This window comes from Callospermophilus lateralis, chromosome 5 (assembly GCF_048772815.1).
Source record: "Callospermophilus lateralis isolate mCalLat2 chromosome 5, mCalLat2.hap1, whole genome shotgun sequence".
Taxonomy (NCBI): domain Eukaryota; kingdom Metazoa; phylum Chordata; class Mammalia; order Rodentia; family Sciuridae; genus Callospermophilus; species Callospermophilus lateralis.
The window spans coordinates 130385221-130457309 of record NC_135309.1 but is presented as its reverse complement, the minus strand read 5'-3'; the positions used below and the strand labels follow the sequence as shown (position 1 = coordinate 130457309).

At 38.3% G+C, this 72089-nt stretch overlaps 1 protein-coding gene across 6 annotated transcripts; it reads left to right on the top strand.

Moving 5' to 3' along the window:
* Positions 1 to 21332: 21332 nt before the first annotated feature.
* On the top strand, positions 21333 to 51701 carry Znf131 (zinc finger protein 131). Of its 6 annotated transcripts, none has more exons than XM_076856163.2 (7): positions 21333 to 21498; positions 22394 to 22532; positions 23573 to 23674; positions 32042 to 32186; positions 41629 to 42314; positions 48613 to 48743; positions 49867 to 51701. In XM_076856163.2, the coding sequence occupies exons 2-7, from the start codon at positions 22409 to 22411 to the stop codon at positions 50542 to 50544; spliced, it is 1866 nt and encodes a 621-aa protein (XP_076712278.1). In that variant the 5' UTR covers positions 21333 to 21498; positions 22394 to 22408; the 3' UTR covers positions 50545 to 51701. The 6 variants fall into 6 exon arrangements, with proteins under 6 accessions (XP_076712278.1, XP_076712280.1, XP_076712279.1 ...); XM_076856165.2 differs by lacking the exon at positions 21333 to 21498 and adding an exon at positions 21878 to 21917; XM_076856164.2 differs by lacking the exon at positions 21333 to 21498 and adding an exon at positions 22011 to 22177.
* Positions 51702 to 72089: the final 20388 nt, after the last annotated feature.

Genomic DNA, 72089 nt, shown 5'->3' with positions numbered 1-72089 from the left:
GGTATGTAACTCCTTAATTCTTATCTGAAGATTTTGAGGACGGATTGTACGTCCTTGAATTATCTGACCTAGATATTGAAAAGGTGACACCTTTTGAATTTTTTGAGGAGCTATGCATAAACCCATTGCTGAAAGCGAAGTCTCTAACTGAGTAAAAATTTCTGAAAGTACCTCTGGATTAGCATGAGCCAATAATATATCATCCATAAAATGGATAATATATGCATCAGGAAAGCTACTTCTTATGGGATCTATTGCCTGGTCTACGTATTTTTGGCACAGAGTAGGACTATTACGCATTCCCTGTGGGAGTACTTTCCAGCAATATCTTTTAACAGGTTCCTTAAAATTAATTGTTGGGACAGTGAAAGCAAATCTCTCACAATCTCTAGGATGTAACCTTATAGAGAAAAAACAGTCTTTTAAATCTATTACCATCAAGCTATAATCTAAAGGAATGGCTGTGGGAGAGGGAAGTCCTGGCTGTAAGGATCCCATAGGCTGAATTGCATGATTTATTGCCCTTAAATCCTGCAGCAATCTCCAATTTCCTGACTTTTTCTTAATAACAAAAATAGGTGTGTTCCAAGGACTAAGCGTTGGTTCTATATGACCAGCCTGAAGTTGTTCCTCTACTAACCTATGAATTATTTTAAGCTTTTCCCCTGAGATGGGCCACTGAGAAATCCATATAGGCTCCTCTGTGAGCCAGGTGATTTTTTCAGCTGTCTTAGGGATCGGGGAAGTACTCAGGGCCCCTAATAAAAATTTTGGCTTGGAGCATTTACTAATCTTTGTCGTGGAGACTGGTTTGTAAACAGATACTCTTCCTGAAGGGTCTCCCTATCATCTCCAGGAAAATATCTCTGACTAACTTCCTCAACTGATCTCATAGAGTTAGGAGTAACTAATAATAATCCCATTTTGGTTAAAATATCTCTTCCCCATAGATTAGCTGGTAAAGTCTCTAACACATAAGGCTTGAATACTCCACTGTTTCCATCGGAATCTTTCCAATGGAGATAGTTGGCACTTTGAGCGGGCTGTGAAATCTGCCCTATGCCCTCTAGGTTAGCTGGCGCTACGTGTAAAGGCCAGTTTCTTGGCCAAAATCTACTGGAAAGAATAGAGATATCAGCCCCTGTGTCAATTATTCCGAGGAATTTTTTATTATTAATTTTAAGTTCTAATAAAGGACGCTCTTGTCGTACTAACTGTGACCAGTATACTCTGTCCGGCGGCTTAGAAGCTGAACTTACCGGCAGGTGTTTCCCTGCATCACAGGGCAATAAAATTAATTGGGCAAATGTATCTCTTGGAGTGAGCCTTAGGGCATAATTGGATCTTACAATAACCTTTAATTGTCCTTTAAAATCTGAATCTATCACACCAGGTACTACCTCAATGGCTCCCTTTAAATTATTACGTCCCAAAATTAAACCTATAGTATTATCAGGAAGCGGCCCGAAAATCCCAGTAGGGATTTGTTCTGGTCCTGATTCAGGACTCAATTCAATTGTCCTTGAAGGCCCTAAGAAAACTGTCTGCGATCTACGTTCTGGTAAAAATCCCTCCGGAAAAAATCGCGGGCTGTCCTGGTCGGCGCCAGTGACGTCACACTGTGCGACCTCTCCTCGAATTCCCCGTATTGTTGCTCGGCCCGGGGAGGGGCCGACCGGAAGTTTTTTGTCCTCCCGCTAGGAGGAAATGATGGCGAGAAGGCGGGCTGATCCGCGCCATCTGGATCCGCCATGTGGGATCGAGTCCTGCAATATCTATTATCGCCAGTAGATGGAGTCCTGAACTTGCGCATGCGACACTCCCGCGTAAAATGATTGTTTTTCCCACAAACGTAACATTTTCCGCAGGGTTTTCGCCCTAAATCCTGTGGCTTTAAGGTTTCTTTTAGGGCTGCGGCTAAAGCTACAGTCTGTAAATGTGTAGAGTCCACATCAGAACACAAGCGAATGAACTCAGAAACTGTGCCTTTCTTACGGTGCGGTCGGAGAATATCTTGACAGTACTTATTTGCGTTTTCAAATGCTAGTTGTCTGACTATGAATTCACTGGCTCCTGGATCTCCGATCGACCTGTTTGCAGCCTGGTACAATCGGGCTACAAAATCTGAATAATGTTCATTGGCACCTTGCCTGATTTTGGTAAGAACTAAATTGGATTGGTCCTTAGAGACTATTTGTCTCCAGGCACGCTTTGCACAATCAGTTATTTGATTGTATATTACAAAGTCATAATTTAACTGCCTTTCTAAGTCAGCAAATTCACCTGTCCCTAAAAACATTTCGACTGGTGTTTCTATATTACGTTTCCTATTCAGTTCTGCCTGTTCAGTACAAAAATCAGTCCAATAAGTTCTCCAGAGCAAGAAATCTCCCCCGCTCAGACAGGATCTGGCTACAGAAATCCAGTCGCTAGGAGGAAGGGGCTGGGAGCAAATATTATCTATCAGACTCTGTACGAAAGGCGAATTTGGACCGTACGTCTCACATGCACTTTTTAGTTCCTTAATGGTTTTAAAAGGAATTACAGCATGAACTCTAACTCTCTGATCTTGCTCATTAACTTGCTCAAAAACGGGAAAAAGTTGAAAGCCACTAGTATCCTCCCCCAATTCCTGAGCCTTCTTAATACCTCGCTGGAATGGGGTAAGAAAGGTCATTGTTAATCCAGCGTACCTGTTAAACTTTGTTCTTTTAACGGGTATGGGCCGAATTTGAGTAGCCTGGGCAGGCGGTGTTAAACGCAGCCTGTCGAAATTTCTCTGTAAATCCCGAATTTCAACATCTGATTCTTCTCCCTCTGACTCTGAGACAAGGTCGGATTCTGCGCTATCACCATTTTGAATTTGGGCTTCTAAGTCACGTGGCTGAGAGGAACTCTGAGCCCCTCTAGGAACCTCTTCCACATTTTCCTCTCCAGGAAGATCGTTTACCTCCTCTGGAGGACTCTCTAGGACCTCGGAGGTATCTCCTTTCTGATATTGCTCTCCATAATCTTCCTGCGGAGTAGCCTGATTTTGCAAGTTTAAATTTACATTTTTAACTTTGGGCCTGGCCCCTAGCGCCTTCGTTTTTTAAGCGGCTTAAAGGAAAAGGAATTAACGTAGCCTCAGGCGGATTTTCCATTTGAATAGACTTGATAGCCCATTGAATGTCTTTTAGCAGGTCCTCAGGGGGCCACGAATTCTGGCCCGTATATTTAAAAAGACAAACTTCCAAAGCTGTCCAGGTTCTCTGAATATTATCTATGCCTCCAGGTAATTCATTTGAAAGACAGACCTTTTGCAACTTTCTTCCTAATTTCTCCCAAGTAAGTAAATTTGGAGATTCTTGTTCACAAAACCAAGGACAATATTCACTTACAATCTCTAAGAATTGTAATAACTGAGCTTTCTTTATCTGTTTTCCTTTCTGATTAATTATACTGTCTAAAATAGTCAGATACATTTCCTTATCCGTAGAAGTTGAATTTCCCATTTTAATTAATTTAACGTCTCTTTCCTTCAATATCTTAAGGTACTTTTGTGACCCAAATTGTCACCACTTCCTTTTGTGACCCAAATTGTCACTATTTCCTTTATCTTTACTTTTTTCTTTACCTTTATAGCGCGCTCCCACTCAATCTAGCTAATCTAGAATGCCCCCCTCGTGGGCGCCAATTCTACCACTCGGCCAGCGCAATGGTTTCATTAATGAGGTTCTTGGCATAAAAGTTAGCTAGCGAGATCGAAATAAACACACAGACTCAGTTACCTTTTTCTATGACCAGGTCCGAGACGGCTCCCCTCTCTGGTTCCCTCCTCTAACCGCCCGGCAGGGCAGCAAGGATTACTCAGGGCTAGCAGGAGAGAGAGAGAGAGAGCACGCCAGGGAGTAGCCTTTTATTGGGGAGCAAGAAATTCAGGGGATAATTCCATCCAATGAAGGTTGAAGGGGGAGCCGCACTCCAAGGTCAGGGTCAGTGATTGGGCCTCCGGGGTCAGTGGTCAGTTACACCCCCACACAGACAGGTTCTCTCATCAGGAGAGGGCCGGGAAAGCTCCGACACAGCCAGAGCGCCTCAGACCCTAACCGGGAGTCACCCAGTCACGTGTGAGAATGGCTTCCGACAGGACCCAGAATCCCAGGGACTCGGGTTTGGCAGTGTTTGGGACCCTGGTGTCTGGTCTGCAGAATCCCACGCCTTCCACACATAGCAAGGAAAGTGCTGTTCCATCATGTCCTTCTCACCCCAAGTGATGCCAGGTATCTGGTATTCAGAAGACCCAGACTCTCCTTGTTGATTAGGTGATCCTAAACTGTTGGAGGCAAAGTGGTTGTTGACTGGAAAATTAGGAACTGAACACACAGAAGATCCACCAGGATGACGTCATTCTCAATTTTGGTCCATTTTCAGGTGGAATTGTCTGAAGTCAAAAGGAACTGATGATTGAATTAGAGGTGGAGACTTCAAAGCATCACTAGATATAGGAGAATATAGCTGTCTCGGGGTAGTAGATACTTACCAAAGTAAAAGGGCATGACATCTACAACTTATTCTCAATAATCAGCCAAAAATAAATTAAAATGCTTGTTTGTGGTGATTGTGGTGTATACAAACCCACTGTGCTGCCAATCATATAAAAATATGGTCCATACACATAATATTTAATGATGAATAAACAACTGTTACTAGTTTACTTACTTACTAGTCTATAATTTTATCATTATTTTAGAGAGTACTTCTTCTACTTATATATATTTAAAAAGTGTACTGTAAAACATTGTGTCATGTCATGCCAGCAGTAGCCCCATCCACCTTGTGTTTACTTTGACTCTTGATTGCATCAAGAAGCATGAGTAGAATAATTTGCTTCTACCATCCAGGTCTGTGTAAGTATACTATAATGTTTTCACAACCAGCAAATTGCCTAATGAAGCTATGCATTGTGGAATACACCTGCAATCCCAGCACTTATGAGGCTGAGGGAAGAGGATCACAAGTTCAAGGCTAGCCTCATCAATTTAGTGCAATTCTCAGTAACATAGTGAGACCAGGTCTAAAACAAAACATGAAAAGTTCAGTGATAAAGTGCCCCAAGTTCAACCCCCAGTACCAATAATAGTAATAATAACAACAACTAATGACACACATCTCAGAACATATATTTCTGTTAAATGATGTACCCCCAAAACACGGAGTTGTCATAGCTTACCTGAAGACTAGTGTTAGAAAGCACTGCCTCAGTGGTTGGAAGGGAAAGAGAATTATCTGAACTCAATGACAGTTGAAATCCACTGAGATGTGAGGCACAGCTAACCTGTGCTGTAATGAACCAGAAAGAAGTCTCTCTCTTGAGAACAAGCAATTGGTTCCTCTGCAGATGACAAACATCAATCACCAATGAGGCACAGTGCAACAGTATAAGTGCAGGAACAAGAGGCTTGAGGATTATCATATTTGGATACAAATGTTGACAGAATCTCCTTTTGGATTATGCAAGGAAGCTTTGTGAGGATTTTGATGGATAATAACTTAACACATTCATATTAGATATGTGCTAAATCTGACACTGACAGCTCAGCAGATTTTAAAATATAGGTTTCATATCTATTTTGCATACACATACTTTATAAGCATACTGTCTGCAAACTCAAGTTTGAATGAGCTTATCTTGGCATATCTCAAGACATCTTTAGATCTGATTCTCATTTATATTTTAGCTTTTATTGTGGAAAATTTCAAGTGAACACATAAATAAAGAAGCCATCACCCAGGTTTTTATAGTTACCAACATTTGACAGTCTTCCTTCATCACTTCTTCCAAAGCATTCAGGTAGAGTATTGAAATAAATCAGAGCTATCTTGTCATTTCACCTGTCCATGTGATTACACCTATCTATAAAGATAAGGTTTTTTTTGAATCATTATCATGAAAAAATATCTTATAATTTTTCATAATCTGTTAATTAAGATATGTGAATTTTCTCCAATTATCTCTAAAAGTCCTTTTACATTTGATTTCTTTTATGTCAGGAGTCAAAGAAGTTCCATACATCACAAATGATTTAGATGTTTCAGAAGTCTTTTGGTTTCTAATGATTTCCCATCTATACTATGTTATTGCCTTTTATTATTTATATATTTTTCACTTCCTAAATTGGGTTCATTCCTTGCTAGATATTGTTCTATTTTAGTTCACGACTCCAATTTTTATGTCTAGAGGTCTGATTTGACTTAGATTGAATTTGATTTTTATGCAGGAATGCTACATAGGTGATGGTGTGTTCTCATTACTAAGAAGCACATAGCATGATTCTCTCATTGTCATTAAGATTAAGAATGCTGGTGGAGGGGCTGGGGATGTGGCTCAAGCGGTAGAGCGCTTGCCTGGCATGCTTTCAGCCTGGGTTCGATCCTCAGCACCACATATAAACAAAGGTGTTGTGTCCGCCGAAAAACTAAAAAATCGATATTAAAAAAATTCTCTCTCTCCTCACTCTCTCTTTAAAAAAAAAAAAGAATGCAGGTGGAGTTATGTGATCCTTTTCCATGTATGAATCCATTTCCATATCCATAATCTAACCTGAGACAGTGTTTAGGATAATTGTCCTTGGTATTCTATTTCAAGTTCAAAATTTATCTTTTATTAATGGCATCTCTTTCACACTTGCTATTTTCTTTCAGTGCATTACAAATACTCTGAGAGTTTCCAATACTCCAAGTACATCAAAGAGCATCAGGCTTTTTTTTTTACTTTACTTGTCCCACACTTGGAATCTGCCACGTCTCCAAACAACCTCCATTTATTTTATTGAAAAAATGGCATGTAGATGGGACTGGGGTTGTGACTCAGTGGTAGAATGTTCGCTTAGCCTGCATGAGGCACTGGGTTTGATTCTCAGCACCACATAAGTGTAAAATAAAAATATTGTGTCCACCTAAAACTTAAGAATAAATATTAAAAAAAGAAAGAAAGAAATAATGGCATGTAGAGACCACCATTTTGGCTTTGGTGTGTTCATTACTATTAGGTTGGTTATTTTATCCACTCCTTTTCAGTGGACAAAGATACATACACATATGTGACACAAATTTATATATATATATAATTTTTTAATTAGAAAAATAAAACTAAATTGTGAGTTTATGATGGCATTCAATTTTAAGGATTACAGACAGAGGATCTCAGAGGATGGACAATATACAGATTATTATAGGAACTTCAGTGTAAGAAACATGCTTCATTATAAGCTTCAGTATAACAATAAAGAACTAAAACTCAGTGACAGGGAAATGATGCCTAGATTAATACATTATTATTATTATTATTTGGTACCAGAGATTGAACCCAGGGGTACTTAACTACTGAGTCACATCCCCAACCCTTTTTTGTATTTTTATTTATAGAAAGGGTCTCACTGAATTGCTTAGGGCCTCACTAAATTGCTGAGGCTGGCTTTGAACTAGTGATCCTCCTGCCTTAACCTCCCTAGCTGCTGGGATTACAGACAGGCAGCATCACACCCAGCTACAATTTTATATGTCGTGGAAATATTGACAACTAGAAAAAATGGTTGGGAAAAGATATTGTACATAGAAATAAGAAAATGACATTGCAGAACTTGTGAGGAAAGTTGAGAGGTGATGAACAGAGAGAGACAAAATAATTACAAAGTATTAAATTCACAAGTAATGAACATGTATATTCAAAGAATATATAACCTTTAAAATGAATAGATAAGGCAGGAAACACAAAGGAAAATGTGAGAAAAAGACATGAATAGTTAATTTATAAAGATGAGAATAGAACAGCTAAGGTAAGAGGGACTCAACATATTAATCGGGCAAATGTGAATTCAACCTATGCAGCTGTAAAAAGGACAAAAATTTAAATGCAGATAACTTCAAGTTAATGATGATTTGGGATAGGCAGACTTCTCAAGAGGATTGATATTTCTGTTAATTCTGAAAAGCAATATGTCAGTATTTGTGGAAGTTAGATAAGTTTTTCCCTTTCATCCCTCTTAATCTCAGTCACATATCTATATCATAGAAAATATTCCATTCATATCCCTAAGGAAAAATACATGAACCACAGAATTGTGTATAATATAGGGAAGTTGTTGGCAACTATGATTATAAGTAAAATGTGTATATTAATACTAGAAATATCCTTCAGGAGTAAGATGAAACAAACTAGTTGCATATACTGTTCAATTGATTAATCCTAAAAATCATAATAGAGGCATTTACCAGAATAGTACCCACATATCCTAAAAACATATTTGCCTAAGAAAATGAACAAATTACATAAGAAGCCTCCATAATTACATGAAAATCTATTTGCTGACTGAAAAGCTACTTCGATTTCTGGCATTTACAACAGCAAATATTTGTTATCTCACACAATCTCTGGGAATCAGGAATCTGAGAGCTGCTTAGCTGCATGGTCCTGATCAGAGTCGCTCATGAGATTGCAGACAACAGAAGCTTTGCTAGAGGCTAGGATCACCTTCCAAGTTCAATCACGTCATTGTTCACAATAGATCTGGGTTCCTTTCCACAGGGTCCTCTCCATAGTGCAGTTCATGAAATGGCAACTGATATCCCCAGAGGAATTGATTCAAGGAGAGAGCATGTCAGAGTGTTCAAAATAGAATCTGCACTCTCTTTTATAACTGACTCTCAGAAGAGATGAATCATCAGTCCTATGTAGACCAACTCCAGAGTAATAGGGGAGTAGTATAAGGAGTGACTACCAGGAACAAGGGCTACTTGTTGGGCATTGGATGCCCTCTTCTTTCAAACTTAAGTCAAGAATAATTTAACTGCCTTATAGAGATAGTAATATTTTTAAAATACTATAAAAAGACAATAAATCATTCTCAGACTCCCTGGGACCAAAGAAATAGAAATACAAATTTGGATATATATTTTGTCTAATACAGGTATTTTGAGTTGAATATTCCTAAATGCTATTGTGAATAGAATAGTAAAAACTCTCATGTACTTCAAATGAGAATTTGTTGATGCATTTTGAATGAATATTAAAAGTAAATAACTTAAATTGATAATGCTCACAACTGTATACAATCTAGAAATTCACATTAGTAATGTTTATATACAATATATTTGCATAGGGTGGAAATTGTTTGGGTGCAAAAGAAGAAAATGGGGAGTATCTTGGGAAATTAGAATATTTTGCATTCCCCCTAAATGGATATATATCATTGGTCAAAGAATGACAAGGTTTATTATGCAGTGATAAATCAATTGACCAAATGTTTAATAATGATCAATTGTTTAATAATGGCATGTATATCATGATCTATATTTATATGTAATTAGAATAAAGTACAGGACACAATAGAGTTAAGAAATTCTAGGGGTAGAAGTGCTGTATGACTCTTGAGTGCAGAAGATTGAAGACATACCATAAAGAGCATATCTGGAGATTATAGACTGTATAACCACATATTCTGTGCTAGGATGGAATCCTGCAATGTGTCCCTAATACTTTTTTTAACACTATCTTTATTTTATTTTTATGTGGTGCTGAGGATCAAACCCAGTGCTTCACACGTGCTAGGTGAGCATTCTACCACTTGAGCCACAACCCCAGCCCTCCTTAATAGTTTTTATCTGGGGGAAGGAGGGAAGACTATTTCTGCTAATCAGGATAAATAAAAAAGCATAAAATACACTCATCTCAAGTTAGGTCTGTTTTGATGCCAAACCATTTGGGGATTAGATTGTAGAAGGAAGCACAGGTTTTAAGAAAATTTGGACTTTAGAATGGCTATTAAGAAATTGTGGAAGTTAAAAAAAAAATCTGTTTGTGGTTATTGGCAAGCAGGATCATAGAAGACTTTTATTTTTCAGTCCACTCAAGCACCATTTGTCCCTCCCCCAACTTTTTAAATTTTTTGTTCTTTTGTTTGTTCTTTTGTTTTGTTTGATTTGCTGATCTAATAAGTATGATCTCATGATAATAAACTGGGGCGGGGGGGAGCTTAACAAGGCCAGTTTGTTAAGACTCTTCTTGGTAGTAGTAGGAATTGAACCCAGAGGCACTCTACCACTGAGCTACATCGCTTTCTACTTTTTATTTTGAGTCAGGGTCTTGCTAAGTTTTCCAGACTGGCCTCAAATTTGCAATCCTACTTCAGCCTCCCATGTGCCTGGAATTTCAGGCATGTGCCACCATTTTGGCTATTTGTCCCTTTTCTGTCCCCCTTCCACATCCTGTCCCAAGGGATTAGTTAATATTTTGGAAATCAGAAAATAAAAGGTAGAGATGAAAGTAAAAATGGAATCTCTGACAGTCTCTTGTCTTCAATGATTATCTCTCTTTTTTAATGCACTTTTTAGAAATAAAGAACAAACCAATAAGTAAAAGTATTTAGATAAAGACATATCAGTATCTCCAACATCATGTTAACATCCATCAAATCATCAGCTCCTCAGGACAGGACACATATTTCACAAGCTCATTTTAACTGGAGAAATCAGAATCAATTCTAAAATAGCAAAATTACCATCTTTATCATATCTTTTTTCTTTGCATGTGGGCACAAACAATTTCCTCTTCAATTCACCATGCAAAGATCTATATTTATTTCCTTGATAAGTTGCAACCACAGTTCCAGTGAAGGTAACAGACAACTTTGGCAGAAAAATCTGAAAGGGGTAAGACAGATAGTTTAGGAAATAAAATCCAGAATGAACTTTCTTTGACACACATTGAATTGTGTTATAGAAGGAAAGGGATGCAGCACATGCTTGTGAAGGCTCCCGACTTTAGGATATCTGTGGAAAAACAGTTTGATTCATGTTGACAGCATCCCACATCAAACACATATCTTGGCACTCCTCTGCTTCCTTGGAAGCTAGGGGAGGCCATTCAGTCATGCAAGTGGTAGAACCTGTGCTCAGCATGCAGGGGTCTCGCCATCTGACCACACCGGCAAGATGAGCTGGGTTCAAAAGAGCTGGCTGTAACATTAAACTAAGCAAATGGCGAAGAAATCATGCAACACACAGAAATGAATTTCTCAGGTCAAGGGTGGAACTGCTCTGTGACCTCGAGTGTCCTCTTCCATGCTGGAAGGCAAGAGGGCAAAAAGAGAAAGTGTACCCAGAACCTCTCTATTTATTAGGGAAAAGCCATTTGATAGAATATTCCACCCAAATAAGGCAGGGGATAATGATTCAAAAGGGGGGTTGCCCAATTCCACTGGGTAATTTTCAAACCCAGAGCTGAAGCCCTTCCTTGCGAGCGAAGCAAAGGTCCACTTGCTTCGCACACCGTGTGGTGTGCTATGCCAATCCAATACCCCCTTTACTCAAGGCTGGGGGGGAATGCTTAGCTCATGTGTAAGGCGGGTCCTCACATATCCCCCCTTTCTTAATTTATAAATGCAATAGAGGGGCTATATTTTCCAGGAACTGGATCCTTGGTCCAAGGACGTCATGATGTACTATTATGACATAAAAAGGATTAGTAGAAAACATATTATTTCAATAACATACCATGTAGAATGTTTCAACATATTTTCAGGATTAAAGACATGCTTTGATTAGCTAGAGTTTTGATCAGCCAGAGAGGTAGGATCCAAAAGATTGATTTTACCTGTTTTGAATACCCTGGATATAGTGACATAACTCCAAAAGATTCAGGTTATTATTATTGCTCTGCCAAATACCCATTAGAAGATTTTTAATCTTTTCCCAATCTCATTGGGAAGCGTTATATTTGGCTGCAGTAACACAGACATATTTATAATTAGTATGGCATTCAAACCTTTCCTTAAACTTGAGAGTATAAAACTCATTTCCAATATTTATTACAGTGGCTTCTAGGACATTCAACTCAGTTTCAATACTTTCTTCAATATTTATCTGATTATGGAGGGCTTTGGAAGTATGTTGAGCCAAGTTATTAAGAAAATTCATATGCTGTAAGTTTTAAGACATAGCTGCAGAGGCTGTAATTGTAGAAATAATGAATAAAATTCAAGTAGCCACTCCAAGGGTTATAAGACCAAGAGCTCACTTAGGTCTGTTTAACTGAGCATCCATCTCTTGCAAAGCCTGAACACCAAATTCAGCATACCACAGTTCTGAAATGTTGGTTGGTAATAAGACAAAAGAAGGTTGGTGAAGGATCAATGTTCCTTCCCCTCAATTATAACTAGTGATGTAATTAATTAAATTGCATTTTTTACAGGCTACAAGATATTTATCATTCTTTCTCTTAATTCTCACATTTCCAATAATTAAAGCATAAGGAGATTGAACAGAGGCCTGCAGGCCACAGCAGGAAACTTCCCTACAATTCCTGCCTACAAATCAGGCATAGTAAGATTAGCTTTAATAATCATGTGTATGTCATGACTTTACTAATTTTAAAAATATCAATGTGTGCTGTAGGGTATTACCTTGTTTTCAGTTAAAGTTGAGAGCAGGCTTATCATGTTTAAGCTTTTTATTGAGATAAACTATTGGCTATTGAGCTGATTTGTTCATGGCTGTCTGTCTAGTATATTAAGGTTGACTATTTTTAGGGTTATTTCTCTCAGTGATAAACAATAACAGGGGATCAGAGTAAGGCCCTGTTTTAATGTTTTAAAGACTTTACTTATATATAATGTATTAAAGACTTCGAAAGCTTGTTTATAACTTGGAAGAGGAGTAACATTTCCACCCAGCAAGTTTATTGCTCCTGGGGCCAAGACTAGTATTTCAGTCTTAGTTTCTGTCTCTATGTTTTTTTCTTTCTTTTATTTGATCTCTATTTAAACTGTGTGGTAACATCTAATAATTGATCAGGGACATGTTAATTTTTGTAGTTTCCTACCAATGTCCAGGGATAGCTGGATGATAAACTCATCCTTTGAAAATGGGTGGCCCTCCATAAATTTAGGGTGCTGTGTATTGTCTTGAGTCTCTCCATGAAGTTAGTAGAACTTTTCCTGAAGGCTTACTATAATTATTTATCAGGCATCCTGTTTATCTGTTGGATCCTAGTTTGTTTTGGGGAATTGTCTGTGCTCTAGACAAACAACCAGGTTTGTCCCGATTCTGTGTAATTGGGACATGGTTAAGATAGATCTTTTTCAAACTATTCTTAGGGTGGCCTTCCCTTTTAAAGTTTAGCTAAGTAATAGCATAATATCTTTCTAGGTGAGGTCAGACATCTAGCATAAGTTGTGAAACATTACAATATATGCATTTGAACCTTTTGAAAAATCTCCCTGAATTCATTCTTGTCTGTTAAGTTGTTGTTGTTGGGGGGGGGGGGTCTCTTTGATTTTTCTTCCTTAGTACGTGTTTTTTTTTTTTTTTAAGGCTTTCTTTCATGATAGTGATCACGGTTAGGCCTAATAATACATGAAAATGAGGCAATTTTTCTGATCATTGTAATTTCCCAGTATCTAAACTAATTGATCCATTTTAATGTCATATGTAAAATGGACAGATTAAGAGAATCTTCAATCCCTTCCTGAGAGAAGGTCTCAAAATATCATTATTTCTCATAATAGTACCCTTTAAACAAGTTAGTGTCTTTAAATTGTCTTTAAAAATATATATATAATCAAGTTTACTTTTCCAGTGTAGGAAGAAACATACAAGTTTCACAATATATCTTATTGATAATAGGTCCAGTTAGAGGATCATATGTGATACAAATGAATTCCCAATAAAATTCTATTCTTAGGGTGGCCTTCCCTTTTAAAGTTTAGCTAAGTAATAGCATAATATCTATTTTCTATAGTTTAGAATTAACATATAACTTTAATTTGGAGAATACTAGTTCTGATAAAATGTTCTCTCAAACCTTGGATATTTTAGAGACATATTTAATAAACAGAATTAATGTGTAAGAATTAGTAATAATTATCATAATTATTGATGTTTTTGAATATCAAATTTAGTCCTTAAAGACAAGTTTCAGGGCTGGGAATATAGCTCAGTGGAATTTAAGATGGTGCGTGAAGATGTCCATTATTATCTAATCAAGGATTATGAATTTTTTAAATACATTTTTTAGTTGTAGATGGACACAATAACTTTATTTTATTTATTTATGTGGTGCTGAGGTTCAAACCTAGTGCCTCACACATGCTTGGCAAGTGCTCTACCACTGAGCCATAGCCCCAACCCTGGGTATATGAATGTTAATTCACTAAAAATTAGTCCTTGTTCAAACAGCAAGAATCACTAAGCATAAGTAATAACCTTATTGGAATGAGAATAAACTAATGTACCAATAAGTTTTTCTCATCTCAAAATATGGACAAAAATCTTGGTTTTTGTCATATCAGCATAATAATACCAGGGAAAAGCCTGGAACATCCTAAAACTGATAATTTTATATATTTATAGCCAATCAAGTTATACATAAATCTGATTCTCAATTACTTTAACTTCCTATATCACCTGTCTAGTTAATCATAATTACTATACCTTTGTTAGACCAGGATGCAAAGAAAAGACCACTGAATCCAATTAAAATCAAATTAAAGAAAGCTTATTATTTCCACTGGCCAGGCTGCCTCTCCCACCAAAAACCTCAGGAACAAGACAGCACTGCAGCTTTCACGCAGCCCGGCTTTATAGCCCAGTAAGTTACACAAAGGGGGGTTACAGATAACAAAACTCTGAAGAGCATAACACAAAAGCTAATTTACATTTTTGATGGCCCTGACATCAGAATTTATGAAGGTATTAGAGCCTCAGAGAGGGTCGTTATCTGGCCAGGGAAGGCCAAGATAGAAGAGGCGTCACTAAAGTTTCAGAGAGGGCTGTTATCTGGTCAGAGAGAGCCCGGCATGGGTGAGTTCAAGGCACGGGCAGGCATTCCAAGCAAGTTCAGAATTTGCAGTAATTTATAGTAAAGCCGAAATTAGCTTTTCATGGCTTTGTGGCGAGATGGCTCCCAATTTTAAGAAGGAATCAGGCTGGGTCTATCACCCTGATAAGAAGAAATATTTCAGTGGAAATGTAACCAAAGCCATTAGACACTCTGTATATAAGATTATATTTATTTGTCATATTATTAAAAACCTGGACAATAATTAGAAATTAAAGCTTATTCAATGGTTGTAACACAACCTTATAATTTAAGTATCTCTTGAAATAAGTATTTTATAGCAAATTACATTTATCTTGAATATCTCTTAACTGTAAAAGGCAGAGCATCAGATAAATAAATGTATAAAAATATAAATCATGTTTCCTTTTAAAGAAAAATGGTTAGAAACAAATAGACATATATGTTAATTACCCTATGAATAAAAGATTATAGATTACTTAACAACTGGAAAAATATGTATCAGGAATAAATATAATAATTTATCATTATATAATTATTCAATTTAAAATAAATCTTATTAAACCACATGGTTCTTAAAAGTATTTGAATCCATTTTTATTTTACTTTTAACATTAGGAGTCTACTCATATCTACGTGATATCATGTAATGTAGTTAAAACAAAATTCTTGCACATATATTTATTCATTTCTTGTATTTACAGAAATCAAAAGACTAAGGATCCTTGGTTGTCACGAAAGCATTAGGAGAAAAACATCTCAGATTGCCGGCTTCTTTGTACCGCTATTTTCGTAATTTTTCCTTAGTAACACAAACCACAGAAAAAAAGAAAGAGGATTCCTAAAGGAACCTGTCAAGGGATAAAACTCAACGTTATTTAACTTGGAAAATAAGTCAGGCTTAGGGCTGTGATGCAAGAGTTTGTCAAATCAAGTTTTGACTGAAAACCAATATCTTTCGTTGGTGGGAATATATTGAAGATTTGACAGCTGAGCCTTTGTTCTTAAGGAGTGGAAACTGCAAAGGGCAGGCTTGGAGCTCTGGCTGCACCCGTGCATGGGAGGTAAAAAAAAAAAAAAAAAAAGGCTGGTAGCTGGGAGGCGGGGAGGAAGCCCTGCCTGAGTGACAATGGGAAAGACTAGATGGAATCCCACAAAAGTGCAGGAGGCGGGACTTATCCGCCATGTTTTCCGGCCATGTGGCTGGGGTATTCCGTGTTTTTCATGACCCAAAGTTTTGCCTGAAGTCCCGGGAATTTCATCCCCAGTATCGCCCTTCCTGAGCTTGTTGCAAGTCTGACTGAACCCGGCTGGGCCCAGCGACTGCGTCCAGGGCTTTGTGCTGTTTATTCTGCACCCCCCGCCCTGGGTTACCAGTATAGCGTGGAGCTGGCTTAGCATTGTTCCCAAAATTATCAAACGGCCCCTGGGCTGTCTGGGCTTTGCCTGCTCCACCAGCCGCCATTGTGCACCATGCCTGACTCTCAGGCAAGAGTCCTTGGCCCTGGACTTGTCTGCCTGCATTTCTCCACTTTAAATCCGAGACCCTATTCATGGGCATTCCACCAGTCCTGGTTGTCCCATGCCATATTTGGCTGCCATGGTTGTGGATTAAGCAGCATTCCCAGAGTTTCTTTTAGTTGCCCCCGGGATTAAGAAGGTGTGGGGCGGCAGCAGCCACATTTTCATCTTGCAAATCGCCATCTGTGGCTGGCTGGCAGGCTGGCTTGTTTGCACTTCCCCTTTGCAGCAGCAGACGCTTCAAAAATCCCATAACCCACAGGCGGGATTCAGCAGCAGACGCTGGCATTGTTATTAGTTTTTAATGCAGTATGTGTTTGGCACCCAAACTTGGTCATTTAAGGGGCAGAAATATTGCCAGCAGCGGGATAGAGCCTGCATCTGTCTTAGAATAGCAGCCCGTTTATAATCTATTTCAGTCTCATATAGGATGCATTGAAGAGGCTCAGTAGATTTCATTGGCCCAGTTTAAATCGCCTGAATATTCCCCAAAACAGTAGAAAAATAAAATTTATTTCTCTGGAAGAACAGAATTCCTTCTATTGACATCCCACTATAAAAAAAACTTTCCTCTTTCCTCTTATTCTCTAAACATCCATCCCCAAATCACGAGCCACTCACAGCTTTGTAGATTCAAACAGCAATTCTTTATTCCCAATCTCACACCAGCCTTCTACAAACACGTTCTGGGGAAATCCACATTCTCTGCTCAAATCCACACCTCCACTGGGCTTCTGTCTCCCAAAAATACTGTCTGAATCCCTAAGAACTCAAGAGGAACTCAGGCAGCAGGATACGCCCTATTCCCCCGGCAGGAATAATCTTCCTAAACCGGACCGCCCTAAACTCGGATTATCCTAAACCGGGAACACCCTCTGTTTATTAAGAAAAAGATATTTGATAGAATATTCCACCCAAATAAAGCAGGGATAATAATTCAAAGGGGGGCGGTGTTGCTCAATTCCATTGGGTGATGATCAAGCCCAGAGCTGAAGCCCTTCCTTACCGGGCAAAGGAAAGGACCACTTGCTTCGCACAGTGTGTGGTGTGCAATGCCAGTCCAATACCCCCTTTACTCAAGGCTGGGGCGGGGGGTCAGTCTTGGCTTGTGTATAAGGCGGCCACCCCCCACACAGGAGGACCTGGGTTGTTCAATTCCTAGCACAAACAACCAATGTCCCCAGTCCCCACAGAACAAACATAAATGACAAAACACAAAACAGCAATGACAGGGGAAAAAAAAAAAAAAAAAAAAAAAACCTGGAGAATTGAAGGATGAACCACACTGCAATGGACATGTCATCTTTTTTTGTTTTTGTTTTTCAGATAGGGTCTTACTACGCACGTAGTCCAGGCGGATCCTGAACCAGTGGCTCTCCTGCCTCAGCCTTGGACATGTAATCTTTTGTCCGCTATAGACATCACCATTACCACAACAACAATAACAGTTACCTAATTTCATTTGTAAAAAAGAAAATGACAGTTTGGCCTTTGATCAAAGCAGGGAGATCCATTCAGTCCTCTGACCACACCCGCTTCATTTTGCATCCCCGCAAGCAATGAGAGAATGACTGGGAATACCAGTGCTTCCTTCACACACAGTTTCTCCTGCCCCACTCCAGGTTTCTAAAGCCCAATTTTAGTGTTTGCTAAACTTCTTGGCTGGAAGTTTTACTGCCCCCTGGTGTTATGAGAAAAGCGAGGAGAACCTCACCTGCCAACAGACCACTAGAGGGCAGCAACACGCCGGTGACAGAGCAACGTTGTTGTTCAGGGGTTTACTCTGGTGCTTTGGGTCCTGAGAGGCGAACAGGCCAGTACTGCTTTCCACAACAAAATTAAGAAGGGAAAGCTTATTTTGGATTGACATGTCCAGGAATGTCTGATAGGTAAGGTGAAAAAAAATGACCAGAGGAGCTTTTTGGGGGGACACTTCATATCCAAACCATAACAGAATACTAAAATTCTAAAAAAAAAAAAAAAATCTTGCAACCTAATGGAAAGTGAAACCAATTTGAAGTATAAGTAGAAAGTGGCACAAAGTATAGATTATGAGCAAATCACAATGGGTGATAACCATGTGAAACAATAAAATGATGTGGGATTTGATATATGTGTAAAGCAAAAATCTGGGGGGGTGGAGAGGAGAGTAAAGAAAATTAAAATTTTCCAAGGACTTTCTGTAGTCTGGAAAGAGGGTAAAAATATCAAGAAATTTAAATGTTTTAAATCAAGGATTCAGGATATAAACTATAGGTTGGCCCCTAAAATAATGAATAAATAATTACCAAGGTAAAAGAAAGAGGACTCATAATATTTATCCAAATTAAGGCGACAAATGAGGGGGAAAAATGAGGAAAACAAACCAGGCACAGTGGCATACACCTGTAATCCCAGTGGGTTGGGAGGCTGAGCAAGAGGATCATGAGTTCAAAGCCAGTCTCACCAACTTAGGCCCTAAACAACTTAGCAAGACCCTGTCTCTAAATAAAATATAACAAGGTCTGGCGATGTGACTTAGTGGTTAAGTGTCCCTGGATTCAATCCCTAGTGCCACAAAAAAAAAAAAAAAAAGTAACAATTCATAGGGAGACCAAGAAGCAAGCAGGGTGCAATGAGTTCCATGTTTGCAATAAAGATTTAAAAGTTAAAGAAGTATCATTTGGATCTTTGTGGCCCCTTCGGCAATAACAATATCCTGAGGGTCTCCAGTACCTAGAATAGCAACCATCTTCACACCTGGATGGTTTTGCATGTCACATTATTATGCCAAGATGGGATGAGACTGCAACTTAGACACAAGATTCTGCAGCCACCAGGGAGAACATTGGTGAAAAACAAAAACAAAACAAAACAAAAACCTAGGCCTCAAGTGTTATCTATCTCCTGCTTAGACTGCTCTCTTTTGTGATTTTTTGCTATCTGGGCCCTGTTCTGTCTTCTTTCCTAGCTCCACAGGAATGAACAAGGACTCCACTTATTTGGAATTTCCAATCCAGTATTAAATAAGAGTTCTATAATTACCATTCCTTTTCTTTCCCTAATTATTCCTTAACCTATTGGATACAGACTATCCCCCGAAACCCTCAAAAACTCCACTAAATTTGTTAGTCTTCTACCAAAGATGTCTAAGATATTAAATAATTTACCCCATCATTCCCCAATCTTTATTTAGTTTGGCCACTCTGCAGCACTTGGTACTACCGAATACTTGGCCTCCCATTTTGGAACACTTGTTGGCCTTCTTGAGGACATCCTCCTCTGGCTTTCCACGTTTCTTCAGTTGCAACACTTAGTCTTTTCAAAGTTTTTTTCCTTTTCTATTTCATCCATAGATATTGATACTTCTAAGGAGTAAAATCCTATACCCTCCTTTTGGATGCTGTACAACCAAGAGTTCCCAATGCAAATACCTTAGAAAATGAGAAAGTATCAAAAATGAAGCTGGATGACATAGCATACACCTGTAATCTTGGTAGCTTGGGAGGCTGAGGCAGGAGGACCAAGAGTTCAAAGCCAGTCTCAGCAAAAAGCAAGGTGTTAAGCAACTCAGTGAGACCCTGTCTCTAAATAAAGTACAAAACAGGGCTGGGGATGTGGCTGAGTGACCTAGTGCCCCTGAGTTCAATCCCCCACCTCCAAAAAATGAATACTATGAGCTGAGTCCCAGACATTATACAGTGGTGGGGACTGTGGTGAACTGGAGAGCTCAAATCCCATAAGGAGAGGTGTTTTTCATTTGGTTCAATCCAATTGTGCAGGGCAGCAGCCCTACATATTGCAATTTCCCCAAAGTCTATTTTTATGCATAATTTCTTCATCTTAAGAAATACTGTGATTAATAATGACAATATTTTTAAAACTCCAGTAGACTGATTCCAACCTGTAGTTAGCCTAACACTTCTGCAGGTTCTCCTTAAGCAATATCATCTACTCTCATGTCAATATTTATTTTATGCTGAAAATTTCATACTCTTCTTTAACTCTTTCCTTTGAGTCTATATATTCATTACCCAAATGCCTTTTTTTAAAAAAAAAATTTTTAGTTGTAGTTTAGTTGGACACAATACGTTTATTTTATTCATTTATTTATTTTAGGTGGTGCTGAGGATCAAACCCAGCTCCTCCCACATGCTAGGCGAGTGCTCTCTACCACTTAGCCACAGCCCCACCCCCATCCAAATGCCTTTTTGACATTCATCATCCCTACTCAGTCTGTCTCCTCGAAATTGTCCCTCTCTGCCAGCTTGACTTTCGAAGCTTTCCTTTGAAATGATAAGAAAATCTAACATATTTCACACTGTTTACAAGACCCCTGGAAGTCTTTCCCAGCAAGTCTTTCAGTGCAGGAATGCTATGAACGAGGCCCCTTTGCATGAAATGTACTTTTCATATCACTTCTTACAGGCCACTGCCTCTCCTCTACCTCCACCCCCCATTACCTTGTTCTTCACATGTCATAATACTTAGCAATCAATACTCAGACAATAAATGTTTATTTACTCTACCAGGCTAAGATTCAGAATGTAGAAACCATGTGTACCTTGCACACCGCCGGATTTCCCATGAACAGCATCTAGCACAGTGTTGACTCTCAAAACATTGTCTGTTGCAATAATAATTATACCCACTATTGTACATAGCTATTTGAATTCTCTCCTAATCCTCATTCTCAAACTCCTTAAGAGAAAAAAATTGAACTTCAACTATTGCATTCTCCTCAAAAAGCCTTTCTTAGGATGAATGAGCCAGTTGCATGTGTATGGTTAACTGAGTCACAGGCCTCTTTAATGAGTAGAGGTGCGGGGTGAGAAGATCTGTAGTGAAGAAATCACGCGAGTAATTCAGCGCAGATCCAGGTCCCGATCCTAGTAAACACGTGCACCGGCCGGCGCGAAGAGGGCGGGCATTGGGGAGACAGATCCCGGGCGCCTGAACGTGCTCGCTCCCGTGGCCGCTTCCACCGGGGCGTGCAGGCGAGCGCACGTGCGTCAGCTAGACCCAGCGTAAGGAGCGCCCGGGATCCTGCGAAGAAAATGATGGAGGGAAAGCTGCGGCCTGGGAACAGGGAAAGGTGTAGGGTAACCTGTGCTCTGGGAGGGGAGAGCACGGAAGGGGAGGAGAGAAGAAACGCGAGCTAGGTAAGGCAGGCCAACCTGGGCTCGCGAGGAAAATTGGGCGGGGTGGGGCGTGGCTGGAGCAGCCAGGGGATATAATCGTGGTGCGACTGGTTAGTAAGTGTATTCAGAGTACGGGGTCAAAAGCATCTGCACCTGGAGTCACGCGGGTAAGAGTAAAAGGCAGAAGGGCGGTGATTTAGGTTCCTCTCTCCGACCCAGCCAAGCTTTGTATCCGCCCAAGACAGGTTCCTTTTCTCAGCCGGCGGCCAAAGCCGCAGGGAGCTCCCAAAACCCGGCTGGCTCCGCCCCTACACTTAGAGGGCGGTAGGGGCGTGGCCCGCCCCTTCCTCGGTTGGCGTACGCGTCAGCCGGAGCCTGACGCAGTGACGCAGTACGTCACGTAAGTGACGCGCATGCCCGGGCCGCTCCTCCTTCCCTGAGTGAGTGCCGGCCGGGTCGGGGCGGGGGAGAAGAGGGAGGGCGGGGGAGGGAGAGGCGACCCGGGAGTCGTTGTGGGCCGCGGGCCGGACCGGGTCCTGGGGCAGCGGGAGCTCGGGCGGGGCAGAAGGGCTTGGTGGGCCGTTAGAGCGCCGCCACGGCTGTCGGGTTCCCTCCCTTGCCGGACTTGCGCGCCTGGGCGCCCCGAGCCTCCGGCGCTGTGCCCACCCCGCTCCAGCTCGCGTCTCCCGAGTCCAATTAGGTCAGGCTCGGAGTCCCGCGGCCGCGGCTCCGGCCCGCAACGCGCGGCGGCTACTTGGCTCGCCTTTCTTTCTTCCCTCGCCTTCCTCTCTTGCCTCACCCTCCCCCCCCTTCTTTTCACGTTCCTGGGTTTTGTTTTTTCGTTGTTTTGTGCTTTAGGGGTTTTGTTTCCCAGCACGAGCTCATGGGTGTACATTATCATGCTCCTCTTTTGTAGAGCAACCCGAAGGCCATGGAGGCTGAAGAGACGATGGAATGCCTTCAGGAGTTTCCTGAACATCATAAAATGATTCTGGACCGATTGAATGAACAACGAGAGCAGGATCGATTTACCGATATCACACTAATAGTCGATGGTGCGTAGGACAGTGGTCAGAGGAGCGTATTTATGGCTTCAGTTCTCCCTTTCCACCACCCGCCTTTTCCCCCCTACTCTTTTTGGGCTCCCTACCAAAGTCTGGATGGTGTGCACTGAAACTGGAGGACACTTGTCAGTGTCTGCTCGCATAGACCATACTGCAGAAATCGGGTTGGTCAGTTGTTCTTTCAGTAGAGCTTGGTATTCATCGCATTTTAACTTCTTGCATCCTGTTAAAGTTTTCTCATTGCACGCAAGAGTACAGGATGATGAGGTTTGGCGTATAGACTACATCTCAGAATTTTTGGTTAACAGATGAGAATGTCTAAAAATGTTTGGTTGATAGTCTTCTGTTGGTAAGCTGCTTTGAGAAGTCCTCTTACAGGAGTCATTTGGGAAGTATAGGTTTCTGGTTTTTCAGATGGTTTTGGATGGAGAATGTGAGAGATCCTCTTTAGGAGTCCCCCACAAATAGTTGAAGGCTTCATTAGTCTTAATTGTCATAAAGTAGACAAGCCCAGCTTGAGTATCTTTTCTGTTTAGTGAAAACAGACTTTTCAAAGCAAGCTGTTTTCTTTATTTATTATAGGTTCACCGAAATTGAGTTTACACATAGTATGCATTTTTAAAACATTTGCTATTGCATACACATCAAACTTTGTGCTTATACTTATTTTACGGTTTTTTGTCTCCAAATGCTGTGTGATCTTTTGGATTCTTCATTTAAAAATTCACTGAGTAGTATAGACGTCTTATTTCATAATTGATGGTCACAGAAAGAGCTAGAAAATTCTTTACCTCGTATTGTAAGTGGGCTTTTATAAAAACTTAATTGTCTTTGAAGTAAAAATTTGACTTCTTGTTTAATTAAGTTTAAAATTTACCCAGACAGCTGACCATATTCTAACTGTAGTTTAGTGATTTATACAGATATTATGTTGCAAAAAAAATCTATTTTACTTTTTATATTTTATGTTTTACAGTTTTTACATTTGATTTTTGTGCATAAGTATGTTTTGTTTGTTTTTTCCACCTTAGGACATCATTTTAAGGCCCATAAGGCTGTTTTGGCTGCTTGCAGTAAGTTCTTCTACAAATTCTTTCAAGAGTTTACTCAGGAACCTTTGGTGGAGATAGAAGGTACGTTTTCGTTTTATGTGCAATATTTCAGTGGAAATAATTGGTTCTTTAACTTTAGACTCTTTTACCTTTCATCATGGAGAATAGGCATCAATGAATGATTCCTTATTGAGCAGCTAGATAGATTATTCTTTTGATACTTTTGAGAATCATTACTTCTAATAAATGGTTTGGTAGCATGATCTTCCAGGAAAACTTTTAGATAGTAGATATTAGTGAGCAATAAAAGGCTTTTCCACTGCTGAAACCAGTCACTGACTTTTGAAATTATGCATAAAAATTAAATCACCATCTTTCAGACAGGTGGGGATACTGTAAATTATAGGAGAGGCCTTTATATTTATATTAACAGAGGTAATGATGTACTAACAGTGATATAGATGACAGGCACAAGGTGAAGTGGGCTGCTATGATATGGAAGAGGCTAGGAATGATGAACTCAGGTAGCATTCAGAAAAATGGAATGTCTTAAGGGGGAAGAAATCATCAGTTAGATATTAACTTGAAATAAAAAGTGATTTTTTTTTTGTAATTGACATTTTCTAATAACCTACCAAGTGCCAAGCATTGTGCCATGTAGTTTGTATATTTTCTGAGGCTCACATTAATATTTTAAAAGTAAGTCGTGTTATTTCCAATATACACAGAGGAGACAGAGTTCAAAAGGTTACTTGCCCAAGGTTGTCCACCTAGTAAGAGATTGTCTATGCTGTTAATTACCGTGATTTTATCTCTTGTTGCTACTCTCTCCCCGGTTTCATCTCCTGTCAAAATCCAAACAGTGGGGCATAAATCTATTTGTATACATAAATACAGAATCTTATTTCAGGGTTTTGGGGTTTTAGTTTTATATCTCTTTCACCATATACATATTCTTTGTTATGAACGGGTTGCCTAGGAACACCATTCCCTTAGAAAAATTTGATGCCTAAGGGAGTTAAGAATGTCTTTTTATTTTGGCATATTCCAATTGATACATCTGCAGCTAGATTATCTTTTTTCAGTCATGGAAAGAGTGTAGGCATAATGGGAATCCATAGAGCTTACCAAAATGAGAATCTAGCTGTTTAGATGGTTTTTGTTTTACTATAGGGCAAGAAATCCAACAGTTGATTCATCTGATGTTTGCTAAATATTATGAAGTTACTTTACCTCAATTACATATTGATCTCCTCATTTGAAAAGAGATTAACAGACTTATAATTATTAATTGAAATAACCTGTGCAGAATATCTGGCATGGTGTTTGATGCATTGTCAAAGCCTAATAAGTGGAAGCTATTTATAATATTAAAAAACTAATTATTATATTCGATGCTAGAAATTCAGAATTCATGAGTAAGCTGAGTCTAATGAAGTTGAAAATGTGATAGCAACAGCAAAGGACTGCAAAAAGTGTTAGAGACTGTTACTGTTTTATGGCATCACTGAAGAGGGAAAATGAGAGGTTTAGTCTACCTTAGATAGGGATTTCAAATGAAAGATTACTTCTAAGCAGAATATTAAATTTCAAAAAATAAGTGGCCTCTGCTGGAGTACTCATTGTTAGTGGAGAGAGTAGCACTGGAGTAGTAGACCCTTTTCTGAAAACTTGTCACCTTGGGATTTTTCTCTTCTTTGTCTTGTTATGTCCATAATATCACAGGACACACAAGCCTTCAGTATTTCAGTTATAGACAGATAAAGTAATATAGAAAGCACTCTTTGTGGTTTTTGTGCAGATTTAGGTTTAAAGAATGAATTTAGTTCAGTGTCATGTCTTAAGGTCTTAACTGTTCTATTTATCAGTTACCTGGCTATAGAGAAAGTGCTCAACTCATAATTAGAAAAGCTGAGTTTTAGTCCTGGTCTTAGTATTTGTCAGCTTTGTGTCCTTGGATGTCTTGACTTCCTTTTTTTTAATCTGTAAAATATATCAAATGGTTTTGTATTATGTCCTGGACACTTTGAATGTAACTTTTTAAGACTGGATGAAGAGGAAATCTGTCTGGTTAGGTTCAAGCTGCCCCCTGGGTTGTGGAACCAATTCCAATTTACTTTTAAAATTTTTATAGTGCTGTCCAGGTTCCAGATGGGACTGAACAGAAACCTTCCTGGGACCTGGCTGGTAGTCATGTCATAATGCAGTTTTCATTGTAACTTTGGGTCAGTGCAACTCTGCAGGTGAGCTTTAGATCACATACACAGATTGAGAGGACCTTTCTCCAGTTCCTTCATTACCATGATTTCCTCTGTACTCAAGCTCCCAGAAGCTCCTTTTCATTGTTTAGAAAACTGGGGTTTTAGCTTGTGTGCTATTGTACATTTCCTGCAGGTGGATCTGTTTCCTGGACAAAGTGGTGGCAGAAACCGTAGAGGAAAAACATGAATTCCCTCCATATTCTTCAGATCACCTCGTTCCTTTGGCAGAGAAAAGAACTCTTAATAATTTAATTGGCTATCAGCTATATATGTGCAGCCTTAGAACTAGGACTTGTCCTGAGGCATAGCTGAGAGAAGAAAAATTACAAAGTCTCTTTCCCTTCCCACTCCTCTCCCCAATTATCCCCTTTTCTGGTTTTGTAGCTCGGTGCTTTTTTTCTGTTTCTACTCACTGCTCAGTTTTGGGATTTGGGTTCTCAAGTCTAACCTGGAAGATGTGGGAAGAAACTCTGCTCTTTTGAGTTTTTCTCTTTCTAATCTACTTACTTCTATTTTCATAGTCCTTATATGTATGCTTTATGTATTCTCTGCAGGATGTTTAGTTGTAATTAATGGACAAAATTGGGTGGAGCATGCTTGTACTTTATCTTAGCCAGAACTGGAACCTCATCTATAACAGTGACTTGGAGCAGTGCAAATTAGTTGTACATTAGAAACACCAGGAGAACTTTTACAAATGCCAACATCTAGGCTGTAGTTTCAGATCAACTAAATAGGTCTTTCAAGGGTGTGGTTTACATACCTGTATTTAAGTTTTTTGACTCCTTGTTTTTCAGCATGTTTTCTGAGGACTAGTAATTAGTGGGTATCACCTGGGACATTGTTAGAACCATTGACTCAGTTTCCACCCAGGCCTACTGAATCACAAGATCCTCCAGTAATTTCTATGAACAGAGTTTGAGTTGCACTGCACTGGGACCTCCAATGTGTAATCAGTGTTGAGGACCATTGCCTTATAGGATTTTGTAGAAGGAGATGACCTTTGTTGAAAAAATTGAATTGTAAAATCCTTTGTGGATGTCAGTGTTATACATACAAGCTGAACTCTTTCATTGTTTTCTGGTGGTAAATTACCTTTGATTAGAACCTTGAATTCACCTTTGGCTTCTAAATAAAATTGTTGCCCTTGAAGCCAGTTTGTATACCAGCTTAGCTTTGCTATTTGGATTCACTACATCCAGTCTTCAACATTTATTCATTCCCTGGTTCAGAACTGAGACTCCAATTTTCTTAATTTATTCTCTTTCTACTTTTCCTAAAACCACAGATCAATTGCCTGTTTTCTCTTTAATGGCAAATCTTAGAATATCATGTCCAGATATTTTAGCCCCTACTATCAAAGACAAACATCCAAGTACATGTTGAGTAGGACTTTTCCCCCACTAATTGGAAGAATTCCCTAAGAATATAGGGAAATACCAGATACTACCCTTTTTTACTCTTTTAAGCATTGCTCTCAGGGAGAAGACTCAGATTAAGGTGCTCATATTAACATTTTATGTTAATTGTGTTCTCCTGTGCACTTCAATGAGAGGGGTAAGGGATTGGTAAGAAAATCCATTAGACCTGAGATTTGTAAGTTAGCAAACTAGTCCTGATAGAATAAAATATTTTCACAACTATACGTCATTTACCACTTCAGTTACCTGGGCAGGTATTATCAGTTAGTTCATGTTAACTAATTTGGTTTGTTCATAGGACAGTTGTTGGGCTGGTCACATAAGAAGCACCTGAGATGTTTATAAAAAATACTCATCCCAGATGTGATTCCAAAGATGGGAAACAACACTTTTAAGTGCTCAGCTAAGTCTGACCAACCAAAATCCACAAAACAACCTCCACAATTCTTTATTCAAATTCTTGGAGGCCAGATGTATTTCTCACAATTCCAAATTTCAAAATTTTCTAAATGCAATTCAGTTTATATTCATATACTCAGTGGAGTCTAGGGTAACATCCTGTAACCAAATATTAGTATTTCTGAAGCATAACATGTTGATATTTACTTAAGTGGGAAAAAGACAGTACAGAGCTTTATGTTCTGATCAAATTTTATTGACAAACTTGTAGGGAAACTTGGTTTTAAGAGGTTTGGGAATAGTAGAGACAATAAAGATACTGACTGTAGTTGAGAGATAATGAGATAAAATCAAGGTTTGTCATTGATTCAGTATATGGTGAGTGAGAGGAATAAGCATATGTTCTATAAAATAGGAAATATGAGAGTAAGGCAGATTCCAGATGATAAACTTCACTGTTGATTTACTGTTGGGTCTCTATGTAATGACCAACTTTAAATGATTGATAATGATCAGGAATTTCAGAATAAAATAAGGGCTGAAGATGCTGCATAGGCAGGAATGAGCTTATGGCTGTCTACTTTTGCTGCAAAATACTGAGCAAATAATCTTTAGATATAAAACGTATTGAGGCTATATGAAATTCATTAGGGAACATCAGTAGTGTCATGATGTTTCAGTAAATCTATTTTTTAATCTAAGAGATTAAAAAATAAGAGATTAATACAAATGAACCAAGAGAAATAGTAAGCACTTCATTTTCTTTAAAGAAATTTTCTTTCTGTTCCTAACTTCAGATTTTGTTTTCCTGAATATAATAGTGCTGGTTGTTAAAAGAGAAAAATGTCTGTAGGCCATTTTGCAAGGAGCAGGTGCTCTTAATTCTCCACAGTTAATATTGCAGTTCTTGACATGCTCTATTAATAATATATGGCATGTGGAAACTTCTCCAGATAGAGGGTATTCTTTGAAGATTGTCAACAGACCTTTGGCCTTGTACAAGAAAAAATAACATAATCCTAATATGAGATTCTTGGTAGTATTAAAAATTTCTATCTAAAATAGTATAGATCTCTAATATGAAAACCCAAGGATTCAGCAAAATCTTTCTGATAAAAATATATTAAGTCAGGGCTGTGGCTCAGTGGTAGAGCACTTGCCAGGCATGTGTGAGGCACTGGGTTCGATCCTCAGCACCACATAAAAATAAATAAATAAAGATATTGTGTCCATATACAAATATATATATATATATATATATATATATATATATATATATATATATATATATATGGCCAGGCACAGTGGCACACACCTGTAATCCCAGTGGCTTGGGAGGCTGAGGCAGGAGGCTCCTGAGTTTAAAGCCAGCCTCAGCAAAAGTGAGGAGTGAGACCCTATTTCTAAATAAAATACAAAATAGGGCTGAGGATGTGGCTCAGTCGTTGAGTGCCCCTGAGTTCAATCCTTGGCACCCCCAAAATTTTTTAACAAAAGTCAAGATATGGAGCTGGGGATGTAGTTCAGTGGTAGAACCTTGCGTAAAATTGCAGGGTTGGAGTTCCTTAACTGCACAACTGCACGTGCACACAAGGGAAAGTCAAGATGTAAACTGAAAGAATAAGCAGTAGTTGACCCACCTGCCTTTGCATAAAATAACCAAGAGGGGTTATGTGTATACATGGTACAGACAAAAAGAGCAATTTAGGGGACTTTAGAATTATGTAAAAGATCGTAGACCTATAATGACTGAGATTGCAGACATTTTTCCAACCAGGAAGGAAAAGTTTAAAATCTTTATCCCATCAACATCCTATTTAAAATTTTACCATAGATTTAGGAGTAAGACTATCTGGGATTGATCTTAATTTTTATCACTTAATAAATTATTTCATAGTTTTAAGGATTCTGTTAATATTTGTATTTTGAGCCAGGCTTGATACATATAAGCATTACATATCTGTTTTGATTAAAAATTCAAATCTTGGTGCTGGGGTTGTGGCTCAGCAATAGAGCACTCGCCTAGCACATGCAAGGGGTTCAATTCTCAGCACCACATATAAAAAATAAATAAAGGTATTGTGTCCAACTACAATTAAAACAAAAATTTAAAAATCTTATTCTATTTTAAGAAATATATAAACATTTATATAAAGCTCTTTTGTTGTGCATTTTAATTTTTGGTCCAAACTCCCTAAAAGGCAGCAAAACCTAGTTGTGTTTCACATAGACTACTTTTGTGTAATAAAGAAAGCATGATAAAAAGATGACAACTAGGAAGGCTGGGGATGTGGCTCAGTGGTAGAGTACTTGCCTAGTATGTGTGAGGCCCTGGGTTCAATCCCTAGAGCCACCAAAAGCAAAAACAAAAAGGACAAGGAAAAAATGATTGAGGAATCAAGTAAAATTAGCCTTTGATGAATCCAATTATTTTTAGTTTTAGTTTGCTTACTTGGAAACGAAACTTATTAGTATATTTTATGTGCTTTTCAATGTTCACATTGTTTTCAGACATTTTAAAGATAAGTATACTGAGGCTCAGACATTATCTTGTCCCATGTCAGATTGTGGAGCAACTGGTACTGACACTTGAAAGTTCTGACTTCCTTTGTGGTATCCTTTCTTTACACAAATACAGGGTACTGCTTTAAACACTTTGTGGCTATTCCACTAATATTCTTACCATTGTCCCATAGACCACATTTCGATGTATAAAGTAGTTGCAAAGAACATAATTGTTTTTGTCATTTGTAATTATATGTTTTGTGCAGTTTGGACTTGGCATTTCTTAATCTAAAAATCTGTCAAACTTAGTTTTTCCTTTGTTTTAATAATTCCCTGTAGCCTTGATTTAGCAGGCTAAAGCAATAATTTATAGGATTAAGAAGTATACAGAAATAGAGATTTACCTCAATTTTTAAAAACAAAATTGAAAAGTGGGAATCATAGAAGCCTAATTTTGAAAATAACTTTTGCCATTTATTCCTGATTTGTGTTCTGAATTTTAGAATGCATTGATAGGCACTGTAAGGTGAATGTACAAATCTAAAATTATTTCTCAGCTAGGTTACAGTCAAGAGATGTCCATACATTGTAATCATCAGAGCAGATACATACACATTTAAATGTAGGAGAAGTATTAAAGAAGGTTTTGTTATTGAATCATGAAGGAATAGAAAGTCTGAAGAGATATACTGTGAAAATTGAGTCTTTTTTTTGTTTTGTTTTGTTTTGTTTTTAATTTTTATTGTAGGTTGTTCAAAACATTACATAGTTCTTGATATATCATATTTCACACTTTGATTCAAGTGGGATATGAGCTCCCATTTTTACCCCATATACAGATTGCAGAATCACATCAGTTGCAGAACCATTGATTTACATATTGCCATTCTGGTGTCTGTTGTATTCTGCTGGAAAATTGAGTCTTTAATCAAAAACCTCCCAACAAAGAAGTTCAGGACCCAGACTTCATTGTTGAATTCACCCAAACATTTGAGGAAGGGGAAGAGTTAATTTCAGTCCTCAAGCTCTTCCAAAAAATTGAAAAGGAAGGAACACTTCCAACTCATTTATGAAACTAGCATTTTCTTGATAGCAAGATAAAGAAACCACCAAGGGAAAAAAAAAAAAAAGCTGTAGACCAATTTCTCTGATGAATATAGATACAAAAGTCTTCTACAAATTGCTGACAAACCAAATTCAATAGCATATTAAAAGAATCATACCCCATGATCAGGTGATATTTACTCCTGGGAACTCAAATTAATGTGGTATATGATGTTTACAAAATTAATAATAAAAAAATCACATGATCATCTCATAATCATGAGCAAAGTAAACATTTCATGCTTTTGACATGAAAAGCATAGATACCAAAAAAAAAAAGAGTACATATTGTCCCAGATGTGGAACACTTATAAAAACTATGTAATATCATTATATAATAATAAAGATAGTTGCAATTAATAATAAACTGTAGATTATGATTTTCAACCTCTTTTAATGTAATAGTGTCAATTTCATTGAGATATTCACAGACTTGAACACTTGGGGTTTAAGTGGGTTAATAAAGCTTTTTTGCCGGTTGCAGTGGTACACACCTATAATCCCAGCAGCTTGGGAGGCTGAGGCAGGAGGATTTCAAGTTCCAAGCCAGCCTCAGCAATTGGAAGGTGTTAGTAGTGTTGGTATGTGGCTGTCATGTGAATTATGCTGTTAATGCTAATTTTTCTAGGAAGTTTTTTAAATAACTTGGTAATCAAATTACAAGTACTTTTTTCTTTACTACATATTGTAATTGACTGTATTAATTCATATTGATTTGAATTAATGTGAATACATACTAATGAACATATTTTTTACAGGTGTTAGTAAAATGGCCTTTCGTCATTTAATTGAGTTCACATACACAGCAAAACTAATGATACAAGGAGAAGAAGAAGCCAATGACGTATGGAAAGCAGCAGAATTTCTACAAATGCTAGAAGCTATTAAAGCCCTTGAAGTCAGGTAATTATTTCTTGAGTGTGGTACAGATAGTTATATTCAGGCATGTTCACCCTATTAGTCAAAATTTGCAGTATGTGTCATGCCATTAAAGAACCGACATTTTGAAATTAAGAATATCTAAGGATCTATAAAATTCTTCTAGATAATGATTGATTGTTCTTTTACTTACATTTGATTTACTGTTATTGTTTGAAAACTGCTAAGAATTAAAGTAGTATTTTTGGTAAAGGAAGTTTAGGCAGCCCTTTGCAGAGTTCTGTGAGTTCCTGTAAACTGTTTTGTTGATTCAAATTATAAATTATTCATATCATGCTGTATTCTATAAAGGATTTGGCTTACAAAGGCTAGCACAGTACTGTTTAAAAATCACTGAGAAAATTGGTGAAGATGAAATAAATAGGTTGGGCTAGGGTATGGGGATAATCAGAATTATAACAAATGCATTCCATTTTAAGTCTATATACTTGCTATGTGGGGGTACATCTAGCTCTGAGTTCTGGAACTCAAGGAAAAGAAAAAAAAACTAGTATTCAGTTACATTATTCATTGTTTAAGGATCGTCTCATCACTTGCTCCAAGGAGCCATTCCTGGTATTAAAACATAAAATTCCTCCTAGGAGGTATGAAGATAACATTAAGGAGTTATAATGAACAAAGACCTCAACATGTTTACAAAATGAATAGGAGCAATCTAAGATAATGACTAAGAATAAGAGCTCCGGAGTCATTTTCCCTGGTTTAATATCCTAGGTCTACCATACTGTGTGGCCTTAATTGTCCATAAGTACCATTTCTTTTAATTAGTTTGAAGACAATTTAAAATCAATTTTTTCTGACAAGGTCTTGGTATTTATAGCATCTAAGACATAGTAGTTGTTCAATAAAATTTGTGAATGATAGATAAATGCTTGTGTCTCAGTCAAAACCAGATTAGTACTCTCCTATAAAGAGAGCTAAACTTGGGTAGCAAAATAGAGGTGTGTGCTGAAGAGGGATGCTTGATTAGAACATCCCTTCTCAAAATGAAGGTAGACTAGGGAATGTAAATGGATGTGTCAGTATCAGATATGTGGTTAAATCTTGAAGAAATAAGTGTTTTTTGTATGACCTCTGTTGCTCATGAGTGTGAGTCATCAGCCCATAGGCAAAGTTCTTAGCAGCAGAACAGTGGAACATATTTTGTAACAGTGGCCAGATTGAATTTGGGAGAAATTTAATGAAGTTCACATACTTAGTCTTTGGAAGATGAAGGTAAAAACAATTGGGTATTCATGTTGTATAGCTTATTTAGAACCTTTTAGAGGATTTATTATAAGACCCTTATATTAATTACGACCATCTGTGCTATTCAGTAAAAATAATAGTAACATGTTGAATTGTTTCTTGAACCAGCTAGATATTCTACAGGGAGAGTCTTAACCCCACCCACCCCTGTGTGTGATGCTACATTTCCTCTGTTCCATTGCAACTCAGCTTTAGCCTCTCCTTTCTGAGTGTGTAGAACCTCAAGATCAGATGACAAAGCTTTGGGCCTCCTAAGATCTTTTTGGGGCAGGCACCCAGCCTTGTGCTTATATGTGATCTTCTACATTCCCTGTAATAAGTCAGAGCTTTTCAGAGTTCCCTATGGACATCACATTTACCCATCCGTTTTCTTTTAAGTTTTTGGTCAACTTCTTGGGAGCCCCAGTTGGTAATGCCACCTCAGTAGCTGCAGTGGTAAGCAATCAGTGTTGATTGTCTTTAATAAATGACTTATGATTAGGGCTATTTGAAGAATAAACTCTTAAGTGAGATCAGATCTCCAAATATTGTTATCCTGTTTTAGATCTGTTCTTTGAATTCGTATGTGTAAAGCACTTAAAACAGTGAATGCCATATAGCAGTATTATTATGGCATATGCTCTATTCTTTGCTTGGAATGCCTTCTCCCTGCTTGTTTCATTGACAGAATCTTACTCATCTTTCTATTCTCAGTCCAGAGCAAACCACTTGTTCTCTAAAGTTTTACATGACAGCGCCAAGCAGATTGACTTAGATACTTCTATATTTTTACTTTATCTTTATACATTTTCTGCTTAAGCAATAATCATACTATTATTGTCCTTATATTTTCCCTTTAGTTTTCAACTGCTTTGAGACAGGAGTTATGCATTTTCATCTTTCAGGAGCCTCTAAAACTACTTCTTGCCTGGCCATTCAGCCTTAAATACTAGCTGAACTAAAGTTGGGTAGCAGCACTTTTGTTATTCTTTAATTATTTCTGGAGCAAGGATCTGGGTTCACTAGGTTATACTCATTAAAATGAGCATAAGAAGACTGGTAGAATTAATTTACAATTTACCTCAACACTTGAACAAAACTGCTTCATTAAAGGAAACATGTTTCTTTTCTCATTTTAACATCTTTCTGTTAGGGGTGGCTCTTTAAAGTGAGTGGCCAGGTCATAGTCATAGCTTAGTTTCAATTAAATTGTAATTATTTGTATTATTGATACCATGCAAGTTGAGTTTGTCATTTAAAATGTCTTCCAAATGATTATACTGAGTTGATGTTAAATCAAAAATTTATTAGGGAATTGGAGCATTCCAAAGTGGGCCATTAATTTCCTATTAATAACAGTATTTGTCATCAGAGGAATGACCACATAATCAATAACTGAGCGTCATATGGGTCCTTAAAAAGGAAGATATAGAATTAACAGGCTATCCCCATCAGAGCAAAAGACATAGATTTAACAAGTTAAATAATTTATGAATAAAAATTTTGTGTTTAACTTGACTGTTAAAGAGAACACTGTTGAAAAGATTATTGTGTAACCATTTTGCAGATATGGAAGGTACATGAAGTACTTGTCTTAGATTTGCAATATGGGATTGTTTTTGGAATATAGTGTGAACCTTTTTTAAATGACACTTAAAAACATACTTTGACCTTATTTTTGCTTTTCTGGAATTGCTTAATTATTTATTTAAAACTGTATGAGAAGGTTTCTGTTATTTGTTACAAAGCATCAGTTGCCATATAAATTTTGTTTTCTTCCCTGCCTCTTAAAGTATAATTTACATGTAATAACCATTTGCCCATTTTAATTGTAGAATTTGAATTTTGTGGGGGTTTTTTTGGGGGGGGCGGGTTAGGGGCTGAACTTAAAGACATGTTATCACTGAGCCACATCCCAGCCGCACCACCCACCCCTTTTTTCATTTTGAGACAGGGTCTTGCTAAGTTGGTGAGGTTGGCCTAAAATTTGTAATCCTCCTGCCTCAACCTCTCAAGTCACTGGGATTAGGGTGTGCATCACTTCATCCAGCTGATTTTTTTTTTTTTTTTTTGGTATATACTGGTGTAACCACCACCACAATCAAGATACAGAAACATTTTCATAACCCTAAAAGGTTTTCTGTTGACTCCTTCTATTTGATCTTGAATACTACAAATGTGATTTTTACTACTATAGTTTTACCTTATTAAAAATGTCATATAGATGGCTGGGTACAGTGGCACTCTTGTAAAAGTCACATAGATAGACTCACAGCGTGTAGCCTTTCACATTTGATTGTTTTCCTTTAGCAGTGTACTTTAGAGATTTGTGCATGGTGGTGTGATATTTTGCCCCTTTCCGTTACTGAGTAGTATCTCTACTACTCAGTATGTATCTGTACTACTCAGTACTGAGTGTCCATAATATGGATATACCACAGTTTCTTTCTTGATGTAATGATGTTTAAGTTATTATTGCTTTTAACTGTTAGAATTGTAAGGTTAGAATAATAACTGCTATATACGAGTCTTTGAGTGGGCATATGATTTTGTTTCTCTTAATAAACATCTAGAAATAGGATAGAACTGAATGTAAGATATGTTTAACTTTGGGAAACCATTTGGAAGTTTGTTTTTTTTTTAAGTGGTTCTACTGTTTATATAATATTGAGGGGTTCAGTTTTGTTACATTCTCATCAACACTTGGTATTGTTGAGGTTTATTTTTAAAACATTAGCAGATATTTTCTTAAAGGGACATAGTAAATATCTTAGACTTGTGTGCCATGTAGATTTTGCTGCCGTTACTCAGCTATAATATTGTAGCATGGAGGCATCCATAGACAGCATATAAATGAATGCATGTGGCTATGTTAGTAAAAGTTGTTTACATAGAACAGGCTGCACTTGGGTCAGAGATTGCTAACTTCTGCTTTAAGTGTTCTGATGGGTATATATAGGTATAGTATTGTGATCTTAATATTTTGGGAGTTTCAGTAAGACCTGCAATCCATGAACAGTTGTCTCCTGATGATATTTTCATTTTCATATTTAATAAGTACGTTTAAATTATACTGTTTGAGTTTTAACACATAAATGTTTTGGCAGATACATATGTAAAGCCATTATTGCTATTAAGATAATGAACATATTCGTCACCCGTCACTGTTTCTCAATTTTGTAATTCATTTTCTCTCCTATGCCTAGCTTCATTCGCCATGCTGATCTGCTGTCACTATAGATTAATTCACATTTTCTAGAATTTTATGTATGTAATCATGAATATGAAATATACTTATCTGTTTCTCTCATTGTAATTATTACAGTGTTGTGTGTGTATATATAGAAAACATTTTTTATTGCTGGGCAGTATACCATACTTTATTGATTTAACTGTTGGTAGCTATTTAGGTTTTTCCAGTTTGGGGCTTTTACAAATAAAGTGGCTATGAACATTTGTGTGCAGTTCTTTGGACATGCTTTCATTTTTTTTATGGCAAATATCTAGGAGTGGAATAACTGGATAAATACGTGTTTAATGTTTGAAGAAAGTACCAGACTTTTCCAAAAGTTGTGCCATTATACATTATAGTATATGAGTGTTCCAATTGCTCCACAGACTTGCTACTACTCAGTATGATCAGGTTTTTTTCATTTTAACCATGCTGGTGTTGGAGGTATAGTTGTTTTAGTTTGCATTTTCCCAATGACTAATCGTGTTGAACATTTTTTTTCACATGCATTTTGCCATCTGTTTATATTCTTTGGCAAAGTTCAAATCATATCAGTTCTAGTCAAATCTGCTGCCCGCTTTTTAAATTATCATCAAGAACTCTGAAGGGTCTAAGGTTTTATCGTATTTGCAAGCTAATAGGTTGGTCAGCCAGTTTGAGCACGTTACATGAAACTCCTGATTCAGAGAAAAAGGACTTGATTACTTATAGCACAGGAAACAGTGTGGGATCCATGTTTCTATCAGTTTTCCTTTTCTGTCCCTTCGCTAATTCCCATAGGGATGACACAAGGCCTGCATGTGTGCTTTGCTCAGTGGTTTGCATTGTAGAGTTGCAGTTCAGTTCCTGAACTTTAAGAAACCTTTGTCCTAGAGGGCACATTATTTTTATTATACTGGATGATAAGTAAATCTACCTAAACTCTGGAAGAAGACAGGCTTTATCTTTTAAAGCCCTTAGCTGTATGAGCAATCTTGAATTGTTGGTCCAAGGTGAAAGGCTCTCAGTGCCTTTGTTTATAAGACATGCAATCCATGGACAGTTGTCTCCTGATATTTTCATTTTCATATGATTTTGACCTCTGATGAAATTTTCCATGACAATACCACTTCATTGGTCACTCTTGATTAATATACCGTAGGGACTGGGACCTGATCCATTTCGTTTTTCTCATACTGGATTCAAGATAACTATTAATAGAATTTCAATAAGTAGGATGTGGCCATTCTTTAGTACTGACCTTAATCATTGTACCCATCCATCCAAGGCCTCTTCTAGAATCAGACAACAGAGCAAATTCCTAGAAAGGTGGCCTTCTTCTTTAGTTTCTGTATTGACTTTACCATTTGGCCTTAGGCTAAGTGTAAGAAGATGTTGTAGCAATTATACACTGCATTGTCACATGAGGAGAAAGTCTAGGGCAAGTCCATCATTCATACTCTTGCCAGTGATTTGATACTGACGTGAGTGCCTTCCAGAGCCCAAGGGTTGTCATTGCTGATCACATCAGCCTCAGTGAGACAGATTTTTACCACCTTTTTAATTGGACAACTCCTGTGGAGGGGAATCCTGCCCACAGGACATGCATAAATAAGTCACTTATTCTTCCAGTAAGCTTTCCCTCAGGAGCTTCTAACCAGAAGTAGCCTAAGTTTGGAAAGATTTCCAGTCATCTGAGGACTACTTGGTCTTCCTTAAACATTTTTCTGGTCCCTTGTAACCACTTCTGAGGTGTAAGTCATCGTGTTTTGTAAAGGGAAGGAAGGTAGTACAGTGAAGTACACAAGGTAGTACATAAGAAATACAGTCCCTGGGCAACCTAGGAGTCCTGGAAAGAAAATATTGTTTATAATTGAGCCCTTCATTATTCTGGGGCACAGACTGACATTGCCTCCAGTGTGGTCTCCCCCCATTCTCTCTTCAGTTAGAATGATTTGAGTCTTGCAGTTTTTGGAGAAATTAAGGGCAGTCAGTTCAGTCTTTCCTACTTCTCATAAGCACTTGAACACCAGTTGAGTGGCAGTTGTCTACCTTATGGTTTCGTGTCGGCTATGAGAAAGATAGTGAGGCAAAAACCTCACTAGAAAGAGCAGAAGCAGGTGGTTTTAAAGGACTTCTAGGTAAAGTTAAGAAAGTTGATGATCAGATCATAATCAGAGCCTTCTGATGAGGGACCGCAGACTCAGCATCAGTTTAAAGATGCTTGTAATAGTTGGGGAGAGCTGCATCAGAGCATTTTCTTTCATTGGTAGGGCTCTAGGAATGGTTCTGATAGATAATTAATGTTCCTTCCTCCTCCATACCTCTTGGGATCTAAGGTGTTCTCTCCCCAGGTGCCAAGGTAATTACTCTCCCTCCACCTCTCACAAATTCATTGTGTTTATTCTGGTAGCTATAACTTCACCTGTTTTCTAGATGTTCTCTCCTCTTACCCAAGCCTTTCATCTGGAGTGCCATTTTTATAAAAACTTAAGAAACCTATTTTGTTTCTTTGGCTTATGTGGACCATTGTAAGTGTATTTGGCTATCATTGTATTCAACCAAGTAGTCAATATTCTCATGAAAAAAGATGATGTCAGTTCAGTAAGAGAATCCAGATGGTTGAACTGGAATTAAGTTTGAATCTTTTAAGCCTATTTTGACCAGGGTATCACCTGAAACGAGTACCAACCAGATTGTCATAGGGTTGCTCTTGGGAGAAGAGAAAAGGATCATGTCCAAGAATGTTCAGGGCAGAATCCTAAATTTTCCAGTTAGGATTATATAACCTTCCTACCCCTTTTTGTCTTCATCATTACCCAGGAAGCAGCTGAGAAGAGATGATTCCTTTCTGTGGACAACTGAATTTGATTACCAAACTGCCTTACCCAGATTTTTTGGTCAAGGAGGAGGTGAGGGAAATAGTCAGAAATCTTTTTGAATCAATGTTTTGAGAAGGCCATTGTAAATGCTCCATAATATTAGTATCTGTTGATGGTAGAGAGTATGAGAAGTCCATTAATACCTTTAATGTTAGCCAGTTATTAGCCAATTACTGAGTAGCATTTGTGATTAAAAACTGCAGTACTCTCGGACTGATGGTGATCCAAAAAGTTGAACAGAAGACATAGATTAATTTCAGAGGCTACAATGTGTGGCCTGAACTAGCTGATGAGACTGCAGTAGCAACAGTGTCAGCACAACTGACTGCCTAGAGATGGAGCCAAAAGTCTAGTATAGTCAGCCTTCAAGTACCAGAGACAAAACCATGTGATATGGCTTTTTCACTCTGAGACAGGGCAACTCTTTGTAGGTGTCACAAGTCTGGCACGCAATCTACATCAGAAACAGGGTCTTTTACTTGTGCTCAGTCCGTGATGGTGGATGTGTTGGCACACCCAGAATAAGTCGGATCTAGGCATTAATGGTGACAGTCTGGGTGCAGGTGTGATTAGCAGTTTGATTCCAGTTGATTTCATTAGAGAACCATCCTTTATATGGGCATCAAAATAAATGACCCAGATTAACAATAGGGAATGTTGACCAGAGCTATGAGGACAGTCTCAGTTTCTACCCATTGGGCAAAGCCATTGTGTATACTTTTAGTTTTCATGGTTTTGAGGTTGAACACCTTCAGCAGCCCAGTGAACACCATCAGGTTTCAACTTAACAAAACCATTAGTGAGTCAAGGATCCCATTGACCTGTTGGCTTTACTTTGATCAACAGAGAGTGGGAGCTACCACTTTTAAATATAAAGCCAAAGAATAAACTGACTGCTTTCTTAAATATACCCTTTACATTTGACAAATGACACTTGTTGGGCACTTCTAACCTTATTACTGTCATTCTAAATCTTGTAAATGTACTTATTGTTAGATGCTGAAGCACTGAAACAGCAGTTTATAGAATCAACCCCACCCCCCAAGGTCAAAAGAACTTCCCTGTCCTGCTCTGAATCATACCTGTACCCCATCAGTTCAATGTAAAGTGCCTTTTCTCCCTCAGGGAACTAGGTAGGATAGTAAGTTAGGCACTTGAAAGTTTGAGTTCTTCACATTCCTGAGTTTCTCCCATCATACTTGGTGAGTACATATTGACTGTAGCTCCACTTGAGAATAGGGAGACTTTGGCTCTCCCCTTAATTTTCTTTCTCCTTAAAAGCACTTGAAAGTAGAGGGGAAGGGAAGGATAGAAGAGAAGTTATGGAGGAAGAAAGCGATTCTGGTTTCAAACAACACACAGACTGCATGGGTTCAGACAAACAACCTCCAGTGTTTTCAGCCCCTTCAAAGACCTCAAGGTTATTCTTCTGACACAGTCTGTTTCAGCTATGAAAACTCCTGATTTCAGCTGCCCCCTCTCATGTTGCTTTCCGGTTGGAACTTCCAGGTCATGCCTTTGGCTTGAAAGAATACTCCTTAATCCTGGACATTTACTGCCCCATTGTCATATCATTTCCATTTTTGCCTAGTTTTAACATAAAAGTTTAAGGGTTTTCACTTGGTCTGTAACTATGATTTTCTCCTGTCCACCCTCCAATATTTTATGGTTTCAGTGGTTTTTTAAAAGCCAGCTTCATTTTGAGTTAATTTTTTAATGTATGATGTGAAGTAAAGGTTGTAGTTTGTATTTTCCATGTAGATATCAGATGTTCTAGCACCACCATTAAAATATTATCTTTCCTTTATTTAAATACTTTGGAACCTCTTTTTCAAAAGCTTATTCTGTAAGTGGGGCTCTGTTTTGGACTTTATTCTGTTCCATTAATCTTCATAGTTGTGCTTTCACCAGTATCATTATCTTCATTGCTGTAGCTTTGTAGGAAGTCTTGAAATCGGTATACACCTTCCAATTTTGTTTTCTGCCTTTTTATATAAATTTTATCAGTTTTATCAGTTTCTTCAAAAAAGCCTGCTGAGATTTTGATCTAGTATATTTTTTTTAATTCATATGTTATATATTTCAGAAACAAAGAAAATTCAGCTCCATTAGAGGAAAATACCACAGGAAAAAATGAGGCAAAAAAAAGAAAGATTGCAGAAACTTCAAATGTTATCACTGAGTCATTGCCATCTGCAGAATCAGAGCCTGTTGAAATTGAGGTGGAGATTGCTGAAGGCACAATTGAAGTGGAAGATGAAGGCATGGAAACATTAGAGGAAGTGGCTTCTGCCAAGCAGTCCATAAAGTACATACAGAGCACAGGTTCATCTGATGATTCTGCTTTAGCATTGTTGGCAGATATTACCAGCAAGTACCGACAAGGTGATAGAAAAGGGCAGATTAAAGAAGAAGATGGCTGTGCATCTGACCCCATAAGCAAACAGGTAGAAGGTATTGAAATTGTGGAACTTCAGCTGTCACATGTGAAGGACTTGTTCCATTGTGAGAAATGTAACCGTTCATTTAAATTGTTTTACCATTTTAAGGAACACATGAAATCACACTCCACTGAGAGTTTCAAGTGTGAAATATGCAATAAAAGGTACCTTCGGGAGAGCGCATGGAAACAGCACCTAAATTGTTACCACCTTGAAGAAGGTGGAGTGAGTAAGAAGCAAAGAACTGGGAAAAAAATTCATATATGTCAGTACTGTGAGAAACAGTTTGACCACTTTGGACATTTTAAAGAGCATCTTCGAAAACATACAGGTAATTAGAAAATACTTTGTTAAAAGTATATTTATTCCACATTTATATGAAGTCTAAATTGTTTTTTTAAATAGTACCATATAAACTAATAACTTCTGTCTTTTCTAAGACAAAACACACATTGCATTTATAGTATTGTTGAAATATTGATACTTTAAATGCAAATCATTATCAGCTTTGAAAGTGATTGTCCCTTTTATTCCTTACCAGTTTCTATATTTTTCAAAGAAATACATAAAATATTCTGATTTACTTACTAAGTCCTAATAGTGGGACTTTACTGTTCCTGTTATTACATTTTTCCTATTAATATGTTACATAGATAAGTACATTTATAAGATGTCTCTGACATGTTTATACTTTTTTGCATACATTTAGTTATGTTTTGGCCTAGTTGATAGGCAATATACCATCTTACTTCACATCTCTCACCAGCAAATGTGTCAGGACTGGTGGATAGCCAGGGAGCTAAGAAGGATCATGTCTTCATACTATTCCTTCTCCTGGGAGCCATCCTAGACCTAAAGCACAGGTTCCAGAAAGGTCTGACTAAGGCCCTATGGTTCTCACAATTCTGTATTTGCTTGTTTCCCTGTCTGATTCACTGTCCTTGTTCCCACTCCCCAACCATTTCCTTGTGAGGTCTTGTGAACCATGCATAGGACCTGCTACCAATAGCTTGAAACTCTGAGAGTCCTTAAGTCCACTATAACAAGTAAATGCTGAGTATCAGGCTTCTGAACACTTGTTCCCAAGTCCTCATTGCAGGTAGTGGTTAAGGCTGGTTTTTAGATTGTTGATATGGTGACTACAACATAGATACACTATACTATTTGGGATCTTTCTCTTTGATGCTAGAGTTTGGAGAAAGCTTTTGGTGAAATATTTTTATAGACCCCTCACTATCTAGAATCACTTGCTAATATTAGTTGAAAATGAGAAACTAGGTAGAAACAGATAATATGGTATCCTTTGCCATTTGAATTCTTGCTGTCAATATTTGGAAACTAAATATAGGAGTAGAGAGTAGTCAGAGAATGTACTATCCTTAAGGCTCAGTATGAATTTAAAAGGTTTTAAGGGACTAGTTTGGGTAATTAATACACAGTAAATTTTTATGAAATTAAATTCTGATTTCAGATTTGTACACTTTAGAAACTGATATAGATTTTTTTGGTCCTTAAAAAAACAAATATTCAGGGTGGGGTTGTAGCTCAGTGGGTAAACGCTTGCCTTGCATGCAGGAGGCACTGGGTTCGATCCTCAGTACCACTAAAAATAAATAAATAAATGAAACAAAGCTGAGCGGCTTAATTGATATTTAAAATACATACATATATATGTGTGTGTGTGTGTATATATATATATATATTTATGTATATATATATATGTATGTATATGTATATATATATTCAGCTAGGCGCATTGGTGCACGCCTATAATCCCAGTGGATTGAGAGGATGAGATAGGAGGATTGCAAATTCAAGGCCAGCCTCAGCAACATTGAGGCGATAAGCAACTCAGTGAGACCCTGTCTCTACATAAAATACAAAATAGGGCTGGGAATGTGGCTCAGTGGTTGAGTGCCCCTGAGTTCCAAAAGGGTACCAAAAAAACAAAAACAAAAAAACAAATATTCATCTATTCTTTGTGTCTCTTGTTGAACATTTATGTGATAACTGTGGGTTAATTTTGCAAGAGGATTAAATACCACCAGAACAGTAAACAATCATTAGAATGTAACCAGTGAACTTTGATAGGGACTTCCAGCACACCAGCAGAAGACCAGTTGCTTTTATATTACTTTTTAGGACTATGATATTTGATAATAGGGCAACATGAACTCTTTTAGAAATTTTAAAATGTACTCTTTATTTTGGATTACACAGAATATAGGTTGTATTTCTTTGATTTCAAAATGATGTGAGATAAAGTAACTTAATCTAAAGTAACTAAGTTATTAGAAAATATAGGACCACATGTCCACTGGACGATCACTTTAGCACATAAACAGTTTTGACATTTAACTTCAACTACTTTGCTAGTAATCAGTGACAAGATTGTTGTAGGTAAGTGATAGATGGTTTAGTGAATTTGAGAAGAGCATAAGTAAGCAGTTTTAAATTGTGTTTGGTAATAAAGGATGATCACTTTTCCCTTTCAACAAATTTTTTCTTGTAACCAACTAAGTACAAAAATTGGAGACAATCCTGTCCCCAACCACAAAACATAATATACCCCAACTCATTTTCATATTTTGAATATTTTTATTGGTTTAATGTTTTTGTTTCTTGTATATTCTTAAAGCATGTACCATAATTTGTGGCTTGATTTGCAAAGTTTTAGCTATTCACATACTCTGAATTTATTTATTAAAGTAATGATCCCATTCTGCTAGATCATGGATTTGGAATCCAAGGAGCTCCGTTATATTGGGGAAAATATTCAGACACAGAGTTTGATAAGCTAAATGCTGGGTTGCTTGGGATGGAAGAGACAAAGATGGCTTTCTGGGGGTTACCCTATGGTGACTCAAGAGAAGAAACCTGGAAACAGGATTCCAGACAAAGGAAATGAAACATTCAGACATAAAAACAAGCGGAAGCAAGTCATTAGGAGTGCAGATAGTGCATATGCTGAAGGATTGAATCCAGGTAGAGGAATGCAAGTAGATGTGACCAAAAAGATCAAAAGGGCTGACCAGACAGCAGGAACCTGTGCATCATATGGGAGATCTACAGGTGGTTTAAGTGTGAGAAGAAGAGGTTGAGATCATAGTTATTTTCATAAGTGCTGTAAATGAGTTTGGATTTTATCTTGGAAGATTCTGGGTCATTTTAAAGGAGTTTTAAGTCAGAACGCAATCTGATCAAATTTGGTTTAGATGATTGGCAAGATAGATTGGAGCAGCGTAAAACCTACTAACTCTAATAAGGAATCTGTTCAAGTAAACCAGAATGGGGAGTTGGTAAAGGTAGCTACAATGGAAAAGAGTTGGACATTTTAGTAATACGTAGGTAAAATTCATGGGATTTGGTGACCAGTGAGGTGGTGGGGAGGCAGAGGGGGGTGGTATTAGAGAGGGAGCTTCCTAGCTTTCTCATTTAGGTGACCAAATGATTGGGGGTTATTAAATTACAGAAAAAAACAGGTAAGCAGTTTAGGTGTTAAAGAAGAACCAGACCAACTGACAGCTATGCCTGAGGGATAACCAGTGTGAAAGACAACCTAGAGCTGGCCTTTATCCATGTTTTTAAATAGTGGACTCCTAGTTTCTAAGAGAGAAAAGTGTAGAATCAGAATGTGGATCCAGAAATCAAGTCAGTTCCAACTCTAGTTCTGATATTTGCAAGCATGAACTTGACTGGTTCACTTTACTTTGAGATTTCTCAAAGTATAAATAAGGATAACAATACCTTCCCACAGTTTTCCATTACTGTGACAAAATATATACCTGGGATAAATCAACTTGAAGGAGGAATCATTTATTTTGGCCCACAATATCAGGGGTTTTAGTCCATAGTCATGTGACTTTTTTGTTTCTGGGGCTGTGATAAAGCATGGTGGAGCAAAACTGCTCACCTCATGGCAGCCTGGAAGAAGAGAGAATAGGAGGGAAGAAGAAAAGGAGACTGGAGGACAAAATATATACTTCAAAAGCACACCTTCAGTGACCTACTTTGTTTAGGTAGGCCCTATGTCCTAAAGGTTCCACAACCTCCCAGTAGCACCACTAGTTAGGGGACCAGGCCTTCAAAACATGAGCCTTTGAGGAACATAAGCAGATCGAAACTGTAACGCCTACTTTCCAGGGTTGTGACAAATATGAAAATGGTGAAAGCACTTTGAAAACTGCAGCTACCCACACATCTAAAATAGAAATAATCTGTTGCTATTTCTATATTTTACTGGGCTTATTAAAGTAAATTTTAAAATAGAAACAGTTCAAGTGACATACAATGAAAAGTTAGTCTCTTTTTTACTTAAGTAGATCTCTTCAGAAGTAAACTACTGGCTGGTGGTATAGTTTGGTTGTGGAGAGTGTTCTTAGGCATGTGCCAGGCTTTGGGTTCAATCCCTAGCATTACAAAGAAAGAAAGAAGCAACTGTTATCATTTCTTTATTTATCCTTCCAGGTGTATTCCTTGGATTTTCAAATAACCATACACATACATGCTTGCTTTTGGGGAAACAAATAGCATCCTGTGATAACAGTGACATTTATCTTGGTTTTTTTTTTTTTTGGTGGGGCGCGGGGAACGTTGTGTCTATGAATACTTAATTTTTTTAAATTGTGGATGCACAATACTTTAGTGTATAGTTATACCATAATTAACTACTCCTATTAATAAACACTTAGGTTTTTGCTAGGTCTTTGCTATTATAAACTATGCTGCAATAAGCATTCTTGTACATTTATCTTTATGTGTGTGTTCAAGTAACTTAATTTTTAAGAGGAGAACTGCCAGGAGTATGAGTATGTGCATTTAAAATCTTGGCAAATATTATCAAATTGCCCCTAAAAGAGGTTCTACCAGTTTATACTTGTAAGTTTTATTGATAATGAAAAATTATAATAAAACCACAAAATTTAATATTTCTTTTAGCAGTATCTCCCAACATTTTTGGAATTAAAAGGGGTTTCTGTATCAACAGTAATTCGGGGTAAATAGGTATTCTTTCTTATATTAATTTTTTATCATGGAAATCGTACAAAAGCTGATGTTTTTTAGGAAATAATGTTACTTGACTGCATGAATCCTTCTATTTAAGTATGAAGGTCTCATCTGGGACCTCATTTCTGGTTCTCCACCTCCAAAATTTGTCTTGTTCTCTAAGCATTATCCTTTCTCCAAATTTTTTCACTTTTCTCATAGTTTTTCTCTCTAAGCACATTTTCTTGCTTAGAGGAACTCACTTCCTCTTAAAAAAAAATCTTCCGTCTTGGAATCATTTTAGGTATTTGCTCCTGCTCCCTGGTTGCTGAGTACTGATACAGATAATTTGTGTCTGAGATCTTCAGTTAGACAGTTTGGTGTTTGTTTCCTCTTTCAATGATTATTCCAGATCATCACTGTAGTACTCCTTTTCTCTCAGCAAATAACAGTGGTTTCTCCTGGCTTGAAGAACCCTCATAGTGATCTCTTCTCCCAGCCACCTTTCCTCTATACTTCTAGGCTTTCTTGAAAGAGTCTTTATACTGATTGTTTTCACAAACAAGCCTCTAACTCTCCTCATCCCAGACAAATCTGGCTTCTGATCCCAGTTTACCACTGACTTCTATAATTTCCCTTAGTTTTCATTCCTTATATTTCTGTTTTCTTTGCTAGCTTATCTATCTGCCTTTTTAACTTGGTGTTTCACTAAGTCCTTTCCTTGATTTTGTTATCATGCAACATACTCTGAGAAAATTTATCCATACTGGAAGTATTTATTACCACTGAAAATAACCACTAATCTACATATCAGTCCACCCTCTTATTTGGCTCCAGAATTATTTATACAACTATCTACTAGCCGCCATCCCTCAGTCTGAGTAACTTGAACTGAACAGACTCAAAACTGAATTCGTAATCTTTCCTACCACAGCTACTCCAATCCTACTTGGATTCCTGAGTCCTGGGTTCTTTTCTGATTGGCATTCCACCCATTGTGAGAAACAATTCCTCCCTTCTTAATCCTCATCCACTGTGCTGTTTTATACTTCTGACCTCTCCTTAGAGCACACTTTCTTGATTCCTTCTTTCATTCCGTTCCAGGTAGAATTACCCTCCTCTTTTGTGCCGCTGCAATTCGTTTCCTGTGGCTCTGTTTTCTGTAAGGAGTTTCTGGTGCAATGTATTTATTTATTATCACATATTTCACTTACCCTGGCCTTTGACAGGAAGTTTTTTTAAAGGACATTGTATTTATCTTTCTCTCTTCATTGTCTAGCACATGATTTGTTACACATGGTAAGTGTATAAAAATGCTTATGGAAAGGATAGTGATGCATTTCCTTAAAATAACAGATTGGTCATGATTTTTATCTAAGGAAAATAATGCAAGAAATGAAAAACATGATACAAAACTTGAATCCAAATTTGATTTCTTCATCGGAGCTCAGATTAAATTAATCATCATTAAGTCATATTTTCTCTTATAGAGAAATCTTGGATGTGGTAAAATATCTGAATTATAAATTGTGAATTTCCCCTTTTAAGAATGTACTATTAAAAGTAACCAAAAAGCAAAAAACAGACTCTTAAAATTTGCTGTTTTTCTTATTGTCAGTATATTTTTTTTTCTCTTATAATAGGTGAAAAACCTTTTGAGTGTCCAAATTGTCATGAACGATTTGCTAGAAATAGTACTCTCAAATGTCATCTCACTGCATGCCAAACTGGAGTGGGGGCAAAAAAAGGAAGGAAGAAGCTGTATGAATGCCAGGTATGTGTGGGTGTATTCTGTCCTTAACAAATGAATTTGTATTTGCATTCTTCAATAGTGAAAGGTAGTAGTAGTCCCTGACTTAACCACAGTTCAACTTGGGATTTTTTAACTTTATAATAGTGTGAAAGGTCAGTAGAAGTCATATTTTGAATTTTGATCTTTTCCTGAGCTAGTAATAGGATGCTCTCTCATGGTGCTAGACAGAAGCAGAGAGCCATAGGTCCCAGTCAGTCAGTGATCAAGAATGAAACAGCTGATACTCTACAGTGTACTTTGTTGCTTAGCTGTAATAGTCAGTAGGTTTAAGTATATTGAAAGCATTTTTAACTTAAAGCATTTCCAACTTAGAACATTTACAGTAGATCTATCAGGACATAACTCATAAGTTTAGGAGCATCTGAGAATCTCAAGCAAAGGTACAGAGTTGACAGTTTGGAAAGGAATGAGAGTAAAGAACGTCACTGTGTTGATTTTGTAAGGAGGAATAGTTTTACTACTCAATCCTAGATGACACTGATACCAATTAAAAAAAAAACACCTACTAAACAATAGGTAGTGTGAAACTAAAGTTATTCTTAGCCATAGAGCAGTCAGTCTGAATTTGGGAGACTGGGGAGGCAGAACAGCTATACCTGCTGCATCATCTTCCATGATAAAATAGTGGGTTTTTTTTTTTTTAAAGTAAGATTATGTCTCTTAAGTGTTGAAATTATGCTAGAAATTATAATATGGTTACTTTATATTCCAAGAATTTATGTGGGACCTAAACAATGAGGGCCATATGAAATATTTCCCAGAATATTTAAAGTTGTTAGCAGCTAAAAAACCCAAGTCAACCAAGTAATTATGAAATAGCTTGGACAAGATTTTATTGCAGATACCATATTCATAATATTTCAACTTACTTGGGCTGGGGTTGTGGCTCAGTGGTAGAGCGCTCGCCTAGCACGTGTGAGGCCCTGGGTTCGATCCTCAGCACCACATAAAAATAAAGGTATTGTGTACAACTAAAAAATAGATATTTAAAAAATATATTTCAACTTACTATCAATATATGTTAAAATTACAGAGAATAATCCATATTTCTTTCAGGTAACATCATATCTTTTGGTTATTTCAGGTGTGTAACAGTGTGTTTAACAGCTGGGACCAGTTCAAAGATCACTTGGTAATACACACTGGAGATAAACCCAACCATTGTACTTTATGTGACTTGTGGTTTATGCAAGGAAATGAATTAAGGAGGCACCTCAGTGATACTCATAATATTTCAGAGCGTCTAGTAACTGAAGAAGTCCTTTCAGTAGAAACACGTGTGCAAACTGAACCAGTGACATCAATGACTATTATAGAACAAGTTGGGAAAGTGCATGTGTTACCATTACTTCAGGTCCAGGTGGATTCAGCACAAGTGACTGTGGAACAAGTCCATCCAGATCTGCTTCAGGACAGCCAAGTGCATGATTCACACATGAGTGAGCTTCCAGAGCAGGTCCAAGTCAGTTATCTAGAAGTGGGTCGAATTCAGACTGAAGAAGGTACTGAAGTACACGTAGAGGAACTGCATGTTGAACGGGTAAATCAGATGCCAGTGGAAGTACAAACTGAGCTTCTAGAAGCAGACTTGGATCACGTGACCCCTGAAATCATGAGCCAAGAGGAGAGAGAGCCTAACCAAGCAGATGCTGCCAGGGAAGATCACAGAGGTGCTGAGGGTTTAAAGACCAAACCAGCAGTGGATTCCCAAGTTGAAAAGGCAGAGAATGATGACAGAACAGCTATGCCAGTTTTAGATTGAAATAACGAATATATTTTTTAATTTACACGTTGGGTTTTTGAACTGATTATGGGCAGTGTGACTGTCCTTAAACTGACAGACAAGTGGACCAAAGTTAAAAACTATTTCCTGTTGTGCTGAACTGTTTCTATCGAAACAAACTGATGCCCCTCACCCCAGTTAATGCCACAGAGGAGGATCTTTCTCATAAATGAAGGGGAGCTTTGAGAAGTATATTTCTGAAAACTTAAATGGATTATATTCTTATTATATAGTTGGGTACGAAAGTATCTATTTTCATTGTAGTAAGGGTTCTTTATCACCGTTTTCTCTTCCCCGGGTCATGTCCTTCCTCAAATTTTTTCCATATTGTAAAATCAAATGTAAAATCATTAGAATACAAGTTTATGTATTCTAATGCATGTTAGAAAATTGAATATGTAGGAAACAAGGCTGCATGAAGAAAGTGCGTTGTTACTGTGCAGTTAAAATTTTGGCTGGCTTTCTTTAGTTTGAACAACATTCTTGTCTACCCCAATAGTCACAGGTGCCATCTCTGCAACAGAAAGAGTGGTGGTGGCAAAATTTCCAGAATGTTACAAAAACAAACAAACAAAAAAACACCCATGTGCCTTTTTAAAACCAACTAGATTTTTCTATAAAACATCTCTGGTTCTTTCAAAGTTTGTGTTATAAGGAGCAATGTAGACAGTGCTATAGTACTTCATATTTTTGCTTATGATGACAACTACCAATTCTTTTTCATTTAAGTTAGATTGAGAAATTTCATTTAATGGCAGCTGAAGGGCCATTTTCAATTGGGAGAGTTCATTTACATCTGTGGTAAACTTTATTTTGATGAAAAGTTGCACTAGTATTTTACCACAAGATGAAAAAAAAAAAAAAAAGATGAGCATCATTTAAAAATTAATGTATTTAAAATAAAGTACAGAGAAAAACATGTATATAATATATCAGGCTTTGTTTTGAATGGAATCTTTTCCCCCAATCCTTAATGTAAAGATCTTGTGCTATAACTTTTAAAGCCATACAAATAAGAGTGCTAAACTGTGGACTTAAAAGTAGGTGTGTAAATATTTTTAATCAGTATTACTTAGAAAATAAAATATAACAACTACATAAAATAAACCAATATGCTATTTTCTTTACCTGTTAAATATTGGGAGATATTTACATTTTTAAAGTAAACTTTAAAATTATGTGTTCATGACTCTTTCTTATTTTTTTTAATTACCAGTGTGGAAGTTGGTATGTGGTCAGAGATACCATCTCATCTTTCTGCATCTGTATTAACATGATTTTTTCATGAACAGAGAGATAAAATTCTCAACACATACCTCCAACTTCAAAAGTCGGCTCAAGAAAAAGAAGACAGAAGTTGGTATTCTTTGTAGTTCTTACATAGTGAGCATAACAGCAAGTGGAAATTTTTGAGTAGAGCCTTATTAAGTTTTAAAGATCAATTCAAATAACTTTTTGGTAATCCTGATGTTAAATAGTAACACATTTATGAAATATGTGGAAGAGAATGGCTTTATACAGTTGGAGAAGTCACAGATTTAGATGTATCAGGAATAAAAAGGTTGTGTCTTTAAGATCTAAAGTAGTCGCACAGTAGCACACACCTATAATCCCAGCAGCTTGGGAGGCTAAGGCAGGAGGATTGCAAATTCAAAGCCAGACTTGGCAACTTAGTGAGGCCATAAGCAACTAAGTGAGACCCTGTCTTTAAAACAAATACAGGGATGGGGCTGGGGCTCAATGGTAGAGCTCTTTCCTTGCACGTATGAGGCACTGGGTTCCATCCTCAGTAACAAATAAAAATAAAAGATATTTAAAAATGAATATTTTTTAAAAATTACAAAAGGCCAGGGATGTGGCTTACTGGTTAAGGGCCTCTGGGTTCAAACCCTGGTACCAAAAAAAAAAAAATTTAAAGTATATGAACAATTTTCAAGTGGGTGTTTGGCAGTTAAGTACCAACTGCAACACTTACCTAAGCTTTTTTGAAGTTAGAAAATACAATAATAGTTTTTTCACATTGAATATTTTAAGCTTGTGTTTGATGTCCATGTTCCTGAATTGTAATTTTTTTTTAAGCCTTAGGAGATAGTCTGAAACTACTAGTCTACCAGCTAGTATCTAGTGAATTTTAAAGGCTCAAAATAACTCATGTTGTGCCCTTGAGCCATGGTATAAAACAGGTTTATTTTTAAATATAATCCTCTTTCTGACTGTAAGGCAGAGATTAGGGGCAAAAGCACATCAAAGTGTTAAAATTATCATTTGAGTTTTCATAGTTGGCAAAGCTTTCAAGACAGATTTGAGAGACAAATATAACTGTTCTTTTTCCCAAAAGGTATAATAAGGCTATCAGTAGGCTCAGAATGCCAGTGGATTTCATGGGAAATTAAGATGAAATTACCACTGGTTATAAGCCTTATGATGAATATAAGCCTTATGTTGAATAGCAAAGCATAATCTTTTTTTTTTTCAGTCTTTATTTTGTTTATTTTTACATGGTGCTGAGGATTGAACCCAGTGCCTTTCATGTGTGAGGCAAGTGCTCTGCCACTGAGCCACAAACCCCAGCCCTCTAAGATGTTTTACTACTTCATTTCTACTGGCATTTTAAGTCTGCACTGTGGTAATTGAACAGTAGAGTGTGCAATAATCTCTGCGCTCTGGTTTGAACAGCAATTCTCAGACACCAATTGGTTGCCCAACAATTTAATTCTGAGGCTACCCAGATTGAGAGCAGACACCCAATGTTAAATGCTCAGTGTCACACCAGTGTCCCCACTTCAAGCACAGCCACAAATGGCGTCAACAAGCTACCAGCAGTCATGCTCACCCAATTACAAATTTGGGGTTCCCATAATCCCTAACCCTCAAAGTTTGATAATGCCTTAGAACAGCTCAAAGAACTAAGGAAAGCAACTATACTTAAATTACTGTTTTCTTAAAAAAAAAAAAAAAAATCCAGGAACAATCAAATGGGCAAGATGCCTAAGTATAGTGGGGGTGCAAAGCAGGAGATCAGAGTTTTTCTGTTCTTTCCTGGTTTGCCACTTTCCCAATACAATGATGTATTAATTTGTGAGTTTTCATTATCTAGGCTGATTAGATTATTGGTGGTTGGTTACTGAGCACCTTCCCAGCCCCTTGGCTCTTCTGGAGGTATCAGAGTGGAGCTGATAGTTACAGCCCTCTACTCAAAATTGATTCTTCCTTTGACCCGTCCTCATCTTGAAGCTGCCTAGGGGTTCCCTTCCAGTAGTTCATTAACATAAACTGGGGTTGGGATTGTGGCTCAGCGGTAGAGCAGTGAGTGAAAAGTTAGCCTACTAACTGTTGTGTTAATTACATCCAGAGAGGGACAGGCTAAATCTTTTTCATGTGTAATGCACTGAGCTGTCCTGTAGCTCTTAAATTTGTCATGAAGATTCAAAGGGAAACAGCAGAATTAAAACTTATCAAAACTTTTTCATTACCATTAATGAGATCTTTAAAGCTAGAGGCTTAGAAGTATATTACTTTAAAACCATTAGTGCAGATGATGTCATAAGTATAGACTAAATAGGATATTTTGAAATTCTACTGTGTCCTATAAACTGTTCCATTAATCCTTATTGACATAGTAAGTGGGACAACATGATAAACTGATTCTTTTTCTCCTTGTCTTTCTTACAACCTAATATGACATAAATATTCAACTAAAGTAATCCCTACCTTGATATTTCTACCAGAATGTAGCCTGGGGAAGAAAAACTTTGAGAGGAATTTAGAGATACAGAGAGAACAGAATCTCAAGAGAAACACCCGTACACCATTGGAATGCAGAACAACTTAGAAGTAACCTAGTGTACCCTGTGTACTTGTCTTTGGCTTGCCAGCTGATGAGAAAGTACTAGAACCACAAGATAACCATGAGGCATCTGGACAAACCACTCCTTTAGAGAGTGTGCCATTAAAGACTTTGGTAACTGAGAATGACCTTAGTCTCATTATAATAGCAAGACACACAACCCTAGGTAGAGATTTAATACCCCACGTGGGTGGAGATGCATGATTATAACATGCAAGAGCAATGTGCAAGTGCAAGGAAAATTAGCACAAAAGTATGTAACCTGGTCCTGACTTCACTCTATTTTGGTCCCCTAACTACTATTCCTCTATAAATGTTAAAAGCCCAGAATAGGTGAACAAAGATCTGAGTTTGCCCACATTCTCATTCTGAACATGTACTTTCTACAATAAATCTCTTTCTCAACTTTGGACCTGTCAGTCCTTAAATCCTTCTCTGTGAGGTGGTCAAAAAAATGAAGGGTCGGAGTAGAGGTGTCCTCCATTCCTGGAAACCTCCACAAACTCCCAGTCAGTGACTATTTCATTGCAACATTATAGCTATCATTTATGAATTATGTAGTGTACACTTTAAGTTAACTACTCCATGAGGTCACTTTGTTATTTTCTCAAATTTTATAAATGAAGGAACTTGAGGAAGGGGATGAGAAACAGTAGGTAAGAGTGGAACCAGTATTTGAACTGAGGTTAGCTGGACTCCTTATGCCCCACCCCCATACTACAGACTATGCTCCTGACACAAAATAGAATTCTCTCTCTAAGAGAGGTCTTTGAAATTGACATTGGATTGCATAAAGCATAGGGTGTTAGATATTCATTGCTATGACAAAATACCTGAGAAAACCAACCTAAAGGAGGAATTTATTTTGGCTCAGTTTCAGTTCATGGTCTCTTTACCCTTTCACTTTGGACCTTTGGTGAGGCAGAACATCATGACAGAGAGCAAGTAGTGGAACAGAACTGCTCACTTCATAGCAGCTGGGAACGGGAGGAGAGAAGAAGGGAAAAGGGGCAGAGAATCAAGTGGACAAAATACACCCTTCAGAGGCTTGCCCCCAGATCTACTTCCTCCAGTGAACCCCAGTCCCCAAAGATCCCACCCTTTCCCAACAGCACCACAAACTGGCAACCAAGCCTTGGTCAAATACACAAATTTTAGAGGAACTTCAGATTCAAATCATAACACTTTCTTTTTGGAATCTATACCAGCTCTTGATGGGATTGGGAGTGGAGGAGATAAGAGATGAGAAAAGATGGCAAGATAAATGCAGCATGTCATCTTTTAATACCTCTCTTCCCTGAGGCAACACATATATGTAACAGAGCCACTTTTGTGAATTGTCCTTTGCAGACTTATTACCCCTCTCTTTTCATGTCATTGTAAACTAAAAAACAGTGCCTAAGTGATTAAGATGTTAACTGCTAAAGAATTTTTGCTCAGATTTATAGAATCCAGAACATCTGGTGACTTTTTCATTATATGAGAATGTGTAAGATGATGCTTACCTTGCAGAAAAGTAATGCATTCGTCTAAAGACTTACAGAAACAAGCACCTGAAGGTGAAGGTTGACTTTGATGTTCTGTCCAAGGGGCAGGGGAGCACACTCCCTATATGATAAAGACCCTGCTCAGCCTTCCTGCCCACTCTCACTCTGCACCTCCTTTCTCTCCCTAAAAACGCCCATTCATGTATTTGACTTTCCCAAGTTGGTCTTTTTTGGGAGGACAATAGCATCCCCCCCCCCACACACACACACACATCCTCTTGGAACAAACCTGGTGTCCTTCTCACGGATTCTTGTCTCACCACAGTTCTCCAACTTTAGCAGGTTATCAGAATCTTGTAAATACCTTGCTGGACCCCATACTCAGACCTGCTGATTTTGTTGTTCTGGGTTAGGGTCCTGGAATATGCATTCTAACAAGTTCCCAAGTAATACTGATGCTGTTAGTCCTGAGACCACAGTGGGAGAACGGACAGAGGGCAACTCAAGGAAGTTCAGTGGATTGGCCAGTAGAACCGTTTTTATTTTTGTGGTGTTGGGGATAAACCCGAGGGCCTTGTGCACACTAGGCAAGCATTCTACCAACTGGCATACATTCCCAGCCCTGGAATGGACCTTTCTGAGGGCCTCTTCTTTTCATAAATCAGCCAAGTGTTGTTATAGAAACATTTTCTTTGTTACCTATTATTCAAGTTAGCCTCTGTGATGGCTTGACTGAGACAAGTTTTAGGTTGTAATTTTTTTAGTTGTAAATGAACACAATACCTTTATTTATTTGTTTGTCCCTTTGTTTTTATTTGGTGCTGAGGATCAAACCCAGTGCCTCCCATGTGATAGGTAAGTACTCTACCACTGAGCCACAATCCCAGCCTCGGAGTTTTAGGTTTTTTAGTATCAAACAAGAACATTCTACTTATTCTCAGTAGCTAAATGTTTTTATGTTTGATAAATGCCACAAAGATGAAATGCTAGAGAACAATAAAACACAAAGAACCCCCCAAATCAGGATAATTAACCAGGTATACTTTTGCTTCCTCTGGGTAACTCGAGTATACTTTAGACACAAAATGTTAACCAATACTTTCCAAGAGGCAGGTATGAATTGAGTTCACTTAGGAAAACAGTTGATTACTCACTTTGGTTTAGAGGCCTGGTAGATCAGCTGTATTAGAAGAATAATCGTGCTGTGTGAAACAATAGTTATCTAAGTCACATATGACTTCAGATACTACTAGGAAATAATACAGGTTTAGAACCTTAGTCTAAGTGAAATAGTGCTTTTTTCAAATGAAAGTAATTTGATTAAAAAAAATAATAGGTAACTTTGTTAAGTATCAATGGACCTAGAGGCTTCAGCTGTTCTTCATTGGCCAGTTGAAAATAATAACCAAATGCCATTCATAAGAAACTTTCACAGTCATTGCTATAGGTGACTTCACATTCAAGAAAAGTTTGGAGAGCTGGGCATGGTGGTGCACAACTGTAATCAAAGGGACTCAGAGGCTGAGGCAGGAGGATCACAAGTTCAAGGCCAGACTCTGCAATTTAGTGAGAACTTGTCTCAAAACAAAAAAATTAAAAGGACTGGGGACTGATGTAGCTCAGAAATAGAGCATCCCTGGATTCACACCCCAGTACCACAAAAACAAAAAACAAACAAAAATATTCAGAATATCAATAGAATTTAAGCTGAGTGGCAGAGGGAGAAGTAGTGGCCCCTCACTCAACTCACTAAATTTTGCAACCTTTTTTCATTTTCCTTTTGTTGTTGTTAAATTAGACCTTCTAAAGTAAAAGAATTACTTAGTTTAGAATAAGTAAGTTTTTAAAAGCACACAAAATCCATTAATCAGAAATAACTATTATTAACATTAGATGGATGTCATTTCAAATATCTATCTACACACACACACACACACACACACACACACACACACACACCAGAGAGAGAAAGATTGATTTTACAAACAGGACTACCTTGCTAGTTTTAATTCTTACTGTTTAATTTTGCTAGAATTTAACAGAAAGAAGAAAACGCAGAATAAACTTCAGATAAATGTTTCTTCATCACAGGAAATATTAGTTCCTAAAAGGTTCCTGTAAAGTTAAGGAAAAAGGATTTTAGTAAACACTAGTTGTAAATAAGCAATTCCATTTTAAACTATCAATTATCCCAACCTGTGAAAATTCTGAAATTGGCCCATTTATGCTCCCACCTCTGGGTTTGTTAGTTATAGTTGCATTCTCAAGGTTTATAAAGGTAACATAGAGGTTAAACAGCTTTGGGGAGAATTAGTGAAACAGAAAATAGATCTGAAGTCATTACCTAGAATGTAGCAGAAAAGGTAAAAGTGCAGGGGCAGGATCCTGAAACCAGGTCTGGCAAATTGACTTCAGGAGACATGATTTCTAATGCAGTTTTAACTTTTCCTTATTTTTTGTGGGCATTATGTGAAAGCCAGCGCACAGAGACGACATCAAATTGGGATTTTTTGAGGTTCTTGGTTTCTAGGCAATTTCCCTATAGAATTTTATCCTGTGTATTGTCATGTTGAGGGTTCAAGGGGTATTCCATGTCTTTTTTAAAATGCAATATTTTTGCATTGTATTTTATTGCCTTTATAAAGAAAATGGGCATGTACTATTTTGAAGATTAATCTTTTAAAAATAACTCTTGTCTTTTCCTTAAAAACAAATATTTCTCATAGAGAATACTTATCCTACATAATTATTGTCATAAATCAAGGAAGCAATTGTTTAAAGTTCTTTTGGTTTTCCTGTGAATGTCCAGTGCATGGAGCTGTCCAAGGTTTTATTCCTTGCCCTGCCTGTTCCTGACCCCTGTAATCATCACACAGAGAGGTAGCAGAGATGTGTAGCAAGGATGAGGACCATCTCTAGAGTCACATGACCTGGGTTTCTGTCCCTGCACCAGCATTCTACAGCTGTGTGACCTTGAGCAAGTCATATGACCTCTTTAGGCCTCAGTTTCCTCATCTATCAAAACAGGGATGGTAATAACAGAACCTAAATCATAGATATTGTGAGTACCTAATGAACTGATTTTTGTAAAACAGTGCCTAACAAGTAGCCGCCATCATCACCATCATCTTTGTATATCCCTTAATTTCTACCATAAAAGAATTTTGAACAGGTTATTTTTCTCCTTCTCATTTTTGTTCTTGTACATATTGCCCTGGAAATGATGAATACAGGATAGGTAGCATGAGGAGGTGGAAAGATTGTTCACAGAGCTATAAGTTAGGGTGTCTACTCCTGGCTCTGCCCTAACTAGCTGTGTGACTCTTGCTAAATCAACTGACCTCTTTGAACTCAGCTCCTCCACTGTTTAATAGAGGACTTACACGTCAATAAATACCTTCTACGCTTAGCATTCTGTAAATTGAATTCCCAGCTCTACACTCAGTGCAGCGACTTGTTTCCTTGTTTGTAAACTGGAAAAATAATATTTGGCACCTAATATTAGAGGATCACAGCTGGGAGTAGGCAAGGTTTTAGGGAGACTCCAAAGTGACACCACGAGGCCCAGGCCCCATGTATGCCAGGAAGCCAGGCAGAGGGGTGGCAATAGTATTTCTGCAGAGACTAAACCTTGCCAGACTCACCCGTAGAAGCTGTCACAATACTTTGCCAGAAACTCCCGATCGGTTGGGAGGATTACTGTGTTGAGGTCTTCCAAAGACACCAAAAGCCTCGCTCTAGAGCTGACGCGGCTCCGCTCACGTTAAATTGATACGACCTTTGTCAACCCTCTGGCTGCTATGTCGCTGCTTCCCATTCACTCTCTAGGAGGAATCCTCTCTGCAGCAGGCCCGAATCCCCTCCCGGAGCGTCTGCAATGGGTGTCCCTGCGCCGCACGCCCTCCGCTTTCCCGCCCCTCCCTCCTGGCTGCCATAGAAACCGGCCTGCCAGGTCCAGGCCCGCGTCCCGGCGCCCCGCCGGCCCTCCTTTACCCGTCCCTGGGCCGGCCCCTAGCTCGGGATTGGTCCTTCTGGAAACGCTGAAGGGGCTTCGGTCCCCGCGGCCCAGCTGGGGCCACTAGGCGCGGTTTGCTGGGCTGAGTGTGTCAAGTTGGCCGCCCCTGACAGCTCGCGGAGCCTCGCGCGCGACCGCGACGCCCGCGCGCTGGGACACCCCTGCGCACCGGTCCCTGCCCCAGCACCGGCCACCCCGCGCTCCTAGCCCGGCACCGCGCAGCAAAGCCAGGTAGCCGGCCTCCAGACTGAGGTAAGCGAGGGGTGGTGGGCTCGTCGCCAGCCCCCCTACCCCTGCCTGCCTGTCCTCTGCCCGGCTGCAGACCTGGCTGGCTGCACTGGGGACACCTCTCCTCCCCGAGACCTCTAAGAGAAAGAGAGACACACGTTGGGAACTAGTGTGGCAGTCAAGTGGGGTCAGGAGAAGGTTGGGCGCTCCTTGGGGCGTCCTCATTCCTCCTCCCTCGGATGGATCAGCGCGCAAGAGGAGAGGGCGTGCTCGCGCGTCTGTGCCCCGGTCCTATAAGGCGCCCTTGTCGGTGTGTGCGTCTGAGCACCGGTGTCTGTGTGGTGCGGGCACAGCTGACCGTGTGCACCCGCAAATCCGTTAGTTTGTAACAGGTCTGGGGACCTGTGTGACCTCCCCACGGGCGCAAGCCAGGCTAGAGGTGGACATCGCTCCCGCCACACCCGGCATCACGACTCTCCCTAGAGAAAGGTGCTTCTTCTGGAAGACCGAGCAAAGTTAGGAGGAGCCTCTACTCTGTTCCCGAATAGCCCTCCAGGAATTGTAGGACATCGAGGACTGGCGATGCCACCAAGAAAGAATCCCAATGGGGTTTTTAAAAAGCCGATTTTTGATGAGCTTCCGCATGCTATCTGGGCAGATGGAGAGGTCAAGGCAATCGCTAATGATGCTTTTAGCGCAACCAAGATTCAGCCATCTGTACTTTTTTTCCCTTTGCTCCTTTCCTCTTCCCCTCTGCCCCTCTTTTCTTCCATCATCCCCATTCCCATCCAAGCCCCACTCTCCCCCTTTCTCGGTCTCTGCGTTTGCGTCCTCCCAGAGTTTAATGGACAAGAGGGCTCTATGTTAGACCCACCCTCCCCCACCCCATTCCTCACCCCTTTTCAAAATAAGAGCGAATGAATCATATTCTAAGCTCTCACCCGTGTAATGCAAACAAGTTTGGATATTAAACAAATCGCGTTTGCACTCCAGGCCACGGGAATCCAAAAGGGAAACAAACAAAACCAGCCGAAATTTTTTGTTCCAAGATTTCAAATGGGACTCTAAAGCGAGTATTTGTTTATGGTAATAGGGTTTTAAAAAATATTTGAAAAATATGTATCGCACAAGCTTGCATCATCAACATTCAATGTAATTCACAGAAGCGCTTCAAAAGATGGTTTCTGTTAGTGTTGCAAAAGCCCTTCTAATTTTGGTTGTCATGGTAACTGAAGAAGTCCCCCCACACTATTGAGAAGCTGCCTGGCTGAAACTAGGAACCATTCTTGAGGGGAACTCCTTAAGGCCCCTTATGTCACCATGATAATAATTGGGTTTATAAAAAGATACTTCTTTCTTTTCCCTAAATTACCTAAATGCCAAGGCATGTTTTTTTTTTGTGTGTGGTTTTTAAATTTTTTTTGTTGTTTTTTCAGAGTTTACAGTTTGTTCAACACATCTTCTGTCTCAGACAAATGAGAGTAAACACTGCCCTCCAGCAAGTCAAATGGCCCAAACGTCCCTGTGGCCCCAGCTCTCTTCCCACACTCACTGCTCTAACAGGACAGAGGAGAGCTTTTGATGTTCAGGGAATCCTGGCCTGCTACCAGATCGCCCTCTCCATTTAGCATTTAAATTTGGAATCCTAATTAGCTTTCTAATTAGGAGATGGAATGTGGGTGGGGGTCCTCTGAGAGGCTATTTGGGAAAAAGCAAGGCCAGCTCTCCATGAAGTAGTAGTTGGTGTGCTGCTGAATTTGCTTAGGAAAGTCCACATGGGTTTATTTTTGGCTGCACCACTGTTAAGTGGTAAGTCTGGAAAAACCTCCAGAGAGGCCTCCTTCTGTGTTAGGAAAAAATATGGCTTGGAGATTTGGTTTGAGTTGTGTGCTTTTTTTTCTAATAAACAAACTACTCTTAAAATAAAGGATGGTTTGTATGAAATCTAAATTACCCAGTAAAAACTATGGATAGGCCATAGAGCACTTTATGTCTTATTTTTTTTTATCATTTTTTAGTTGTCGATGGACTTCATTTTGTTTATTTATATGTAGTGCTGAGAAAGGAACCCAGTGCCTCACACAGGCTAGGCAAGAGCCCTTCCACTGAGCTACAATCCCAGCCTACTTTATGTCTTGTTTAACCTTAGGTTTTTAGTTAGGAAGACTTAATTAAGGACAAGCAGTGGTACCATTTCAAACACTTGCATCAGCAAATATTGGTGTCTTTAAAGAACCACAATTCTTTGCATCCACCCAATTTCTGAGCTGAGTTCCTATAAATTAGTTAGATAAAATCTACTGACTTATCATAGATGATGACGTAATTCCCTTACTCCATTTTTTGCAGTATAATTTATGGAAGAAAATCAGCCAAATCCCCATTTGCAAAGCTCTTTATTTCTTTATTTTTTATTTTCTATTTCTTATTTGTTCTCTTTAGTTACACATGATAGCAGAATGCATTTTGATTCATTGTACTCAAATGGAGCACAACTTTTCATTTCTCTGCGTTGTATCATTGCAGAGATACAATGCAGTCTTCCAAAGACACCACATGCGCAGTCATACATGTACCTAGGGTAATAGTGTCCATCTCATTCCACCATCTTTTCTACCCCCTTCATTCCTTCCCCTTTGCCCAATCAAAGTTTCTCCATTCTCCCCCTGACCCTCCTCTTATGGGTCAGCATCCACTTATCAGAGAGAACAGTCAGCTTTTGGTTTTTTGTGACTGGCTTATTTCGCTTACCATGATATATTCCAACTCCATCCATTTACCTGCAAATGCCATAATTTTATTCTTTTTTAATGCTGAGTAATATTCCATTGTGTATATGAACCACAGTTTCTTTATCCATTCATCTGTTGAAGGGCATCAACAGGTTGGTTCCACAGTTTAGCTATTGTGAATTGAGCTTCTGTGAACGTTGATGTGGCTGCATCACTATAGTATGCTCCTTTGGGTATAGACCCGGGAGTGGGATAGCTGGATCAAATGGTGGTTCCATTCTAAGTTTTCTAAGGAATCTCCATGCTGCTTTCCATAATGATGCATTAATTTGCAGTGCCACCAGCAGTGTATGAGTGTACCTTTTTCTCCACATCCTCACCACCAAAAGTAGTAGAAGAAAGGAAATAATGAAAATCAGGGCTGAAATCAATGAAATCAAAACAAAAGAAACAATTGAAAAAACTGACAAAGCAAAAAGCTGATTCTTTGAAAAAATAAATAATATTGATAAGTCCTCAGCCACCCTAATGAAAAGAAGGGGAGAGAAAACTCAAATTTCTAAAATTCGTGATGAAAAAGGAAATATCATAACAGATACAATGGAAATACAGAATATAATTAGAAGCTTTTTTGAAAATTTATACTCCAATAAAATAGAAAATATCGAAGACACTGACAAATTTCTAGAGAAATATGAGCTGCCCAAACTGAATCAGGAAGACATACACAATATTTATACAGATCTATTTTGAGAAATGAAGTAGAAGATGCAATCAAAAGCCTACCAACCAAGAAAAGCCCAGTACCAGACGTATTCTCATCCAAGTTCTACAAGAAGAATTAATACCTACAAAGAAGAATTAATACCTATATGCCTCAATTATTCCATGAAATAGAAAAGGAGGGAATCCTTCTAAACTCATTCTGTGAGGCTAGTTGTCACCTTGATACCTAAGCCAGACAAAGACACATCAAAGAAAGAAAACTTTAGACCAATATCCTTGATGAACATAGATGCAAAAACTCTCAATGAAATTTTGGCAAATTGCATACAAAAACATATTAAAAAATAGCACACCATGATCAAATGGGATTCATCCCAGGGATGCAAGGTTGGTTCAACATACGGAAATCAATAAACATAATTCATCACATCAATAGACTTAAAGATAAAAATCGTGATCATCTCAATAGATACAGAAAAAAGCATTTGGTAAAATACAACACCCTTTCATGTTTGGAACACTAGAAAAACTTGAGATGGTAGGAATATACCTCAACATTGTAAAAGCTATCTGTGCTAAGCCCAAGGCCAACATTATTCTAAATAGAGAAAAATTGGAGGCATTCTCTTTAAGAACTGGAACAAGACAGGGATGCCCTTTCTTACCACTCCTATTCAACATAGTCCTTGAAACTCTAGCCAGAGAAATTAGATAGACATTAAAGGGATACAGATAGGAAAAGAAGAACTCAAAGCTCTTTATTTAAATATGATGGGTGTGGGGCTGGGGCTGGGGCTCAGTGGTAGTCTTCTTGCCTGGCATGTTTGAGGCAGTAGGTTCGATTCTCAGCACTGCATGTAAATAAATAAAATAAAGATCTATCATATATATAATAGGTGTGAGAAAACTCAGAACATCTATCTTGGAGGAAGAGGACTAAAAGCTTCATAGGACTTTACCGAGAGCAGCCAAAGTTCAACTAAGTTCAATTGGTTTCAGATACAAGTAGTTCAAGATTGCTCTTAGAATTATTCTTGTAACCTATTCTTGCACGTTACAAGCCATTGTTTGAGTAATTTGGATTTTATACAGAGGGATGGGAGGAAAAATTAGGGGCTAAAGTCACATAGTGGAATGGTAAGGAGAAATAGCTGCAGGAACAAGTACTTACACAGATCACAGAAAAATTCTCAGTCCTTCAGCATCTCATAAATATATCACAAATCAAATTAAATCTATATTCAACTTACATTGTTATGAACATAAATATTGTCTACTGCAGATCAAAGTTGTAAACTATGATCATATTTCTCATTTTGTACAACTCTTTGGAAAAAAATTTTTTTCATTTGCTTAATTTTTAGAAACTTTATTCCCAAATGTTCTAAAGCCTTTATAAAATACCTCTCCTTCATCTTTTCCTTACAATCAAATGAATCAGATAACCATTAGTTCCTTCCCAGCCCTCCTAAAAGGAGCCCTCAGTCCTGTAAGATGAACCATTTCTCTTCCAGCCCTGATGAACACTGGTAGTCTGAGATTTCTCTCCTCTTCCCTTCTGTGTGGATTTCCTATTCTCTTATTATTTTTCATTTTCTTGGTTTATTCCTTATTTGATAGAGCATCTACTCTGGTAGCTCTTTAAGAAAGAATTACGATAATCCTAGTGGCTCAGGAGGCTGAGGCAGGACAATCAAGAGTTTAAAGTCTGACTGAGCAACTTAGGGAGGCCTTAAGCAATTCACCAAACTCTTGCCTATAAATAAAATATATTTTTTTAAAGTGGGGGAGGGGCTGGAGATAATGCTCAGTTGGTAGAGTGCTTGCCTGGCATGCACAACGCCCTGGGTTCAATCCCCAGCACCACACAAACACACACACACACACACACACACACACACACACACAAACAGGGGTGGGGAGCTGGGGATGTGGCTCACTGGTTAAGTGCCCCTGGGTTCAATCCCTGGTATCCTTAAAAAAAAAAAAAAAAAAAAACTAGAAAGGATCATGAGAAGTAAATTTTTGAGACTGCACATGTTTGAAATGTTTTTACACTCACACTTCCTTGATGCTTTACCAAAGACTCTAATTAGAAGTTAATTCCTACAAATTTTTGATGGCATTGATTCATCATCAATTTCTGGCTTCCACTGTTGCTGAAAAGTTCAATGCCGTTCTAATTTTTAACACTTTGCATGCAATCTATTTTTTCTCTCTGGAAACTTCTCTTATTGTTTTATGAAATTTCACAGACATGTGGATTGTTTTAATTTACCTGGTGGACCCTTTCAACCTAAAAATTCATGTCCTTCACTTCTGGGGAATTACAGATAGGCACTTTTGGCAAGCTGTTCCAATTGTTGGTTACATGTCCATTTCACATGTTGATTATTGTTGACTGCATCCACTGAGGACTTTTTAAGTTTGAATGACTTTTGTTTGCTGCCCTTTGGAATCAGGCAGGCTGCCAGACCATTTTGCATTCTGATTCTGCTTTTTCACCATTTTTGGTTGTTTGTTTTTGGTCACTAAAGGAAATTATCTTTATTCTCATTCATATAGGAATCATACCCTTAGCCTTACTAGTAGAGCATTTTTTTATGGAACATGTTGATTATAAAACATATATCAAGGCACAAAGGCAGCAAATTTGCTGTAGATTGATTATTAACATAATGGCTAACCCTGAAATGATTATGCATATGACATGAACTTTTATGCCAGTTCTTGGTCTCCTATCAAATATTTCTCTAGAACATAGATTTGCTCACCCTTTCATTTTTCAGAAAACAAATTCAGAGATGTTAAGTGTGGATCACAGTTACTCAGGAGGAATGCAGTGATCTCCTTTGTCTCCTCTGACATCTTTTAGGGTGCTAGTGATAGAACACAAAGTCTCATGCATGCTACACAAGCCCTCTACCATTGAGCCACACCCTCCTTACTCCTGACTCCCTTTGAAATTTTCCCTTTCTCACTGTCTCCTCTCTCTCCTTGGCTACCTTGTCTTATGTTTCTCTTTTAAAATTCTTTTTTTTTCTTTTTTGGTCAGGTGCAGTAGCATGTGCCTGTAATCTCAGCTACTCAGGAGGTTGAAGCAGGGAGATTGCAATTTTAAGACCAGTGTGGGCAACTTAGTGAGACCGTCTCTCAAAATAAAAAGTTCTGTGGATGTAGCTCATTGGTAGAGTGCCCATGGGTTCAATCCCTAGTACTGCAAAAGTAAAATCCTTCTTTCTTTATTGTAAATAAACATTATATTTTATTATAAAGCATGTTATAACATGTATCATCATACAGTATGTACTCCAGAGGCAGCAAGAAGAGTGGTCAAGCTTTAATTCTGGAAACAACTTTCTGGGTTTGGATCCTGTAGGTTTGGATTCACCTACTATGTGATTGCATTAGCTTTCTATTACTGTAACAAAATACCTGAGATAACTAATATATAGAGAAGAAAGGCTTATTTTATCTCACAGCTTTAGGTTTCTGTCAATGATTGGTTGGCTCCTTTGCTTATGGATCTGTGACAAAGCAGCCTATCATGGTGACAGTGCACGGTAGAGTCAAACAGCTCACTTCATGGCTGGAGAGTGAAAAAGAGAAGGAGGAAACGGGTCAGGGTTCCAATATCCCCTTCAAGTCCACACTCCCAAATGACCATAGCACCCCTTTAGGTCTCACCTGTTTAAAAAATTTTAACCACCTTCCAATGGAGAATAAGCTTTTAATACATACACTTTTAGGGAGCATCCAGGGTCCAAACTGTAGCAGTGATCTTGGGCAGGCTATATGACCTCCTTACCCTTTACCTTTCTGGGGCTTAATTATAAGATCTACCTTGTAGGGTTGTTGCAAGAATGAAATAAGTCAATTCATATAACTCTAACCCAATAAATACTGTTAATATATTATTTAAAAGAATCACCTGTAATTCTACATCTAGTATCATTGATAATTTTAACTAGAGATATCACCCTAGTTAACATTTTAGAGGGTTGTTTCTTAGTACTTAAAAAAAAATGGGATGTTGCACATACAGTTTGATTTGTTGCTTTTTCCATGTAACTTTCTATTTTGAGTTCTTTTCAGACTATTGAACAGTTAGTATTCTTCTGTATGGTGTGCTGGTTTTCTGTATCAGTTCTAACACAGATCTTATTAATTAGGTTCTCAGTAAGTACTGATTGGACTGTGAAGTCAACTCTTCCTTCTGGACCTTTGGTTTTGAGTAAGGTGAGAAGCCCCCTGAAAGCTAAGACAGGTCTTTGAGCTACATCCCTAACCCTTTTTAAAATTTTTAATTTTGAGACAGGGTCTCACTAAATTGCTGGGGGGTCTCACTAAGTTGCTGCGGCTGGTTTTGAGCTTGCCATTCTCCTGCCTCTCAGCCTCCCAAGTTGCTGGGATTACAGGCATGTGCCACCATGCTAGGACGGGTCTCATCTTTCTCTATACAATCAAAGCATTCTGACGAAGGCACATGAAAAGTGTGAACTAGGACAGAGAGAAGCAATACCAGTGTGAACAGTGGTGGAGGAGTGTGGGGGAGGCAAGGGCAAGAATTAGAATGGGAGACGCAGGTGTGACTTGGTGGGACCAGCACCTCCACCTGTGCAAGAGACCAATGGAATATGGATCTAATACTTTGGGGTTTCCTTGGGACCTCAGGGTGGCATAGGTGAGGTTGCGAAGTCAAGAGAGAAGCCTTGTCTGTATGAACACCTCTTGGGAGCGTGGGCTGCTTTTGTTTCCCAGGATCTTCCTTGGAGATCTGATCTGATTTGACTCCTCGGCGATCCATGAAAGTCATCACTGTGCTTCACTCACACACTCACACTTCTGTGTGGTCAGAAACGGCCATTAGCAAGGTTTCCAGAGTTTTAAAAATCAAGCCTTGAGCCTCCCCAGTGAAGATGCATGCCGCTTAACACCGTGAGAAATGTGGGGATAGATTCGTGTTCGTGGGTTTGTGTTCTGTCATATTGCTCATGTTACAGAATGAACCATTTCCCCAGGAACGAGAAGAGCTCTTGGGAAGAGTAGGGGCTAGGTGACTGGTTTTGGATTGAGGAATTCTGGAAGTGAATAAAAGTACTTCTTTCTGGCCTGAATTCCTATTTCCTCAAGAATCCTTTCTGTATAGTACATCAAAGCCATGTGAAAACTACCCTGTGTGTTTTGGTGATGACTCTGTAAAGAAGAGCAAAGACTTTCAAAGCTCTGAAACAACTGAATTGGCTAACATCTATAGGAAACAGGATGCAAAAGCATTAAATGTTGCAATATAGCAGTGCTCAGCTAGGTGACTCTTTGTCTCACTGCTAGGATACTTAGTGAGATTTGCGAATTGGTGATTTTTTGTTTGTTTGTTTGTTTAATGCTGGATTTGGGGGTGAAAGTTGCCTACAGAACAGATATTAAGATTTAGAAATAAAATATTGGTTCCATTCTTGGCTAATAATAATTATTATTATGAAGGTTTTCAAAAAGGCTTTTAAACTTTTCTAAACTTCTAGTTTACCCAAAATACCCCTCAGACATTATCGATAGCAATCTTTTTTAAAAAATATTTTTAGCTGTAGATGGACACAATTCCTTTTTTTTTTTTTTTTTTTTTTAATGTGGTGCTGAGGATCAAACCCAGTTCCTCACACATGCTAGGCAAGCACTCTACCACTGAGCCACAACCCCAGCCCATTGATAGTACCAACCCTTGAACTCCTGAAGAACACACAGGCATAGATTTTTCCCCACTTTTTATTGTCTCAAATTCAGGGCTACATTTAAAAAATTTACTGTCTACTTCCTGACTTGCATCTCCAAGTCTTTCAGTGTGAGCTCCATCACAACCTACCAACTACTCAGGACTCATCTCCTTCCAGGTATCCTCTTTTGGACATCCACACTTTTTAAGCCTACCTCTAGTGCTTTGTGCCTTATTATTTGGGGTTTTTATTATATTTAAATTATCTCTTTATGTATCTATCTATCTTGCCTCACTAACCGTAGATTGAGTCATATCTAAATTGTTCCTGAAGAGTGGTTCATTAAGCATAAACCTAGGCAGGTGCTTAAAAATAATGTTTTCTGCAGTGACCATTTATCTTGCTATTGGAGGAGAATTCTATAGTATAATAAATGAGTAGCAACCTCACATTGTTTAGGATGGACTCGAGGGCAAGGAAGTAGCAGAGAAAATGATCCATTTTTTCATCCTCTTGCTTTCTAGCAACCTGTGTGCAACAGGAATTCCCCATGACTCACATGGCTCTGGCTTGGGAGACTATGTGAAGCAGCACCTGCTGGGTTTGAGGCATCTACTCTGAGAACAGTCAGGCCAGGCCTAGACTTGAAATCAAACTCAGACATTCATTGTCTGTGCAACTCTGGAAAAGTTAACAAGTCCTTCTGAAATTTAGTTTCTTCATCTGAAAAAATAGCAAGCACTTTTTATGGCTGTCCTAAGGAATAAATAAAATGTGTATAAACAAACTGGAATACAATAGTAATTATTCTAAGTTAAAAATGTTTTTGGCTGCAAGTAACAAAATAATCTTCCTACTTAGTAAAAGTTTGTTTTTCTGGCAGAAAAAAGATGTCAGGATAGGCAAATGAAAGATTTGTTTTAGCTGCCAACAAAGACCTAGTTTCTTTCCCTCTTCCTAGTTTGCTATCCTGACTTTTGCCCTCATATGGATCACTTTGTGATATTTAGGTGGCTACTGCACCTTCAGACAAATTCCACACTGGAAGAACCGGAAAGGAGCTGTGCTAGCCACAGACATCACCCTTTCACAGGGATGCACACTTTTCAGAAACTCTTCACTAAGGTCTCATTGGCCAAAACCATGCCTTAGAGCCATTCCTATCTGTGACGGAGAAGGGGAAACTGCTCTTTCTTGACCTCTGTTACAGAAAGCAACAGGGAAAGGGGAAGAGAGTTTAGTAAAGATGGTGAGCAGCCTACAGTAACGCTGCCTCACTTATTGTGAGGGCACACTCATGTCCCAGGTTGTCAGGACAGCCCTGGTTTATACCTAGTCCCAGTGTGATTGTTAATAGCACCCCATCCTCCTCTCAACAGTGTGTGATTTGGATGGTGAATTCTATGCTCACCCTCCTTATTGAGTATTTATTGTAGGTAATTATTACAGACTCTCATTAAGAGGGACTACAACCATAAGTAAGTAAGCCAAGCTCATCTTTGGTGAATGCCTGTGTGCTGATGGTATGTGTGCTGAGTTTTCAGGGTAGGAAAATGAGTGTGGGTAGACAAATCACCTGGGGTGAACTGGTCTGGATGGGGAGAAAGTATATGGAAAGGTGTAATGCCCAGGTGTGAGAAATAACTGGGTTTGAAAATGGAGAAGTACGTGATTTATGATTTGTTCTTTGAAAAGATTAACAACAAACAGTTTAAAGGTGCCCTTATGTGAGTGATGAACACTGTGTGGTATGAGATACAGTGCTAAAATATGATTTGGCCTAAGAGCATTCTGAGTACCTGTGGCACAAAATGAAGCAGTCATTTATATTTAAGTCAAGTATTTTTTCTAATCACAAAACGTATCACAATTTCAGTGAGGAGACATTTTTTTTTCTAAATTATTCTCCTAATGAGCAAGTAATAGAATGTGACCTGAACTAAAGAAAATATTTGCATCTTTCAAATTTTCTTTTGAGTTAAGCTGTTTCCTCCCTTAGTTTGGCTTTTAAGTTCTCCCGTATTTGTTTTGGTTGTTCATTTAATTTGTTGAGCTGCTTGGTTGGATCAGTGGAAAGACACAAAATAATTTGGTGACTTTACCTCTCTGGATTTGTTTACTCAAATACAGAGTGAGAGATTAAATGACCTAGCAGGTCCCTCCACTTTGGACTCCTAGAAGTCCCAGGGAGTACTCGGTTATCACAGGAGTACTTGGGTTATCATCAGCCAATCTACTTGGAGACTCAGGTTACTTTGGTTTCAGGACTTTCAGAAATAAGAAGGCAGAGGAGACCAGAAAGTGCCTGAAGCTCAACTAAGCAAATTGCCATTTGTTTTTGGCAGAGGGAAGGCACTTCCTCAGCAGCGTGGAAGGAAGATCAGTGTGAAAAAAGATGTGCTAGATATGGGCTGGCCTGAAGGAAGACTGAGTTAGGAAAAAACTCGTTTCAGCCTGTGTATTGGCAGATGTCCACAGTGCCAGCTACTCAGGAGGCTGATGAAGGATCACCTGAGCCCAGAAGTTCAGGGCCACCTGGCGCAAAAAGAAAAAAGACTTTTATTCCAGGTTCTGAGCTACTGTGCAATGTTTAACGACCTAACAACAAGCCTGTTCTGAAGGGCAGAGCAGCAATCTCCAGACACTCAGTGCCAGTCAGCTCCCCTGTTGCTGGATTTGTGTCCTGAGATTTTCCTGATGGTATCTACAAATCTACTCAGTTTCACAATCTGTTGCTGGTTGCTTTTCAACCTCATCCTTCCCAACTGCATTTTGCTC

Coding starts and splice junctions, on each gene's coding strand:
- Znf131 (XM_076856163.2), top strand. CDS start 22,409: ATGGAGGCTGAAGAGACGATGGAATGCCTTCAGGAGTTTCCTGAACAT. Junction 22,533..23,572: donor TATCACACTAATAGTCGATG/GTGCGTAGGACA, acceptor TTTCCACCTTAG/GACATCATTTTAAGGCCCAT. Junction 42,315..48,612: donor GCATCTTCGAAAACATACAG/GTAATTAGAAAA, acceptor CTCTTATAATAG/GTGAAAAACCTTTTGAGTGT.